General features: G+C 42.0%; 6 protein-coding genes across 6 annotated transcripts; 5 read left to right on the top strand and 1 right to left on the bottom strand.

Moving 5' to 3' along the window:
- Positions 1-969: 969 nt before the first annotated feature.
- Positions 970-1,800, bottom strand: LOC120109987 (translation initiation factor IF-2-like). The gene has a single exon (XM_039123938.1). It carries the CDS (start codon positions 1,798-1,800, stop codon positions 970-972), a length of 831 nt encoding a protein of 276 aa, XP_038979866.1.
- Positions 1,801-9,746: 7,946 nt separating this feature from the next.
- LOC103706098 (glycine-rich cell wall structural protein 2-like) lies at positions 9,747-10,531 on the top strand. Its single transcript, XM_008790101.4, has one exon. It carries the CDS (start codon positions 9,779-9,781, stop codon positions 10,352-10,354), a length of 576 nt encoding a protein of 191 aa, XP_008788323.1. The 5' UTR covers positions 9,747-9,778; the 3' UTR covers positions 10,355-10,531.
- A 16,553-nt stretch (positions 10,532-27,084) lies between these two features.
- LOC120104421 (glycine-rich cell wall structural protein 2-like) lies at positions 27,085-27,864 on the top strand. Its single transcript, XM_039115558.1, has one exon. The coding sequence runs from the start codon at positions 27,107-27,109 to the stop codon at positions 27,686-27,688; it is 582 nt and encodes a 193-aa protein (XP_038971486.1). The 5' UTR covers positions 27,085-27,106; the 3' UTR covers positions 27,689-27,864.
- A 10,390-nt stretch (positions 27,865-38,254) lies between these two features.
- Positions 38,255-39,026, top strand: LOC120104420 (glycine-rich cell wall structural protein 2-like). Its single transcript, XM_039115553.1, has one exon. It carries the CDS (start codon positions 38,278-38,280, stop codon positions 38,857-38,859), a length of 582 nt encoding a protein of 193 aa, XP_038971481.1. The 5' UTR covers positions 38,255-38,277; the 3' UTR covers positions 38,860-39,026.
- Positions 39,027-48,713: 9,687 nt separating this feature from the next.
- Positions 48,714-49,590, top strand: LOC103699082 (glycine-rich cell wall structural protein 2-like). The gene has a single exon (XM_008781129.4). The coding sequence runs from the start codon at positions 48,737-48,739 to the stop codon at positions 49,424-49,426; it is 690 nt and encodes a 229-aa protein (XP_008779351.2). The 5' UTR covers positions 48,714-48,736; the 3' UTR covers positions 49,427-49,590.
- A 6,812-nt stretch (positions 49,591-56,402) lies between these two features.
- LOC103711695 (glycine-rich cell wall structural protein 2-like) lies at positions 56,403-57,183 on the top strand. Its single transcript, XM_008797936.3, has one exon. It carries the CDS (start codon positions 56,426-56,428, stop codon positions 57,005-57,007), a length of 582 nt encoding a protein of 193 aa, XP_008796158.2. The 5' UTR covers positions 56,403-56,425; the 3' UTR covers positions 57,008-57,183.
- The last annotated feature ends 3,173 nt before the right edge of the window (positions 57,184-60,356 follow it).

Raw genomic sequence — 60,356 nt, 5'->3', positions numbered from 1 at the left:
AACGGAGGAACTCCATTATGTTACTTAACAAAGCATCATCAGTTCATCAATTGCTTGCTGCCTTAATCAAATTACTTAAATGGTTGGACGATCTATTGCAAGCAGATGGATTGTGAATGGTGTGCAACCGGTTGTCGGCTCCATTTTAAACCTACCTGTTTTTTTGACCATTTTTTGCTTTCTCTTTTCTCCTGTCCTTGTATTCTCTTTATAATTCTTATTGACGTCTTCGACTATCTTATTATTTTTTAATAAATTCAGGTAGCTTTTGCCTCCCATACATCAGAAAAAGAAAAAAAAAAAATCTTTGGGTAGTAAGCAGGGAAATGTATCAGAGATAAATCCGAATTCACAATTGGCTAACTTAAAAATGACAGGAGCATGTTAACAAAACACAAAAAATCTTTAAAAATAAGTTAAAGGACTGATATGCGACTCTAATAATAACGTTAAAAAATAAGAACACAAAAAGGGTTCATCTAATGAAAAGCAAATTGGAACTTCAACAATAATTAATAACCATGTAGAATATTTTCATAAATATTGAAAAGAGAAGTACTTATAACAAACATGACCAGCCAATCCAGAACTCGAAAGCAAAACTTTTCACATTCTCCATGAAATCCGTTGTTACAACTTCGGCCAAGGCCTTTTTTTGGTCCGAGCATCTGATGAATGTTACACAAAAAGGGTGCCATAAGCAGGTAGGATAAAGGACCAACACATTCTTGGGATCTCATTTGGATTCAAATGCAGAATGGCTCCCGACTTTTTTAACCTCCAAGATTAATCAAGCTTGATATCGGAAGAAACCTGCCCTCCTCTATCACGTCATTGTCAGTATCTAGACAATAAAAGTGCATAATGTGAATGATGCTCTAGATAAGTTGCAGTTGCAACATGTAAGGAGAGAGAGAGAGAGAGAGGGAGGGAGGCAGGGAGAGCGAGCATCTTCTAATTACAACTCGCTCAGAAGATGAAGCTCCCAGCAGCCACTGCGGCCATTAAGGCAATAGCCATGGGGGTTGCTCCGATGGTGAAGGCACCACTTGCTTCTTTGGTGGAGGAAGGGGTTCCTGCTACTTCAGCATTACGGCTCGGTGAAAGTGCCCCAGTTGTTAGTATGGCTTCCAGACCACCAGACTCTTGAAAGGCAGCCAAAGCATCAGATGGCTTCACCCCAGCGGCCTGGGTTATGATATCCTCGATCTGTTTAGGATCAGTGATTTCTGGGATTTTAGATGGATCCACTCCGGTGGCCTTGCTTATGAGCTCCTTAATCTCTTGAGGCTCGGCGCTTGGTGGGAGGCTAGGCAGTAGATTCTTCAGCTCCGGCGGTATCTGAACGCGACCACCGGTAGGAGGAGTTGCAGTCGAAGGAGGTGCTGCAGGGGCTTGGGCAGGTTGACGTGCGGTCACTGGACTTGCAGGAGCGCTGGCAGGCTGAGCCGCGCTCACCGGACTTGCAGGAGCATCTGCAGGGGCACCAGCAGGATAGCCGTCCTTCTTGCGGTGGCCACCTTTCTTGCGATGGCCGCCCTTCTTGTGATGGCCTTTGCCTGGCGGATGATGGCCTTTGATGACGGAGCCTGCCGGAGCACCGACATTAACGCCATTGGCCGCTTGATTTCCGGAGGCCTCGACATGATGACCTGCTGGAGCTGGATTTGCAGGAGCAGTGGCATTGGCATCATGTTTCTTGCTTACTTCCCCATTGGCCTCGGCGAAGGTAGCCCTACTGAGGGCCGTGGCGACGATGGCGAGGAAGATAAGAGCAAGGGTGGTGTATGGCAGTGCCATGATTGACCGGAGCCGGAGTTGCGCGGAAGGAGGCTTCGAAGCAACGATGCCTCCCTCCGCAGACAACAATGCTGTGAAATGGACGAGGTTCAGATGGCATGGGAGGAAGACCAGGTATGTTTATAGCAAAACAAATTGGTGGTGGAAAGTGGCTGGCGGTCCAGCTTCTTGTTAAAAATAGGAAAGCAATTACCACCTATCTTTTGTTTTGCCATCTTTAGTCCCACACCACGGACTTTGCCGGTGCGTGCGTAGAAACACTGCAACAATTCAGGTGGAATCATTAGATACCCAGATGGCCAGCCGTGAACGCAATTACCGGCGGAGGCAAACCACATCCACACCTCAAACAGGCAAACAAAGATTAGTTCTTCCACAAAACGCTCTACGTAGATCGCTCCAGATCACTTATATATCAAACAAAAGAAAGGCATAGCTCTTGTAATAGAAAACTGGCTATATTATCCATACGAGCCAACAAAAATCTCCCTCTCGCACAAAGCCTCCGTTGACTCGGATCACCGACCGTTGACCAACTTGGCCTCGTCGTCGACCAAGAATCCGACCGCGGGGGCCACGTCCTTCGTCTCACCGATCCTCCCCGAGCTCCGCTGGATCACCTCTTCGATCTACTTGTCGCTATCGCCGGCGAAGAACAGGGCGGTCTTGATGGTCCCCCAGAGCGCTGTATAGTCGGCCTTCGCGAGGATCCTCGAAATCGCCGCCGGGGCGTCGTTCGACGCCGCGTAGGCGGAGTACCGGGGGAGCAGCATCGAGCAATGGGCTTCAGCTTGGACCAGTCGGAAATCTGTCAAACACCAAACCGAGCTCAATCCAACTGATAACGCGTCCAACCAAAACCAACCTAAGCACTTACTCGACTACAAGATTTTAACCCAAAACAGAGTACGGGCCCGGATTAGTTTGGGCTGCTAACCGACCCAGTGAAGCTTTTAAATGAGACCCACTCCTGGAGGTCAAATCTTTGTCGGGCCAGGGAATCCAGGCCTGGCTTTGCTTGCAGAGCTTGAATTGCATATCTAGGGCACAAAAAAATTTAGCTTGTTGGATCAGGTCGAATTGGCCGAGTTTAATGAAAGCATCCATGCATAAAATTAAAGCCTGTATATATAGTATGCAATGTCGCCCTTCTAGATTTTCATGCAAGTAGAGATGCACTATGAGAAAGCCATTGAAGACCTAGATTCACATGCAGGAACGAATATAAAACAATATTTTTCTATAAACAGCCAAGGATCTATGATGCATTTTGCACGACTTATGCCATCCATAGTGTGGTACCTATACCAGTTCGCACCACTCTCTTATCAGCATGGCGGATTTTGGTAGATTGAAAGAAATCTTAGTGGGTCTCTTTCACTTGAAACCGCCTCATAGTGCATAATCATTTTGTCAATAATTTATATTTCATAAAAATTATCCATGCATATAGTGGGTTTTCACCATTTTCACTACTACTACTAAAAAAAAAAAAAACAAACTATGCAGGATGATAAAAATTATCACCAAAAAAATCAATTTTGTCAACAAAAATCTTGGTGATGAAAATATGTCACTAAAAATATCAGGTGATGAAACAACTAAGGCCCTGTTTGGAGAAGCTGTTGGCAGTAGAGCTGTTGGAAGTAGAGCTGTTATAAAAAGCTGTTTGCTGTTTGGTAACTACATTCGTAAAGTGCTGTGGTACTTTGTTTTGTGTTTGGTAAACAAACTGAGAAAGTACTTTTATATGACAAAATTACCATAAAGGACATTACATAGTATTATACAACACAACATAATAAAACATAACATAAATTAATACATAAATATACGATATAGTATAATATTATTGTAATATAAAATAATATTATGTTAATATAGCATAATAGTAATATAATTATTAGAGTAAATTAATATTTGGTAATATAACATAATATTAAATTATTTAACATAACATATTAATGTATTATGATATAATGTAATATATATTATATTTATAATATAATACAATAATAAAAGTATAAAATATTATAATTATTAGTATAAATTAATTTCTCATAATATAACATAATATTAAATTATTTAAAATAACATATTAATGTATTATAATGTAATGTAATATAATACAATATTTATAGTATAATACAATAATAAAGGTATAAAATATTATAATTAATATTATAAATTAATTTTTCATAATATAACATAATATTAAATTATTTAAAATAACATATTAATGTATTATAATGTAATGTAATATAATACAATATTTATAGTATAATACAATAATAAAGGTATAAAATATTGTAATTATTAGTATAAATTAATTTTCCATAATATAACATAATATTAAATTATTTAACATAACATATTAATGTATTATGATATAATATAATATGATATTATATTTATAGTTTAATACAAAAATAAAGGTATAAAATATTATAATTAATATTATAAATTAATTTTCATAATATACCATAATATTAAATTATTTAAAATAACATATTAATGTATTATAATGTAATGTAATATAATACAATATTTATAGTATAATACAATAATAAAGGTATAAAATATTATAATTATTAGTATAAATTAATTTTCCATAATATAACATAATATTAAATTATTTAACATAACATATTAATGTATTATGATATAATATAATATGATATTATATTTATAGTATAATACAAAAATAAAGGTATAAAATATTATAATTATTAGTATAAATTAATTTTTCATAATATAACATAATATTAAATTATTTAACATAATATATTAATGTATTATGATATAATATAATATGATATTATATTTATAGTATAATACAAAAATAAAGGTATAAAATATTATAATTATTAGTATAAAATAATTTTTCATAATAATTTTTCATAATTTTTCATAAAATAATTTTCCGCAGTCCAGGGGCTCTTCTTCATGGTTCATGCTCGAGGAGGACCTCAGCGTGGGCCGCGAGGTTGATGATAAAAAAAAAAACAATAGATTGATTTTGGAAGGTATAGAAAAGGATTAAAATTTTTTTCTTCTAAAATGTGGTTCAAGAGATGCATACAAAAATTGAAAAGAAAAATACCTTTTCTTACGGAAGGGAGTCTGACGGCTTGGGTTCTTGGCTCTAGCAGATTTTTAGGTTTATACAGGGATAAACTATGTAATTATGTTATTTTAATATGGGCATTTTTGTCAAAAATATAGCTTTCTGAAAAAGCTGAAACAGCTTCCTCCCAAAAGCTCCAAATTGGAGCTTCCTCCCAAAAGCTGTTTTCAGCTTCCCGCAAAAGCTGAAACAGCTTTTTGAAAAATTTACCAAACACAGTTTTTCATCTAAAAGTACTTTTGGAGGGCCAGAAAGTACTTTCTGGCCCTCCAAAAGCTCCCCCAAACGGGGCCTAATTCATCTCCAATTATATACTTTTGGTGATGAAATAATATTCGTCATGATATAGCAAATATGATAGAATAAATATGCTAACGCCATAAATCCCTCTAAATCCATATAGTTTAAACTTTTGATTGGAGGAAAAAAAGGCACTCTGATCACCTGCTGAATTAATGTGGAACTGGTAGGGGGAATTAATACATTCAACATATCAACACTCCATAGAATGGTAAGGTAGTCCAAACATTAATGGATATTAATTAGAACCATAGATGTCTAAATTTTTTTGAATAGTTAGATGCCAAGATAATCACTTCATTACAAGAAAATAGGATTTGTTATCGAAACAATAAATATTTTCCTCTAAACAGAATTTATATATTTAGGCATTTTAGGCATCCAAAAGTCACCCATTCATCTTTGTAATTCATTTTATTATTTTGTGATAATGTTGCAACCATCTTATCTCAAATGGACCGACCCATCCCACCTCCTCCTATTCTCCTCTCTGTAATTTACTTCAAGGCAAACATCTTCATATGTATAACGATTTATCAATACCTTTGCCGACTGATTGATAATTTGGAACATTTGTTGCTTACCATCCTCAGCCAAAATAAATAATAAATAACGAGTTCTAGATTGATGGCTGCTAAACGCGGCACCTTCGATTTTTAAGTCAAAATTCTTTGAGGCCAACCCTGCTTTGGACTCACTGAGGCAGCCAGCTAATGCCCAGTCTGCGGCTTCTAGTCTAGAAATGATTCCTGCCGACTAGAAAGCCGACGAATACCGCCAGCACCTTGGTTTAGAAAGAAATTGGAGGAAATCCGCGAGCAAATCACGCAACCAGGCAGAACCTAGCTAAAAATAATGCTGGTCAATTATCACATTCTACTTTTCAACAAAGCTAAATGCCACGTACCTAAGGCCCGCATGCCTTAGAGTCGTTCATGCATGCAACTCTGTAAATGCCCATGGCGTCCTCCCCTCTCGATATTTGTCGAGCTGAATAAAAGGAAAATTATGGATGACCTTTTATACCAACTACTACGTCCACTTCGAGAACGTGCAGTTCTTTTTTTCCTTGAGAGCTCTGACGTGATTTGCTGAGACAGCATATAAAGGATATGGTGGGTCAAATCTACAAGCAATGTTTATACTAAAACCAGGTCTAGGTCAGGCCTTTGTTATAAAAGAGCTGCGCAATGTTAAGTAGGAAGGCAGAAGCTCGAACATTACAGGGTGCTACGAGGCTTTTTGACAATATTTAATACTCATAGAACAACTTTGAGTATAACATAGAATTTGATGTGCATCATACATGATTTACGAGCTATGCAAATCTCATTGTGGATTCAAGAATTGATGTTGCATCGGGCCATCAAGTGGTCCAGTCGGTCATATATTATTCCCGAAGTAAATTCTTGCAACCTAGGAAGTAGAGGTTTCTGCTGTCCTGGTTTAGCCAGATTTAATAATTGAGGAACAGAGAGAAAATATGAAAATATGAGCATTTTCGGAAACCGAAAATCACAAATTTAGTTTCTTCTAATTTATTTCAGTCTCTTGAAATCATATTGTATCCGTCTCAATTATTTTCGCAAGCCGTTCCGCGGCAGTCTGGTTACTCCAATGCTCCTTGTTTTCCACTAAGCGGACGACCTCCAAACCACCAATTCATCGAAAAGCTGAAACAAAACCACCCGGCGATTGACCCATTAAGCAAAGGTGGTCGCTCAATTTTGTCAATACTTGCACTACAGCAAAAATAGATTTTTCAAACCCTTTATTGCCGACGCGAGAAAGAAGCGTCGGCAATTTTGTCACTACGCCAAAATTCGCCGACGCTTGTGGGTAGCGTTGAAAAATATTAAAATTAGACGACACTAATAAGGGTCGAAGTAAGCTTTAAGCATCGTCGGAGGCCAAAAATGTGAAAACTGGCTAAACGATGCTTCATATGAAGCATTGTCCCATTGTCGGAGGCCAAAATCCCCCTCCCCCCCTCCTCTCCAAAAACCCGCGAGCGGCCAAAATATCCCCCCAATACCCGTGGACGGCTTTTTTTTTCTTTTGATATAAATCACTAACCCCCATCTTCATCCCAACCTCCAGCAAAACCTCTTTTCCCATTCCCCCAGCCGCCTTCGTCCTCTTGGGCTCCATCGACGTGAGGGATCTCCTCTTGGTTCAGGACCTCGACGAGTCCTCCCCTCTCTCCGCTCTCGACCTCCGTCTCTACAAGCCCCCTCCCTCCCCGGCCGACACCGACGACGCCGTGGACGCGCGGGGCAAGGTCTTCTTCGGGATGGGGCTGGCCGAGTCCGCCATGCCGCCCGCCCTCCAACGGCCCGAGCAGTTCGGCCCAAGAGGGCCTCCATCCTCATGTGCCTCTTCGAGGGCGACCGCGGTGATCTCCGCGTCATCCTCACCAAGCGCTCCTCCAACCGCTCCACCCACTCCGGTTCGTTCCATCTCCAACTAATGTCTCCCTTCCTTACTCTGATCCAAAGGGATTGCCGAGATTCGGGCTTTTGCTTTAATTCATTACTGGGTATTATTAATTAGGTGCAATGTCGTTGCCGGGGGGGAAGGCGGAGGAGGGCGATGCGGACGATCGCGAGACGGCCATTAGGGAGGCTAAAGAAGAGATAGGGCAGGATCCAACCCTTGTTACGGTCGTCACTATTCTTGAACCCTTCTTGTCCAAGGTTTTACAGCTCCAATTCAGATCTTTGTTATTTCCAGATGAAATCCAATAAATTATTTTTACCTATGTTGATCGACTCGTACTGTCTAATGGAATTGAGAATATTTAAGTCTCGCCATTTTTCGGGGAGTAAGATTTTGAGTGTTGCCATTTGATGTCAAACCTAATGGTCAGCAAAGAGCAAGAATCGATGCAGTGATCCCTAACCCATCGACTGCCAGGTCGAAATTTCTTCAAGTCATAGTGATCCCTAACCCCTTCTTTCATTCTCTTTTTCTTTCTTTTTCTTGATGGATACTGGGTGTTTTTTCTCCCAAAAAATAGAAAACAAAAGCTCCCGTTAAAGCATCATTAAATTTGCAACTGAGCTTTTTATTTTTTTAAAAAAATAACTATAACGACGCTTTAAAGCGTGGTTATAATAACTATTGCCGACGCTTTAGAGCATCGGCAAAAATTCCATTATTTCCGATGCTTTCCAAAAACGTCGGTAAAAAAAAATCCACTTTGACATAGGCGATGCTTTTGCGACGCTTTTACGCGTTGAAATTATCGACGCTTATAAGCGTCAGTATACACTTTAAAAAGCATCGGAAAATATGTATTTTATTGTAGTGTTGAGGCATGTAAGTCCACACACGGGGCCTGCTGCCCCTGGAAACCATGGCCAGCTTGTTCTGGCAACAGCTTGGAGTAAACCCACCAGTCAATAATATACCAAAGCTATGGAAAAATTTAGATAACGCTGGTCAAATGATAACATTCTATTCCTCCCCTTTCTCGTTTCGAACAGTAAGCCTTATCCTCGCCGTGTAAAGAAAGCAAATAAAGGAGCTGCGACACTTGCATGTCGTGCGAGTCGTGCATCCAACTCCAGAATGCCAAGGTCTTCGTCCCCTCTGGCATACAACTCATTCTACCTCCTCTCCTTCTACGGCTCGTTCGAAGCTTCTTGCACTTTCCACCATCGCGTTGTTAATAAAGCACATTAATTAGCCTCTTGATATTTGTCGGGCTGAATAAAAGAAATTTTTTTTTGGTAAATAATAGGAGGGGAGGGGAAGGGACTAGCCCATCCGCGTAGCAGCCTCACTACTGAGCCCTTCTTCTATCAGGAAATGTTCGATACGGATCGTAGGTTTTCGCGTGCCATCTCCAATCCATGGGCTCACCCTACTAGGCTCCGCCTCACGTGTGAGTACGTCATCCCAGCGTCATCTCGGTACAGATAGAAGGAAAGCATATCCGCCAACGAGCCATCCGGATGTGGGGCATCCGATTCTTTAACTTAATCGATGTCCACGCGTTTCGAATCTGAATAATTCAGATGAAATTATTATCTTACCATCAGGCCACCACTTTGGTGGCAATAAAAGAAAAAAAATGTTGGTGACGTTTTATACCAACTACCATGTCTCGAAGAGGACATGGTGACGTTTTATACCAACTACCATGTCCTCTTCGAGAACTTGCAGTCCCAAGTCAGCGGATTTTACTGACGGACGTCCCACCACATGCATGTGGTTCGGCAGTGGAGTCGCCGGTAACAAAACTTTGGTTAAAATCGTCAACAATGCAGGCACGTCGGCCTAGAACCGAGGCCTGTCGAGTAGAAAACCGGAGAATACCAGCACCTTGGCTTAGAACAAACTCGGAGAAAATCCGCGATCTAATCACCTACCAAGCCAGAAGCTAGCGAAGGATAGCGCTGGTCAATTACCACACTCTACTGGTTTCGCATGAGGAAGGTTAGCAAGCCTTGGTGTCGTTCATGCATGCAACTCTATAAATACCCATGCCGTCCTCCCCTCCAGCCCACACCTCATTCCTCACTTCCCGATCTCATCCTAACAACCATGGCTAAGACTAAGCTTGTTGCTCTTTCCTTCATAGTTTTGCTGAGCATCGGCCTCTCCGAGGCAGGCCGAGCCTTGACATCTTCAGGTGGAGGTGGTGGTGGCGGAGAAGGCGGTGGGGGAGGTGGTGGCTCTGGAAACGGCTCTGGTTCAGGCTATGGTTCCGGCTCCGGTTATGGTGAAGGAGGTGGATCCGGGGCTCATGGTGGTGGGTACGGAAGAGGTGGAGGCGGCGGTGGCGGAGGCGGTGAAGGTGGAGGTAGCGGATCTGGCTATGGGTCCGGAAGCGGGTACGGGTCTGGCTCTGGATATGGCGCCGGTGGAGCCCACGGTGGAGGCTATGGAAGCGGTGGAGGTGGTGGAGGTGGCGGCGGCTCCGGCGGAGGGAATGGAAGCGGAAGTGGATCGGGCTATGGATCCGGCAGTGGCTCAGGGTACGGCCAGGGGGGTGGTGCCCATGGAGGGGGCTACGGAAGCGGCGGAGGCGGCGGCTCAGGCTCTGGGTCAGGTTCTGGGTCTGGCTACGGTTCCGGCTATGGATCTGGATATGGGAGTGGAGGTGGTGGACACCCATAGTTGACTCCTAGATCTGCAACAGCCCGGTTGAAGCCCCTCCTCGTCGTAGTTCGCGTACCGCGCCACTCTTATCTTTCTTTCCTCGGTGTTTATTTTGGTTATGGGTATCGTTGTAATAAAAAATGGAAGGGCTTCCGTCTCAAAATTAAAAAAATAATGGTGATCAATAGTTAATTAGCTCCTGTGCCAGATTTTTTTGCCATTTTTTTTTAAAATTTAGCGGATGCATTGAATTAAACTACATAGTGATAGATACATACATATGAATAAAAAAAATAAATATTTAAAAAATAAACAAAAAAAGGTAATATAATAAAATTCATAATGTTGGTTATCCAAATAAGATACTATCCAATCAACGGCACAATTAGCTTCTCCATAAACATATGAGATGTCAATGGCAATACTACAAAAAAACTTTTTTTTCCCGGCACCTTTTAAAGCCTATACCAACGCTTATAAGCGTCGGTAATTTTTTTGCCGACGTTTTCTAAAGCGTCGCAAAAGCATCGGAGAGGTGGAAGTGGAAAAAAAATTTTCTGACGCTTTTAGAAAACATCACTAAAGGGTCGGTTTTAGCGACGCTTTTTAGCGACTAAAGCCGACGCTTATACATATCGCGCAGTTAGCGACGCTTTAAAGCGTCGGCTTTTAACCACTTGTTTTTATTAAAAAATAATTTTAACCATGCTTTAAAGCGTCGTTATAATTATTTTTTGAAAAAAAAATAAAAAGCTTTTTTAAAAGTCATCCTCCTAGCACCATGATGCTTTTCCTTTTAGCAAGCTCAACAAATCAGGATACCGGGGTTTCCGGCGGTGGAGCTCGGATGCCGCCCCCACCTCCCCCTCCAACGAAGGTTCCTCAATGGTTGAAATCCCTCCCCCTGGCTCCGGAGTGCCACCCTACCTTGGGCATGTTCCAGGACCCTATCGCCTACAACCCCCAGATCGAGAAGGAGGCCTCCTCCTGAGTACCAATCAAACCTGAATTTTACAATCAACACAACAACTGTTTCACGATGCAATAGATCTAAAACATCAGAAACAAATCATATCACATGTTCCATCCTGACCAATAAATATAACAACAACCCCTATATAGTTTAAGAAAATTTCAACCACTAATCCGATTCAAATTAAATGAAAATCAATGAGAAAACTATCAAGAAACCAATATGAAGGTCTACGGGAAAAGATTCAATAAACAAGAACAAGAACTCACCAAGATGATCAAGTTCTATGACGAGGGAGTCCACGATCTTGAAGAGCGACTTAACCTCCTTCGAAAACCTCCATTCCCCATCAACCAAAATGCAAGCGAATCAATTGACATCATTAGAGAGAGAAATCAGAACTCACGAGCACCAAGTCTTGGAGTAGATGGCGATGGGGTTCTCCGATATCGTCTTCTTGATGGACACCTCCAGCATTGAATAAAAAGAAGAAGAGGAAATCGATCGGAGGCGAGTGCGCCACCTCTTCATCCTTTGCCGTCGCCGAGGGCGGAGCGGAGAAAAGGGCGGAGCAGGGGAGGAGGGGAGAGAGAGGCGAGTTGGAGAAGGAGTTGGCGTTGCGCGTTCCTGAGAGCTGGTCGGAGAGACCACCTGGAACATGCAGGGGTGTCAAGGGCCAAGGGCTCAAAGAGAGAAGGGGAGGGGGTTAGGGATTTGTAAGGAGAGGAGGGGGGGGGGGGGGGGGGGGGCTGGGGTTGGGGAGGGAGGGGGAGAGAATAGGTCTCCGATGACACTTTTTAAAGCGTCGTTGCGGAGGGGGTGTTTTGGCGATGGGGATGGAGAATGGGTCTCTAATGATGCTTTTTAAAAGCATCGTTGGGGAAGGGGTGTTTTGGTGATGGGGATGGAGAATGGTCTCTGACAACGCTTTTTAAAGCGTCATTTTGGAGGAGAACTAAATCCTTGGCCTCTGACGACACTTTCTAAAGCATCGTTGGAGGAATCGGCCTCTAATGACGCTTTCTAAAGCGTTGTTGGAGGAATCGGCCTCCAACGATGCTTTCTAAAGCGTCGTTTCTATTTTGGTTTCCGACAATGCTTTTTAACGTCGTCTAAGTCAGGCTCCCCACTAAACCGTTGATATCTTCCGATGCTATTTAGAAGCGTCGACAAAATTTGGTGCTAGTCAAATTGCCGATACTTCTCCCTAGCGTTGGCAGTTGGGTGTCAGAAATAACTATTTTTTTCATAGTGCAATTGTTGGAAATCGTATCCTAAATGTCAATCGTCAGCATGTTGATGATTGAATTTTGTAAATGAATTGACAAATTAATAAAGTGTTATTTCGCATTATTCATCATTTCATTTTACATCTTCAAATGAACTTTTATATGATGAAGTTCTTAGAACTTGTTTTATGATAAAGGAGGATTTATCTTAAAGTCCTTAAAACTGTTCACGATCAAATGATATGCTGTTACTAGGACGAAAGCATTATTGAGATTTGGTCGTTGTGTGATATATACGTTGGTTGTCCTCTTAATCAAGAAGTGTGGAGACACTGATATGTCACACAGGTGAAGTGTAGGAGTATATTTCACTGAACGTGATCAATTCCGAAACGCTTTACTGTCAAGAGATGTTCCGAGTAGATATGGATATAAGTTTGGCCTTCTGACCTGAGACCGCAATCTGTGACTAGCAAGCAACTCACTGTACTTTGGTACCGGACTACCTAAATTTCTAATTTAGTGACGGAAGGTCACCGAGTACAGTCAAGTACTTACGTAGTCAGTTGTGAGTCCAGATAGAATTGACCCCTCCGAAAACAGGAGATAATGCCTTGTGTTCAATTTAGCAAAACCTTGGCCAGGATAATCCTTGTGAGGAGTCACAGAATTTCTAAAGTTGAATCACATCATGGATGCACTTATTACAGAGTTGACAGAACTCTGAAGTCATCCTGGCATTTAGAAGTCATAGGGATAAATTATACGGTAACTATAGTCCAAGGATTCTTGAATGTTGCTTTGTTATCATTCGACCTATCCGGACGTCGGGTACCATTGCTAGATGGTCATTTTGATTAGTACAAGAAGTTATTCTTATCCTACAGACTTAGGTTTGAACCTATGGGGTCAACCACATAGAAGTTTTTAGGTTGATCAAATGGCTGATTGATGATTAAGAATCATTCAGAGGTAATTTGGTCAATTCAATTGACAAATTATTCTAAGCAAAAGTTGCATTAAAATAATTATTGAATTATTGGAGGGTTAATTAGTAATTCGATTACTAATAAATTTAATTTGATTGAATTATTGAACTTTAATTAAGCCAAATTGAATTAGATTCAATTTGGGCTAAATTAGGGTCTGACCTAATTCGATCGGGTTCGACCCGAGCCGATTGGGCATAACCTAATTGATCGGGCTTGACCCAATTGGATTGGGATTGACTCAAGTCAATTAAGAGTCCTTATTTGATGAGGATTAAGAGTCCAAATAATCAAAATTTATTATGGAGAAGAATTTCTAAAATTTAGGATCCTAGTTTTCTTTCTTGGAGAAAAAAAATACCTTATCCTTATCCCTAAAAGCAGTGGTGCCTATCCTCTTTATCCCTCAAATCTTCCTAAAAATATAGGAATCAAATCCCTAATTTGTAGGGACCGCATGACACATCAAGCAGGGTGGCGTGCAGCTAAAGTTTGGGATGCAATAACCATCTAATTTTAGGGATTATTGGCACAAGATTAAAAGAGAATTTGTTTATCTCTTAGCTTCCGATTCACCAAAATTTTTTGAAAATTTTATCAGCCAAATTCGTTGGCCAAAAGAGGTGTGAGGCGTGGGGGGTCTTTTGGCTATAAAAGGACCCCCACACTTAGGGTTTGTTGAGATGGTCTTTAGAAAGGGTTCTAAATTCTGAAAAAATTCTGAGAGCCAGCCACTTTCTCTCCTCCTTCTTCTCCTTCATCTCCATCCTTCATCCTCTCGAAGAAGAATCAAAAGTTGAGTGCTTTGAGGAAGAAAAGTTCAGCCACTGCAGCACCTCTGCACGAGCTAGCACTCCTGCAGTTGTGGATCTTCCTAGAGCTTCGCGTGGACTATCCGTAGAGGCCGAACACGTGTGCGGCTATACAAGGTGATCAAGGCATCATCAAAGTTCTCAAAGCAAAAAGGTTGAGATCTGATTACATTAAAAATTAAAATTAGAAATCAACTAGGTTGCTTTAATTCTGCATGACTACATGTTTGACATAGAATCATGCCTACTTATTTAGGATAAATATTTAAAGTTCTGTATTTTTGTTGTAGAGATATGATCTCTAGCATGCATAGAAATTAAATAGTTTAATTCATGCTTCCATTGTAAAATTTTTAAAAAATATATGCATGCGACCACCAGGGTTTCCAACAGTGGTATCAGAGCCAGGTTCAAAGTAGTTTAAACATTTATGCCTAAAACAAGTTTTCTAATCCTATCACCAGGCCGTCCGATCATAGGAGAAAGAAGGGTTCATAACCCTCTTTTGCCATTCAATGGGATCTCTTATGGCGTGTAGGGGTGCCATTGTGATTCAATCCTTGAAGATGAATCACAAAAAGAAGATTAAAAGTAGTTTTAATCTTTGTAATTAAATCTAAAATAATGGATATATTTAGATCAGATTTAAAAGAGATTTATGATTGATTTAATTGCTATTTTTACATGATTAATTAGATCTGAAAAATAGAATGCATGTGATGCATGAGATCTAGGTAAATTCATGTTGATGTATATGTGATATAAAGAACATGAATAAATCTGAAATCATAAACTTGTTTAGATTAGATCTAAATAAAAATTATAATTCATTTATTTTCTGATTTTGTATGTCAAATCAAATCTGAAAATAAATGCATATGATGTATGTTGTTTAAGTTAATTCATATGAGTTTGTATATGTGATATATGGATATAAATCATCTAAGATTTAAACATAAATTAAATCTGAATTTTAACATGATTAATTACAAATCTCAGATCTGAAATATAAGTTTTAAGAACTGAAACTTTGTAGTTAGTATGTAATTAAGAATAATGTAATGATCTGAATTTTCATAAACTTATACTTAATTAAGAATTAAGTGATGATGAAAATCTAGATCTAGAATTGTGAACTCAATTCAATGACATTGCATAATTCATGGAGCATTTGGGTTAGCTCAAATCAAGTTATTAAGATTGGGTTAGACCTAGGGTTAGAATCAAACATGATTCAATTAGAGTTAATTGATCAAATCTAATTAAGTAGTAACTAGATTAGGTCAAGAAAACTCTAGGTCAAATACAATAGTTGTAGATTGATCAATTCCATATCTTCGATTAGACCAAGATAGAATTTGATTTAGGCTCTGTGGTTGAGCCCGAGTCATTAGGGTGGTTAAAATCAAAATTGATTAACCAATCGGTGTCTAAGGTAAGTTTGGCAGACTCGACCAGTGGTTTTTAATTGGAAGCTACTCGCATTGATGCGTTTTTATCGAGTTAATGGCATATCCGTTCCACCGATCTCACCTACCTGGCCGATTTGGTCAATCATTTTTGATTGGATCATTTAATGATTCGAGTTAACCCATGCCTGTAAGAAAAATTAGTTTGACTGATTTAGGTGCTTCCTTAACCGGTTTGAATCTAATTCTTTATAATCTGACTTGGTGAAGTCAGTGGGAGAATTTAGGTTAACCGGATCCTCTTATCTATCCTAATTTAATCCTTTAAAATTATTAGGTCCTTAAAATAAAATAGTTATGGGGATAACTAGGTTATAGCCTTTCATTAAATTAGATGATAATGAGTCCAATGTTTCGATAATCATTGGAGGCGCCACACGCCTAGTGTTTATCGGGCATTGGAATTGTCATTTGATATATGATGAGTCGAGTGTACCTTCAATAGGTGGTCAAGTGGGTTAAGCCACACTCAGGCTTGGTCATCTATTAGTTGATTATACGGAATCCTATTATTTAATGGTTGGACCTAACTAGAATCTTCGGTAGAGGTGCCACACGCCTGCCAAAGAGACTGAGGCAAAGTTATCACTAAAAATTATTTGGTAAAACAATTGGTTCAGAACCTACCAATAGGTGCATATGAGTTGGCCGAGCTACACTCGGGCCCATATGCGATCAATTGGGTTCTAGTGCACATTAAAGATTTAAGTGTAATTCTTCGAATTTGAGGTAGAGGTTACAAATTTGTATAAAATAGTGGGAGGACCTTTAAACTAAAGTCCAAATATTTAGGGTATTGTCAATTCATATACTGATAGCCAATTTTCTTTTTTTGCAGAAATTGCTACTAGTTTGTCACTTCGTTCATTGTTGGATAATAACAAGTTGACTAGACCTAATTTCAATAACTGGCTTAGGAAACTTAAGATTGTGCTAGAGCATGAACAAATCCTTTATGTGATAACGGATCCAGCACCTGAGCAGCCTGCTGGTAATGCACGGGGTATGATCAGAGAAACTTATCAGAAGTGGCTCAATGACCGTATCACTGTTCGATGCAGTATGCTTGCTGCAATGAACGACGAGTTCAGTTGCCGGTTCAAGAATGCTCAGCCCGAAGAAATTGTTCAAGTGTTGAATGAATCTTTTGGCACTCCCGATGACGTTGAAAGGCACAAGACTAGTTGTGTTATTTTCAGCGAACGGATGAAGGATGGGGCATCGGTGACTGATCATGTATTGTACATGATTGAGTTGATCGAGCGCCTGAGCACTCTCGATTTTTTCTTTCATGATCAATTGGGAAAAGATGCTATACTGAACTCTCTTTCTGGTTCGTGCCACCCATTTCTCACCAATTTTCGTATGATGAAACCGGTAGTAAATTATCACCAATTGTTGGGTTTACTACAAACTTTTGAGGAGAATCACCAACTCCTAAAAGGATCGGTGAATTTAGTGGGAGGTTCGTCCAAGGGTCGTGGTCTCTTTAAGAAAAGGAAGAAGAAAAACAAAAATCAAAAGAAAAAAGGTGCATCATGCTGCAGAGTCAGACTAAGAACAAGAAGGCTGATCAGAGTAAGGCAGAGTGCTTCTACTGTAAGAAGCAAGGGCATTAGAAGAGGAATTATCCTCTGTACATTGCATCTCTTGATCCAAAAAAACCTAAGAAAAGTGGAAAATCAGTTGCCAATCAAGGTATTTATATGATAACGTCTTGTAATTTTTCTATTTGTAATAATTTGACTTGGATATTGGATACCGGTAGTCTTTTTAATATTTGTAATTCGTTGCAGGGACTTCAGGTCAGTGAGAGGTTTGAAGAAGGAGAAAGATTTCTGAATGTTGGAGATGTAAGACCTGTTCCAGTTCTAGCTTTAGGAATTTTTAAACTTGTATTTAGCTCTCATGTAAATATCCTTAGTGATTGTCACTATTGTCCAAGTTTTTTATTGAATGTCATTTCTATAGGCCTTTTGGCCAAAAATGGTTATGAAATATCAATAAAAAAGGATTATTGCAATATCATTTGGAATGGTGTTGCTGTAATGAATGAAATTCTGAGTAATGGCATTTACATTTTGTCACAGCCTGTTCATATAATGTACAAGTCCAATAAGCATCCTAGAATAGATAATGTCACGGATGTTTACCTTTGACATTATAGGCTAGGTCATATTAACAAGAACAGGATGAACATGTTAAATAAAGAGGGAATCCTCAATGTTAATGATTGTGAATCATTAACAACCTATGAATCATGCTTTTTTGGTAAGATGACCAAGTCACCTTTTACTAAAAAAGATGAACGAGCCAATGACTTATTGATCCTAGTACATTCTGATGTATGTGGGCCAATTAGCACAAATGCTAGAGGTGGATATGCATATTTTATTACTTTCACGACCTTTTGAGGTATTGTTATGTCTATTTAATGAGACATAAATTTGAAGCATTTGAAATGTTCAAATTGTATCGTAATGAAGTAGAAAAACAAATTGGAAAGAGTATTAAAACTCTTCGATCAGATCGAAGGGGTGACATATCTGGAAGAGAATGGGATTCTTTCCCAATGGACTCCTCCTGGTACACCGCAGTATAACGACGTGTCAGAAAGGAGAAATCGAACTCTATTAGATATGGTTCGATCCATGGTGGGGTTTGCTGATCTGCCCATATCCTTTTGGGGATATGCACTTGAGTCAGCCTGTTATATACTTAATAAGGTTTCAAGTAAATCTATGAATAAAACACCACATGAGATGTGGACGGGACGGAACCGGTACTCTCTCACCTTAGGGTTTGGGAGTGTCCAGCGTACGTCAAACGTTTGAAGACAGACAAACTTGAACCCAAGTCTGACAAATATTTCTTTTTCGGTTACCCTAAAGAAACTAAAGGATATTATTTCTACCTTGCTGAAGAACAAAAGTTGTTCGTAAGCAATAGAGCTGTTTTCTTAGAGAAAGAATTTCTTAGTGAAGGAACAAATAGCTCTAATATTGAACTTAGGGAAGTTTAACATGTAGAAGATCTGACAACATCTACTGAACCAATTGAGTCGGATTTGATTAGATCAGATCCAGAACCCATCTTAGATGCACCATTAAGGCAATCAAGTAGAGTACCACGTCAGCCGGATAGATACTATGGTTTCTTGGTCCGGAATGGGGATCCTGTCGAACTTGATGAAAACGATGAGGATCCGATCACCTACATGGATGCAATGCAGAGGTATGACTCTGATGCATGGCTTGGAGCCATGCAATCCGAAATGAAATCCATGAAGGTCAATGATGTATGGACATTAGTTGACCCATCCGAAGGGATTAAACCCATAAGGTGTAAGTGGATTTACAAAAGAAAACGAAGCGCAGACGGAAAGGTGGAGACCTATAAAGTCCGTCTGGTTGCCAAAGGATATCATCAGCATTATGGTATTGACTATGATGAGATGTTTTCTTCCGTCGCAATGCTCAAATCTATTCGGATTATCCTTGCGATAGCAGCATATTTAGATTATGAAATCTGGCAAATGGATGTAAAGACCGCTTTTCTAAATGAAGATTTAGAAGAGGAGGTGTATATGATGCGATCTGAAAGTTTTATATCTACAGATAAGTCTAAGGTGTGCAAGTTTCAAAAATCCATTTATGGATTAAAGCAAGTTTCACGGAGTTGGAACATATGATTTGATAAGGTGATCAAATTGTATGGCTTCATTAAGAATGAAGAGGAACCTTGCATTTATAAATGGGAAAATGGTTCAGTTGTTATATTTCTTATTTTGTATGTGGATGACATTCTTCTAATCGGAAATGACATTCCTACATTACAAGGAATAAAGATTTGGCTATCATCTCAATTTGCCATGAAGGATTTGGGAGAAGCATCTTACATCCTAGGGATAAAGATTTATAGAGATAGATTTAGAAGATTGTTTAGATTATCCCAATCCACATACATTGATACTATACTGAAGAGGTTCATGGAATTAACCTCTCTAAGAGGGATTGTCCGACAACCCCTCAAGAAAGAGAGAGTATAGATAGAATTCCATATGCTTCGGCAGTGGGATCTATAATATATGCCATGACATATACTAGACCAGATGTGACATACTCAGTAAGAGTAGTGAGCAGATACCAGTCTGATCCAGGTAGCAACCACTGAAAGATTGTAAAAACCATCCTTAAGTATTTGAGAAATACTAAAGATCAGTGGCTTGTCTACGGTGATTCTGACTTAAAACTTGAGGGATATACCGATTCAAGTTTTCAGTCAGATCAAGATGATAGCAAGAGCGTGTCAGAATATATCTTTACTCTTAAGGGTGGGGCCATCTGCTGGAAGAGTTCCAAGCAGCATACAGTGGCAGATTCTATATGTGAAGCAGAATACATTGCAGCATCTGATGCCACCAAGAAAACTGTATAGTTGCGGAAGTTCATCACTGAGCTTGGAGTGACACCCTCCATTGATGGTCCAGTGACTGTATTTTGTGACAACACTAGAGCCATAGCTCAAGCAAGAGAACCCAAAGCACATCAGCGGACCAAGCATATTCTACGTCGCTACCATCTGGTTCGAGAGATCATCGAACGAGGTGACATTGATCTTTAGAAGATTGATACAAAAGAAAATCTAGCTGACCCATTTACCAAAATCCCATCAAAGAGTTCCACGAACACAAGTCGAAGATGGGTATTAGATACTGTGCCGATTGACTTTAGGCTAAGTGGGAGTTGTTGGAAATTGTATCCTAAATGTCAATCGTCAGCATGTTGATGATTGAATTTTGTAAATGAATTGACAAATTAATAGTGTTATTTGGCATTATTCATCATTTCATTGTACATCTTCAAATAAACTTTTATATGATGAAGTCCTTAGGACTTATTTTATGATAAAGGAGGATTTATTTTTGAGTCCTTAAACTTGTTCGCGACCAAATGATATGTTGTTACTAGGACGACAGTATTATCGAGATTAGGTCATTTTGTGACATATACGTTGGTTGTCCTCTTAACCAAGAAGTATGGAGACACTGATATGTCACACAGGTGAAGTGTAGGGGTACATTTCACTGAACGTGACCAATTTCGGAACGCTCTACTGTCAAGAGATGTTCCGAATGGATATGGGCATAAGTTTGACCCTCTGACTTGAGACCGCAACCTGTGACTAGCAAGCAACTCACTGTAGTTTGGTACCGGACTACCTGAATTTCTAATTCAGTGATGGAAGGTCGCTGGGTACAGTCAAGTACTTACGTAGTCAGTTGTGAGTCAAGATGGAATTGACCCCTCCTGGAAATAGGAGATAATGCCATGTATTCAATTTAGAAAAGCTTTGGCCAGGATAATTCTTATGAGGAGTCACAGAATTTCTAAAGTTGAATCACATCATGGATGCACTTATTACAGAGTTGACAGAATTCTGAAGTCATCCTGGCATTTAGGAGTCATAGGGATAAATTATACGGTAACCATAGTTCAAGAGTTCTTGAATGTTGCTTTGCAATTATTCGGCCTATCTGGACATCGGGTACCATTGCGAGATTGTCATTTCGATTAGTACAAGAAGTTGTTCTTGTGCTACCGGCTTAGGTTCGAACCTATGGGGTCACACGCATAGAAGTTTCTAGGTTGATCAAATGGCTGATTGATGATTAAGAATCATTCAGGGGTAATTTGGTCAATTCGATTGACATTATCTTAAGCAAAAAATGCATTAAAATAATTATTGAATTATTGGAGGGTTAATTAGTAATTGGATTACTAATAAATTTAATTTGATTGAATTATTGAACTTTAATTAAGCCAAATTGAATTAGATTCAATTTGGACTAAATTAGGGTTTGACCTAATTCGATCGGGTTCGACCCGAGCCGATTGGGCATAACCTAATTGATCAGACTTGACCCAATTAGATTGGGATTGACTCAAGTCAATTAAGAGTCCTTATTTGATGAGGATTAAGAGTCCAAATAATTAGAATTTATTATAGAGAAGAATTCCTAAAATTTAGGATCCTAGCTTTCTTTCTTGGAGAAGAAAGACACCTCATCCTTATCCCTAAAAGCAGTGGTGCCTATCCTTTTTTTTGGACAATTTTTGGCGTGAGGAAAGAGGAGGCGTGGGGCTATTTTTCAAAAAAATATGGCGCCTCAAATCTTCCTAAAAAGATAGGAATCAAATCCCTAATTTGTAGGGACTGCATGACGCATCAAGTAGGGTGGTGTGTAGCTGAAGTTTGGGGTGCAATAACCCTCTAATTTTTTAGGGATTCTTGGTACAAGATTAAAAGAGAATTTGTTTATCTCTTAGCTGCCAATTCACCAGAATTTTTTGGAATTTTATCAGCCAAATTCGTTGGCCAAAAGAGGTGTGAGGCTTGGGGGGTCTTTTGGCTATAAAAGGACCCCCACACTTAGGGTTTGTTGAGATGGCCTTTAGAAAGGGTTCTAAATTCTGGAAAAATTCTAAGAGCCAGCCACTTTCTCTCCTCCTTCTTCTCCTTCATCTCCATCCTTCATCCTCTCGAAAAAGAATCAAAAGTTGAGTGCTTCGAGGGAGAAAAGTTCAGCCACTGCAGCACCTCTGCACGAGCTAGCACTCCTACAGTTGTGGATCTTCTTAGAGCTTCGCGTGGACTATCCGTAGACGCTGGACACGTGTGCAGCTATATAAGGTGATCAAGGTATTATTAAAGTTCTCAAAGCAAAAAGGTATGAGATCTGATCTCATTAAAAATTAAAATTAGAAATCAACTAGGTTGCTGAAATTCTGCATGATTATATGTTTGACATAGAATCATGCCTACTTGTTTAGGATAAATGTTTAAAGTTCTAGATCTATTTTTGTTGTAGAGATATGATCTCTAGCATGCATAGAAATTAAATAGTTTAATTCAAGCTTCCGTTGTTAAATTTTTAAAAAATATATGCATGTGACCACCAGGGTTTCCAACAGCAAGCAATAAGCGCATCATGCTCTATCAATCCTATAATAGTAGATACAAACTACTATCAATAAAAGATGGATAGATGGGAATCCAAAAATAAAATATTTAAAAAATAAACAATAAGGGCACATAGCAAAATTCATAATGTTGGCGAGCCATGCAAGATATTATCCAATTCGCAGTACTATTTGCCTCTTTATAAACATTTGAAATGTCCGAAGCAAGCTATAAGTGCATCATGCTTCAACAATTCTATAATTCAAGACTAAGGTCATGGTGCAACTCGAACAACCCAAAGGTTAGGTGAAGGCGAGTTGAGCAGACTGGCGGAGGTGTAAAGAATTGGATCTCCTCCAAAGGTGGCTTGCAAAAAGTCTGCTTGCAAGAGAGTTTCCAACGGGAGACCAGCCCAAGCCTAAGTCAGATAGAGAAGCAACAATATGGAAAAAAGAGTTTTTAGTAGAGTGTGATTGTCCTTGGTTAGTATATAACCTCTATCCTTGAGGTACCCTGGCTGTCCTATTATATAAGTGAGCTCGTTTTGTTGTGATTTGGGCTGATGTGGCGTGCACGGATGGCTAGGTGACGACTAGTAGTACGGTCGCTCCGTGGGAGCCAATCCGCGAGGGCAGTGTGCAATGCTGGTCGGGCACAAGCTGTGGTGCTGCCAAGACTGGGGCTTGCCAGAGTTGTCGGTTGTTAAAACTGTCAATTTTTGTCGACATGTGCTGATTGTTATTCTCGGCTGATTGGCTTCTCGGCTGCTGGCTCTTTAGCTATTTGGCTCTTTGGCCGGGGGCACCTCGGCTCTTTGGCCTGCGTCGAAGTCATTCTCCACAAATTATGTTTGAGGTTAAGGAGGTCGGTCTGGCCCGAGGTCGAGGTGGCCAATATTTTTTTCATCACAAACCACTATCAATGAAAGATGGATTAGAAAGTCATCGAGCAACCATCATAGAATCATCCTCAGAACAAATTTGTGAAGCTCCTAATATGTATAGAGCATAATTCAGTCCTTCCTATGCAACATGCAACTCTGCCATTGAAACTGTAGTATTAAAAATTCTAACTCTATCTACTGCAATGTATCCATCATCAAAACTTTTGTGGTTTGCTAATGCCAAAGATACAAATTGTTCCACATTTTTCGCCCACTATTAGTCAGTCACTATAAATATTTTGACAATGTTACAACTCAAATGTTTAGATGGATCGACAAGAATGTCTACGGCTTCTCCTTCTCCCCTTACAGTAGTTACTTCGCAATTCTTTCATACGAGGAATTTATATGCTGCTAGGTGGATGTTATAATTGAAAGGTTCACTCGGTGTCTCTGTTCAAATTCTTGGTAGAAGGTTTTTGCAGTATTTCCAATGTCTTGTGTGAAGATGCCGCCAAAGCATTCTTCCCCAAGATGTGCATTTCTCAACGATTCGTAATTTAAAGACTCCTTTAAATCCGTGCACATGGGCTTCGTGGCATACATTATCTATCTTAGAAGATTTCCATAATAAGCATCCACGAGCGGCCTAATGTTTTTGGGGGTCTAAGGCCGTTTTGTTTTTAAGGCCTTTTCTATAGTAGGTTGGCCTTAGGCGAACTCACAGGAGGATCTTTTTTTTCTATTTTTTCTTTGAGGCTTTTTCTGCAGTGGGCCTTCTTTGGGCCGGGGCCATAGGCGACCGCTTCAGTCACCTAAGGATTGGGCCGGCCCTGTAAGCATCTTTTTTTCCCATTCAATCGCTCACATTGATGGAAAACATATGCATTCTTTGGCCAGACTTCCTATAAATGATAACTTTTGCAGATCGTGGAATTACACTCTTGAATTTTTTTCATTGCTGAACATATCAGACTGAGTTAAATAAGTCAAAGATCTAAATTGGAATTTGAGTCCTTTAATAAAAAGTCGAATAAGGTTGACTCATTTATGACTAGAATCTCCTAACCTGCTTAAGGCAGGTTGGCTGGCAGTTCGATCATAAATTGCCACCTTAATATAAATTGCCACCTTTTTAAGGTTTTTTCTTTGATTATCTTCCTTTTTATGTCTCGCTCGGACTTAAAATTTTATTCCATTGTATTGGTTTCCATGACCTATTTTCTTATAATACCAGATACATGTCTACATGTGTACAAACAGGGATAACTATGCAAAAAAAAAAAAGCCCCATCGTAATTGCGTGTAAAATACATGCCTAGTTGTAGGCAAGGGACTATTCTTTGACAAATAAGAATAAAAACTGCATAAGGGACCGAGCAGAAAATGGCAAACGTTGACAGTTCATTTACGACTCGTATAGGAAGACTAGGGTAAAAGTTACTAAATTAGTTGTAGTCTTCAAATTTTGTAATGATATTACAAACTTCTTTTGCAAACATCTCTACCATATGGAGAAAAGGCATTGCAGCAAGACGCAAGGCAATGCTTATGCTTGCTAATTACCATACCTATCAAAACCGTGGAAGACTGTTTGGCTGGCTGATTTTTCATTGACCCGGGTGGATGCTGCTTGTTTGCTTATTATGATCCATAGTTGCAGAGGCCATACTCATAGTTGATGAAAAAAAATCACTAAAATTTCTATTTTTTTAGAATCAATGTGGAAACTAAGCCTCAAAAATACTTGTGAGGGGCGTCCTGCATGTTTTCGACTAACACTTTGCAACTAACGTGGACGACCTCCAACCAGTTCAAAGTTTTTCAGTGATTCATCTCACCGTTCTATAGCTAATATCGAAGAAAGAGCTCGATCAGCTTTTAGGAGACACAGAAAAATATGGCATTAGGCTGAGGGACGGATCATCTAGCTCGAACAAACATGTCTTAAGCCGGCATCTCGCGCGGGAGGAGAAGAAAAGAGAAGGGGCCGGGGAGAGGAAGGAAGGAGAAGAAGAGAAGAAAAAAGGAAAAGAAAAGGAAAAGAAAAAAATTAGAAGAAAAGAAAAGAAAAAAAAGAGAGAAGAAAAGAAAAAAGAATTACATTATTTTATAACTTTATTATTGTATTATACTATACATATTATATTATATTACATTATATCATAATACATTAATATGTTATTTTAAATAATTTAATATTATGTTATATTATGAAAAATTAATTAATACTAATAATTATAATATTTTATATCTTTATTATTGTATTATACTATAAATATAATATATATTACATTATATCATAATATATTAACATGATATATTAAATAATTTAATATTATGCTATACTATGAAAAATTAATTTACTCTAATAATTGTATTACTATTATGCTATGCTATGCAATGTTATATTACTATATTATAATAATATTATTTTATATTACAGTAATATTATACTATATCGTATATTATGTATTAATACATATTATGTTTTATGTATAATACTATGCAATGTCCTTTATGGTAATTAATTTTGTCCTACCAAAGCACTTTTCCAGTTTGTTTACCAAACATATATTAAAGTGCCACAGCACTTTAGAAATGTAATTACCAAACAGCAAACAGCTTTTTATAACAGCTCTACTTCAGACAGCTCTACTTCCAACAGCTCTACTGCCAACAGCTTCCCCAAACATGGCCTTATTAATTGAGGAACGGTAGAAAAATCTGAAAATAGGAGTATTTTAGGAAACCAAAAATCACAAATTTACTTTCTCTCTTGAAATCATATTGTATCCATCTCATTTGCAATGGTAATTATTTGCCCATTCCAGCTCATTGCAGAAACTAGAGTTCCTCCGAATCTTGTATTTCTAATTCTTTTTTAAGCAAACCTCTACATATATAACAATGATTTATCGAATACTTTGTCCGTTGATTGGTAATATCGGGACCTTGTTGTTTACGATCGCCAACTAAAAGATATAATAATTATCGTTTTCTTGACTGATGGCCACTAAACGCCGCAAATTGACCCGTCGCAACCCTGTTTTGGATTTACTTTGGCTGCCACCTAACGCCAAGACCCAAGTCAGCGGATTTTACTGACGGACGTCCCACCACAATGCATGTAGTTCGGCAGCGGAGTCGCCGGTAACAAAACTTTGGTTAATATTGTCAACAATGCGGGCACGTCGGCCTGCCGAGTAGAAAACCGGGGAATACCAGCACCTTGGTTTAGAAAAAACTCGGAGAAAATACGCGATCTAATCACCTACCAAGCCATAAGCTAGCGAAGGGTAGCGCTGGTCAATTACCACACTCTACTGGTTTCGCATGAGGAAGGTAGCAAGCCTTGGAGTCCTTCATGCATGCAACTCTATAAATACCCATGCCGTCCTCCCCTCCAGCCCACACCTCATTCCTCACTTCCCGATCTCATCCTAACAACCATGGCTAAGACTAAGCTTGTTGCTCTTTCCTTCATAGTTTTGCTGAGCATCGGCCTCTCCGAGGCAGGCCGAGCCTTGACATCTTCAGGTGGAGGTGGTGGTGGCGGAGAGGGCGGTGGGGGAGGTGGGGGCTCTGGAAACGGCTCCGGTTCAGGCTATGGTTCCGGCTCCGGTTATGGTGAAGGAGGTGGATCCGGGGCTCATGGCGGTGGGTACGGAAGAGGTGGAGGCGGCGGTGGCGGAGGCGGTGAAGGTGGAGGTAGCGGATCTGGCTATGGGTCCGGAAGCGGGTACGGGTCTGGCTCTGGATATGGCGCCGGTGGAGCCCACGGTGGAGGCTATGCAAGCGGTGGAGGTGGTGGAGGTGGCGGCGGCTCCGGCGGAGGGAATGGAAGCGGAAGTGGATCGGGTTATGGATCCGGCAGTGGCTCAGGGTACGGCCAGGGGGGTGGTGCCCATGGAGGGGTCTACGGAAGCGGCGGAGGCGGCGGCGGCGGCCGGGGCTCTGGGTCAGGTTCTGGGTCTGGCTATGGTTCCGGCTATGGGTCTGGATACGGGAGTGGAGGTGGTGGACACCCTTAGTTGACTCCTAGATCTGCAACAGCCCGGTTGAAGCCCCTCCTCGTCGTAGTTCGCGTACCGCGCCACTCAATCTTTCTTTTCTGCGTGTTTATTTTGGCTATGGGTATCGTTGTAATAAGAAATGGAAGGGCTTCCGTCTCAAAATTAATAAAATAATGGTTATCCATAGTTAATTAGCTCCTGTGCCAGATTTTTTTGCCATTTTTTTTAAATTTAGCGGATGCATTGAATTAGACTACATAGTGATAGATACATACATATGAATAAAAAATAAATATTTAAAAAATAAACAAAAAAAGGTAATATAATAAAACTCATAATGTTGGTTAGCCATATAAGATTCTATCCAATCAATAGTACTATTATCTTCTCTATAAATAAATGAGATGTCAATAGCAACACTAAAAATTATTTTTTTTCTGGCTCTTTTTAAAGCCTATACCGACGCTTATAAGCATCGGTAATTTTTCCGCCGACGCTTTCTAAAGCGTCGCAAAAGCGTAAGATAGGTGGGAGTGGGAAAAAAAATTTCCGATACTTTTGGAAAACGTCGCTAAAGGGTCGGTTTTAGCGACACTTTTTGGCCACTAAAGCCGACGCTTATACACGTTGCGCAATTAGCGACGCTTTAAAGCGTCGGCTTTTAATCACTAGTTTTTGTAAAAAAATAATTATAACTATGCTTTAAAGCATCGTTATAATTATTTTTTTAAAAAAATATATTTAAAAAGATTTTTTTAAAGGTCATTCTTCCAGCACCGTGGCGCCTTCCTTTTTAGCAAGCTCAATAAATCAGGATACCGGGGTTTCCAGCGGTGGAGCTTGGATGCCGCCCCCACCTCCCCCTCCCGCAGAGGTTCCTCAATGGCTGAAATCCCTCCCCCTGGCTCCTGAGTGCCACCCTACCCTGGGCATGTTCCAGGACCCTATCGCCTACATCCTCCAGATCGAGGAGGAGACCTCCTCCTGAGTACCAATCGAACCTGAATTTTACAATCAACACAACAACTGTTTCACGATGCAACAGATCCAAAACATCATAAACAAATCATATCACATGTTCCATCCTGACCAATAAATATAACAACAACCCCTATATAGTTTAAGAAAATTCCAACCACTAATCCGATTCAAATTAAACGAAAATCAATGAGAAAACTATCAAGAAACCAATATGAAGGACTACGAGAAAAGATTCAATAAACAAGAACAAGAACTCACCAAGATGATCAAGTTCTATGACGAGGGAGTCCACTCCAATCCTCTTGAAGAGCGACTTAACCTCCTTCGAAAATCTCCATTCCCCATCAACCAAAATGTAAGCGAATCAATGACATCATTAGAGAGAGAAATCAGAACTCACGAGCGCCAAGTCTTGGAGTAGATGGCGATGGGGTTCTCCGATATCGTCTTCTTGACGGACACCTCCAGCATTGAATCAAAAGAAGAAGAGGAAATCGATCGGAGGCGAGTGCGCCACCTCTTCATCCTTCGCCGCCGCGGAGGGCGGAGCGGAGAAAAAGGCGGAGCAGGGGAGGACAGGAGAGAGAGGTGAGTTGGAGAAGGTGATGGCGTCGCGCGTTCCTGAGAGCTGATCGGGGAGACCACCTGGAACATGCAGGGGTGTCAAGGGCCAAGGGCTCAAAGAGAGAAGGGGAAGGGGTTAGGGATTTGTAAGGAGAGGAGATTGGGGGGGGGGGGGGGGGGGAGGGGGAGAGAATGGGTCTCCGATGACACTTTTTAAAGCGTCGTTGGGGAGGGGGTGTTTTGGCGATGGGGATGGAGAATGGATCTCCGATGATGCTTTTTAAAGCATCATTGGGGAGGGGGTATTTTGGCGATGGGGATGGAGAATGGTCTCTGACAACGCTTTTTAAAGCGTTGTTTTGGAGGAGAATTAAGGCCTTGGCCTCTGATGACACTTTCTAAAGCGTCGTCGGAGGAATCGGCCTCCAACGATGCTTTCTAAAGCGTCATTGGAGGAATTGGCCTCCAACGACGCTTTCTAAAGCATCATTTCTATTTTGGTTTCCGACGATGCTTTTTAACGTCGTCTAAGTCAGGCTCCCCACCAAACCGTCGGTATCTTCCGACGCTATTTAGAAACGTCAGCAAAATTTGGTGCTAGTCAAATTGCCGATACTTCTTCCTAGTGTCGGCAGTTGGGTGTCAGAAATAACTATTTTTTCCATAGTGCAAGCAATAAGCGCATCATGCTCTATCAATCCTATAATAGTAGATACAAACTACTATCAATAAAAGATGGATAGATGGGAATCCAAAAATAAAATATTTAAAAAATGAACAGTAAGGGCACATGGCAAAATTCATAACATTGGCGAGCCATGCAAGATATTATCCAATTAGCAGTACTATTTGCCTCTTTATAAACATTTGAAATGTCCAAAGCAAGCTATAAGTGCATCATGCTTCAACAATTCTATAATTCAGGACTAAGGTCATGGTGCAACTCGAACAACCCTAAGGTCAGCTAGAGCCGAGTTGAGCAGACTAGCCGAGGTGTAGAGAAGTGGATCTCCTCCAAAGGTGGCTTGCAAGAGAGTTTCTAATGGGAGACCCGCCCAAGCCTAAGTCAGATAGAGAAGCAACAATGTGGAAGGAAGAGTTTTTAGTAGAGTGTGATCCTCCTTGGTTACACTACAAGAAAAACAAGATTTGGCGATGCTTTTTAAGGCTTTTACCGACGCCTTTAAACGTCAATAACTTTCTTCTGACGCTTTTAAAAGTGTCGGCTATGTCAGAGTGGAAAAAAGAATTGCCGACGCTTACGAAAAGCGTTGCTAAAGGGTGTTTTTAGCGACGCTTTTTAGCGACTCTTTAAAGCGTCGTTAGAAATATTTTTTTTTGAAAAAAATATATTTAATTTTTGTTTTAAATATTGCATCCGTGGTTTAGATATGGTGCATTGCAAAACCCACAAATATTTTTTCTTTTTTTTTTTTAACTAAAGGGAGGCTGAAACAAGCCACCCAAAAATTTTATTGCAAGAACAATGTTTACAGCAAAATATTTACAACAGAGATATCTGAAGAGTAGTTCTGTGATTGTGATACAACTACTTAATAGGGAAGACAACTATAGTGGGTAAAACCAAGACGGACAGCATCAACTAGAAGGGAGAAAAGGCCAAACAGCTCAGAGACAAGAACACTGCGATCTGAATTAACCACCGCATCCGTTGCAAGCAAGGAGGACAGCGGTGAGGAAGGTGGAGTAGAATTTCTTGTGGCTCCGTGTCGGCCGCCACCACGACGAACTCCGAAATACCCCTATTCAAAGTCTTGGTAGCTGCACACAAGATAATTTCAGCATAAACGAATGCGAGGATTGGAATTACTTAAGAGGGTTTAAAGTAAAGAGAGACGATTGGGATTGGAAACCTTCATTGGCGCCCTTCTTGAGCTGTTTATAGTTGGCTGCTTGCTGGATGAGATCCAATATGGTTATCGTCAGCTGGGCGTCCGCCAATGGGTAGGCCTTCAGGTTCACAGCCTCGGTGCTCTATTATTATTTCAAAACATAAAAATATATATGCTATTTTATTTTTTTTATAGAAAAAGAAAGAGAAGCATAGGTATAGGTGAAGATATTGAAGGGAAATAAAAAGAGATAAGAGAGGAAGGGAGGGGCATCACCATTTTTGTTCTTTTCTTGGGTTTTATTGAGCGAACCGAGTTGAAGGCTCGAAGCGATTGGATGGAGAGGGCGGTGTCTTGCTCGTGTTCCGCTTTGATTTGGGAGCGGAGGACAGGACGCTTCATTCCTACTATGCCTGAGAAGAGAAGAGAGAGGACTTCGGCGATGGCCGGAGAGGGGTTTTCAGTGTAGAGGGGTGCCCTAGGTGCCTCTTCGACAGCGGCGAAGAGGCGGGCGAAGGCATCATCGCCGGAGACGTTCTCTACGCACTGTTTCTCGACGCCACAAAGAGAAGTGGGGAAAAGAGGAGGGGGGTCGAGGATGAGCCGAGGACGAGGCCGCCGCTTGTGGTGATGGAGAGGAAGGAAGAGTAATAGAGGCAGAGGAGGGCGGAAATGGGGAGGGAAGAGAGGGATTTGAGGAGATGGCTTCTTGAATCTGGAGGGGGTTAGGGATTTTTTTGGGGGGGGGGTGAGAGGGGGGTGCGGCGGCTGAAGGGGTTATCGCTTTTGAAAGCGAGCGACGGAGAGAGAGGGATTTGTTGGATTTGGGTTAGGGAGGAGAAGGAGGGGTTAGGGATCGCCCGCGGGGGGTGTGGGGGAGGTGGAGGGGGGGCGCGGGTTGAGGGGCGGCTGGCTGCAGGGGTTAGGGTTTAGGGGAATTAGATTTTATATTTGTGTTGGCGCCGGGTTGGGGGGGGAGGGGAGGGAATGGCCCCCGACGATGCTTTGCTTTGAAGCATCGTCTACTCGCCTTATCCGTCTGTTGCCCAAGGTGACAAGCCAAGAGGGGGGGGGGGGTGAATTGGTTTTACAAAATTTTCAATCCCTTAATTAAGTTAGTTGATGAGTGAGTGGTTAAGCTAATATTAATTAAATGCGTGTAGTGGAGTTAAGTAAAAACACAATACAAACACACAAGAAGTATAGTGGTTCGGTGCTCTCCTAAGCACCTACGTCCACTCCCCAAGCGTCTCCTTGGGAATTCACTATAATCCCGCGGATTATAGTTGGATTATTTTTGAGGCTCACAATCCAAAAACCTCTACACTTTGGTTTTCCGGGATCACAAAAAACCTATGTTAGTTTTACGGGCTCACCAACAAACCCTCACCGTTGGTTTTATGGGCTCACCAACAAACCTTACAAAGAATAATAGAAAAAAAGTTTAAAGCTCTTAAATGAGCAAATATAACAAATATACACAAAAAGAAGAGAGTATAAAATAATTATCACTTTGTAGATTGCTCTTCTCTTCTTTGCCAAGTTTCCTTCTCTTCACAATGGGTTGGTGGAGCTGTTGAATACACCCTTAGATTCATTACAAGAAAAAGAAGATTTTCCAACGTTTTTTATGATCTTTACCGATGCTTATAAGCATCAGCTAAAGTTAGACCGACGCTAAACAAAGCGTCGTAGAAGTGTCGGCGATACCTGAGTGAAAAAAGTTTTTTCCGATGCTTTCAGAAAGCGTCGTAAAAGATCAGTTTTTAGCGACGCTTTTTAGCAACGCTTAAAAGCGTCGCTAAAAGCCTCAAAGCTGACGCTTATAAGCGTCGGCTAATGTATTTAATTTTTTTAAACAATTATTTTCTTTAGCATCCCTATTCCTTCTTACATCAATTCTGGACACCATCAATTCTGGACATGGCCAGCCCAAGAGTCCTCCTAGAAATGAATGAGCTTCCCACTTCCCAGCTTAAATCTCAAGCAGTTCTAAAATGGAGCAAGATTTTTACTGATAGCCTTCCAAATCCACGGAACATTGTCAAATTTTCATTTCACAGGAGGACTCAATTTTCATATCAAACAATATGCTGAAAGGACGGCTCTTCTCCAGCCTTCGCCTTGAAAACAAAATTCCAGTTCGCCAAGCAATGGAATCTAGCAATCTGGTGATCTTTTCCTTACCTAAATTATAGACCGACAACGATACCCATCGGTTCATTATAAACCTTTGCACAAGTGCTTTTAGAACTGCCTGCCACTTTCCTTCTCTTCCACATCCAGCCATGCAACATAGAGAATTATCGTCCAAGATTAGACAAGTGCAAAATAGAAATCTTAATGTCCCTGTTCATTTAAGATACCAGTTAATAGAATAGAATTGAAACAATTGATCAACGGATTGGGCCCTCCATAAGGCAGCCAATCGTACATTAGTAAACAAAAGTAAGAAGGAGATCAAGAACTCTAAGAAAGGATAGAACCAAAATTTTGTAGATCAAGTCAACGAAATCACCTTGCATTACTCCAAGGCACCGATTTTCTTCAAGAAAACATGTGATAATTAAGGAAAAGGGACAATAACCATGCACATAAAACTTTATTAAAGAAAGATAAGAAAAAAAAATACCAAGTGGCGGCCATCGAGACCTTCTTGAACCCTTCCTGCAAACAAAATGGAGAAGCCAGAGTTACTACTCTTATAAGACGGTCAATTAAAAAAGAAGAAAAGAGGGGCAGAGAAAAATGATATACCTCGATGATTCAAAATCTGATTCACGGGACTCGGCCTTTGTCCTTTCTTTTTAGAGTATATCTTGAAATGTTTCCCCATTACCTGAGGAAAAAAAGAAGAAAAAGTGAAAGCAAAAGGGGAAAAATAAGAAAAGGAGAAGGAGAAGCAGGATTTTGAATCAGGAGAGGTATATCTCCCGGTGAAGGAGAAGGAGAAGGCTTTTACCTGGTGAGAGTGGCGATGGTTTAAGAGTTTCAGGAGAGGGAAGACAATAAGAGGACTCTCGGTGGATTGATGTCAGCGCTAGAGGAAGGAGAAGAGGAGAGGAAAAAAACTAGGGCATCAATTGAGAGGGGGCTGATATTTAAATGGATTTGGCCTCCGACGACGCTTATAAGCGTCGTTGTAGGTCCAAACTTTAGACGACGCTTTTAAGCGTCGTAGATTCCGAAACTTTACCGACGCTTCTCCCTAGCGTCGGAAAAAAAGCGTCGGAAAATCTTCTTTTTCTTGTAGTGATTGCTCAACCACCTCCTTTTCGAAACTTGAATAAAGAACCTTGATGAAGAGTGCTAAGGCTTCCTTTTGGCTTGAATGAACTATTGATGTCTTTTCAAAAGATGCTTTCTCTGATGAATAGTGTCACTTTAAATACTTTTCCACATCTATTGGTCACTCCCTATTGGTTAAATTTGAAAAACTAGCCGTTACTAGCCGTTGGAAGGTCAAAAAGTATTTTTGCAGAACTAGCCGTTATGCCCTTGCTCGTGCTGGGATGAACCCAAACTTTATTAGAGTCGACTCAACTTACTGTTCATTGGACTTGGGGTCGACTCAACTTCCTCTAGGGTCGACCCAACCTTCACTGGGGTCGACCCCTGCTACAGTGGGGTCGGCCTTCTCAGGAACCACAGAAACTTACATTTTCAGCTGTTTTCACTGGGGTCGACTCAACGTTTCTTGGGGTCGACCCAAGCTACAGTGGGGTCGACTCAAGTTCCATTAGGGTCGACCCTCTCAGGGATTCCAGAGACATAGTTTTGAACAACATAACCTTAGGGTCGACTCATATTCAGTTGGGGTCGGCTCCATTGGGGTCAATCAAGTGTTCCTGGGGTCGGCTCAAGGAATCTTGGGGTCGGCCCTCTCAGTGAATTCCAGAGAGTTGTTTTCTTGAAGCTTCAAGCTGGGGTCAGCTCAAGATTATTTGGGGTTGGCTCCTCACCTGGGGTTGGTTCAAGGGTAAATGGGGTTGACTTACTATTTATCTTTGCCATTTTTGCAGGGATATGCCAGATGGTTCCATGGTGTGCCAGGGTCGACTCCACTTAGCTTGGGATCGACTCAATCTACATTTTTCTGCATCTTAAGGTTAGACTATTTCATATAAACAATGAGACATATTTCAAGTAAATTTTGAGTGTATACCCTTAACAGTGAAAATCACTGTTTTGCTATTAAGAGTATATTTTACTTGAAACTTGGTTGAATTAGAATTAAGAGTTCTCTATCCCTTTTCTACTACAAATTTTATCTCATTCTCTTAATATATTTTGAATGTATCGAGGGTGTCGTATTCATTAGTGATGTATCACATTAAACCGTATTATCAATTTGATATTCCCTGAATGGTTGTGTTAATCATCGAAATAGCATTATCATCCTCAATCTTCCCCTTTTTGATGATTACAAAACATTGAGAATGAGTAGATTGACACTTATATTAAGATAAGGGGTTTTTGTTTTATAAGGAGCTTAAGTTGCTGAATTTCAGCTTTTCAAATTTGAAGGTGAAGGCTCTCCCTCTTTCATCCAAATATTGCCAATTTGACCTTTTGATTTTTCTGCCCCTTTCTTTTGTATTTTATTAAAAATAAAACTTCAAAAATTTGAGATAAAGCAAATGTTTTGAGTTATGTATCGAGGCATGAGAAGTATGTGCCAAATTCAGAAATTTTGATAGAAAATTCAGATTTTCTTGTTTTGAAAATTTTTATTGTTACATATTGCTCCCCCTTAAGTGAATATCATCTCTCTTCCTATAATTTGCAAACTTATTTCTCCCTTACCCTATATCGCAACTTCTTTCTTTTCTTACTTCTTCCCCTTTTTGTTATCATCAAATTAAAGAGTGTATAGCAATAGAGACAATAAACGATAAAATTTAAATTTCATTGATCAAAATGAGGCATTGTAGTATACTAATGCCAAAATTACAGTGTTCTTCAATTAAGGTGCAAAGTACATCAACAAAGCAAAATGCATATGAGAACTAGATAAATCCTAGGTACTAATCATAATGGCCTCTTGTAGTGCTAACATCGGGCCTAGGAAAAATCTAATGGCTGTGATCTAGTCCTCATCCTCCTAGCATAGGTGGTGAGGGGAGGTCTGGCCTGATGGGACTGAGTCTGTCATGGACCTCGGTGAGCTGTATGACTCTGTGCCGAAACCTCTGACTCAGCTGCTCGAGGCATAGATGGACCATGAGCCTCCCTCTCTCTCTCTCTAATGTTGTCACCTCGTCTCTAAGGCTTCTAATCTCAGCAGTCATACTATCCATCCTGCGCATTATATCATCAGAGAGAGTCCTCACCTAAGCTGACACAAGCTCAGTCATCCTACTACAAAAACTTCTCTGTATATCCCGTAGGTGTGGATGATGAAGGTTCAGCCTCTGAAGGTGCTGTAGGATGATCCGCAGGTACCTCAGCCTCAGGGATAGAATCTCCAATCTCTGGTGCATCACCCTCTGGTGCATCTATTCCTGCTCCTCCACGCACCCACTATCCGTCCACCTTCTCATAACCCATGCGAACTAGGGACCGTGCAGTGTAGGTGTCAGTAAATAGTAGATGTCTGGATATCTCTCCCTCCACAGAGATGTCATGCTGCCTGAATATCAAGGTGAGTATCATACCATAGGGTAAAGAAACTCTCGATTTGCATATGGCCTCTCGCATCTGCCTGATCATCATAGCTGGAAGATTCAAGGGAATTCCTTGAATGACATGCTCCATAATGACCATGTCTCGCTCAGATATGTGATCAAATCTTCCACTCTTCGAAAATAATATCCGACCTATGAAGTTATGCAATAACCTCATCTCAGCTGATAGAGAGCTAGCTACCTCGGAAACAAGCAACAACGGCATTGTTTCATTAGAGGCTGAATATGTGGCAACAACCTCTTCTCAAGCCGTGTGGTTAAGAAGAATTCTTGCTGATCTACATCAAGAACCAAGAGAAGTAAATGAAATTTTCTATGACAACAAGTCAACAATTTCGATGACCAAAAATTCTACATTTCATGGAAGAACGAAACATATTGACATTCGGTTTTATTTCATTTGAGACTTAGTTGCAAGTTGTTAATTTGATAGTTCTGAAATTTTGTGGCACGAATGGACAGGTGACATATATTCACAAAATCTCTCCCATGTGAGAAACATGCATATCTCAAATTGAAGCTTGGTGTGTACAATTTTTAATCAAAGAGGAGTGTTGAAGATTGATTCAGAAATTTTCAGCAAGATATCAAGTGATGTTTATCGAGTTTCGGAAGAGTTTTAGTAGTAGTAAAATTCTTAGATAGTTTGTTTTTAGATGGGGCTTATCCCTTTAGTTTCTGTTTTGATGTAGTTATCTGATTGATTAGAGAGTTTGTAGATTGTAAGCCTTTAAAGAGGCATTATTAGTGTTGAGTTCAGGGGTGGAAATAACTCTCTCTGTTTTCCCTTGTTTTAGAACAATAAAAAAACACTTTTCTGTTTTATACCTCTTCTTCTCTATCCAATACTCTTTCTTCCCCCAATAACGCTGGCCGAGGTGCGGAGAAGCGGATCTCATTCAAAGATCACCAGCAAAAAGTACTCGGAATTTTGTCTTTCTAATTCTCTTTTAAGAAAACCTCTCCATATATAACAATGCTTCATCAAGTACTTTGTCGATTGATCGGTAATTTCGGGATCTCGTTGTTTACGATCGTCAACTAAAAGATATAATAAGTATCGTTTTCTTGACTAATGGCTACTAAACGCGGCAACTTGACCCTTCCCAACCCTGTTTTGGACTTTACTTTGGCTGCCACCTAGCGCTCAGACCCAATTCAGCGGCTTTTACCGGCGGACGTCAACGCTCCGTCCCACCAAATGCATGTAGTTCGGCAGTGGAGCCGCCGGTAACAAAACTTTGGTTAATATTGTCAACAATGCAGGCACGTCGGCCTGCCGAGTAGAAAACCGGAGAATACCAGCACCTTGGTTTAGGAAAAACTCGGAGAAAATCCGCGATCTAATCAGTCAGAAGCTAGCGAAGGATAGCGCTGGTCAATTACCACACTCTACTGGTTTCGCATGAGGAAGGTTAGCAAGCCTTGGAGTCCTTCATGCATGCAACTCTATAAATACCCATGCCGTCCTCCCCTCCAGCCCACACCTCATTCCTCACTTCCCGATCTCATCCTAACAACCATGGCTAAGACTAAGCTTGTTGCTCTTTCCTTCATAGTTTTGCTGAGCATCGGCCTCTCCGAGGCAGGCCGAGCCTTGACATCTTCAGGTGGAGGTGGTGGTGGCGGAGAAGGCGGTGGGGGAGGTGGTGGCTCTGGAAACGGCTCCGGTTCAGGCTATGGTTCCGGCTCCGGTTATGGTGAAGGAGGTGGATCCGGGGCTCATGGTGGTGGGTACGGAAGAGGTGGAGGCGGCGGTGGCGGAGGCGGTGAAGGTGGAGGTAGCGGATCTGGCTATGGGTCCGGAAGCGGGTACGGGTCTGGCTCTGGATATGGCGCCGGTGGAGCCCACGGTGGAGGCTATGGAAGCGGTGGAGGTGGTGGAGGTGGCGGCGGTTCCGGCGGAGGGAATGGAAGCGGAAGTGGATCGGGTTATGGATCCGGCAGTGGCTCAGGGTACGGCCAGGGGGGTGGTGCCCATGGAGGGGGCTACGGAAGCGGCGGAGGCGGCGGCGGCGGCTCGGGCTCTGGGTCAGGTTCTGGGTCTGGCTATGGTTCCGGCTATGGGTCTGGATACGGGAGGGGAGGTGGTGCACACCCTTAGTTGACTCCTAGATCTGCAACAGCCCGGTTGAAGCCCCTCCTCCTCGTAGTTCGCGCACCGCGCCACTCTTATCTTTCTTTCCTCTGTGTTTATTTTGGTTATGGGTATCGTTGTAATAAAAAATGGAAGGGCTTCCGTCTCAAAATTAAAAAAATAATGGTGATCAATAGTTAATCAGCACCTGTGCCAGATTTTTTTGCCCTTTTTTTTAAATTTAGCGGATGCATTGAATTAAACTACATAGTGATAGATACATACATATGAATAAAAAAAATAAATATTTAAAAAATAAACAAAAAAAATAATATAATAAAACTCATAATGTTAGTTAGCCATATAAGATTCTATCCAATAAACAATACCTTCTCTATAAATATATGAGATGTCAATAGCAACACTAAAAATTATTTTTTTCTTTTGGGTGCTTTTTAAAGCTTATACCGACGCTTATGAGCGTCGGTAATTTTTCTGCCGATGCTTTCTAAAGCGTCGCAAAAGCGTAAGATAGGTAGGCTTTTAATCACTAGTTTTTGTAAAAAAATAATTATAACTATGCTTTAAAGCATCGTTATAATTATTTTTTTAAAAAAATATTTAAAAATATTTTTTTAAAGGTCATTCTTCCAGCACCGTGGCGCCTTTCTTTTTAGCAAGCTCAACAAATCAGGATACCAGCGTAAGATAGGTGGGAGTGGAAAAAAATTTCCGACGCTTTTGGAAAACGTCGCTAAAGGGTCAGTTTTAGCGACGCTTTTTAGCGACTAAAGCCGACGCTTATACGCGCCACGCAGTTAGCGATGCTTTAAAGTGTCGGCTTTTAACCGCTGGTTTTTATAAAAAAATAATTATAACCATGCTTTAAAGCATCGTTATAATTATTTTTTAAAAAAATATATTTAATTTTTTTTTTTACAGGTCATTCTCCCAGCACCGGGGCGCCTTTTCTTTTAGCAAGCTCAACAAATCAGGATACCAAGGTTTTTCGCAGTGGAGCTTGGATGCCAGCCCCACCTCCCCTTCTCGCGGAGGTTCCTTAATGGCTGAAATCCCCCTTGGATCCTAAGTACCACCCTACCTTGGGTGTGTTCCAGGACCCCATCACCTACATCCTCAAGATCAAGAAGGAGGCCTCCCCATGAGTACCCATCAAACACCGAATTTTACAGTCAACACAACAACTGTTTCATGACGCAACAGATCCAAAACATCATAAACAAATCATATCACATATTCCATCCCAACCAAGAAATATAACAACAACCTCTATATGGTTCAAAAAAATTCCAACTACTAATCCGTTTCAAATAAAACGAAAATCAATGAGAAAACTATCAAGATATCAATATGAAGGTTTACGAGAAAAGATTCAATAAATAAGGATAAGAATTCACCAACATGATCAAGTTCTATGATGAGGAACTCCACTCCAATCCTCTTGAAGAGCAGCTTGACCTCCTTCGAAAACCTCCATTCCCCATTAACCAAAATGTAAGTGAATCAATCGACAGAGAGAGAAATCAGAACTCATGAGCACCAAGTCTTGGAGTAGACGACGATGGGGTTCATTGATATCGTCTTCTTGATGGACACCTCCAGCATCGAATCAAAAGAAGAAGAGGAGATCGATCGGAGGCAAGTGCGCCACCTCTTCATCCTTCGCCGCCGTCGAGGGCGGAGCGGAGCAAAGGGTGGAGCACGGGAGGAGGGGAGAGAGAGGCGAGTTGGAGAAGGTGATGGCGTTGCCCATTCTTGAGAGCCGAGGAGAGAGCTACATTCTTGAGAGCTGGTTGGGGAGACCGCCTGGAACATGCGGGGGTGTCGAGGGCCAAGGGCTCGGAGAGAGGAGGAGAGGGGGTTAGGGATTTGTAAGGAGAGGAGGGGCGGCAGCTGGGGTTGAGGAGGGCCAAGGGCTTGGAGAGAGAAGGGGAGGGGGTTAGCGATTTGTAAGGAGAGGAGGGGGGGGGGGGGGAGGAAGAATGGGTCTCTGACGACGCTTTTTAAAGCATCGTTGGGGAGGAGGTGTTTTGGCAATGGGGATGAAGAATGGGTCTCCGGTGATGCTTTTTAAAGCATTATTTTGGGAGGGAATTAAAGCCTTGGCCTCTGACGATGCTTTCTAAAGCGTCGTACGAGGAATCGGCTTTCGACGACGCTTTCTAAAGCATCGTTTCTATTTTAGTTTCCAACGACGCTCTAAGTCACGCTCCCCACCAAACCGTCGATATCTTCTGACACTATTTAGAAGCATCGGCAAAATTTGGTGCGCCAGTCAAATTGCGGATGCTTCTCCCTAGCATCGGCAGTTGGGTGTCGGAAATAACTATTTTTCAAGCAATAAGCACATCATGCTCCATTAATCCTATAATAATAGATACAAACTACTATCAATAAAAGATGGATCCATGGGAATACAAAAATAAAATATTTAAAAATGTACAATAAGGGCACATGGCAAAACTTGTAATATTGGCGAGCTATACAAGATATTATCCAATCAGCAGTATTATTCGCCTTTTGATAAACATTTGAAATGTCAAAAGCAAGAAATAAGTGCATCATGCTCCAACAATTCTGTAATTCAGGACTAAGGTCATGGTGCAACTCGAACGACCCTAAGGTTAGCTGGAGAAGAGTTAAGCAGACTGACCGAGGTGTGGAGAAGTGAATCTCCTCCAAAGGTGGCTTGCAAAAAGTTCGCTTGACAGAGAGTTTCTAACGGAAGACCCTTCTAAGCCTAAGTCAGAATAGAGAAGCAATAATGTGGAACGAAGAGATTTTAGCAGAGTGTGATCCTCTGTGGTTAGTGTATTACCTCTATGCTTGAGGTACCCTGGCTATCCTATTATATAGGTGAGCTCTTTTGTTGTGACTTGGGCTGATGTGGCGTGCACATATGGCCAGGTGACGACTGGTAGTACGGCCGCGCCACACGAGCCAGTCCGTATGGGCGGCATGTAACGTTGGTCAGGCACAAGTTGTGGTGCCACCAAAACTAGGGGTTGCTGCCAGAGTTGTCGGTTATTAGAACTGTCAGCCCTTGTCGATTTGTGCTGATTGTTCTTCTCGGCTGATTGGCTTCTCGACTGGTGGCTGTTTGGCTTTTTGGCTCTTCGGCCGGGGGTATCTTGGCTATTCGGCCTAGGTCAAAGTCATTCTCCACGGATTATGTTCGAGGTCAAGGAGGTCGGTTTGGCCTGAGGTTGAGGTGGCCAATATTTTTTCCATCACAAACCACTATTGATAAGAGATGGATTAGAAAGTCATCGAGCAACCATCATAGAATCATCCTCAAAACAAATTTGTGAAGCCCCTAATATGTATAGAGCATAATTCAGTCCTTCCTATGCAGCATGCAACTTTGCCATTGAAACTATGGTATTAAAAATTCTAACTCTATCTACCGCAATGAATCCATCATCAAAACTTTTATGGGTTGCTGACGCCAAAGATACAAATTATTCCACATCTTTCACCCACTATTAGTCAGTCACTATAAATACTTAGACAATGTTACAACTCAAATGTTTAGAAGGATCGACAAGAATGTCTGCGGCTTCTCCTTCTCCTCTTACAGTAGTTACTTTGCAATTCTTTCATATGAGGAATTTATATGCTGCTAGGTGGATGTTATAATTGAAAGGTTCACTCGGTGTCTATGTTCAAGTTCTTGGTAAAAGGTTTTTGTAGTATTTCCAATGTCTTGTGCGAAGATGCTGCCAAAGCATTCTTCCCCAAGATGTGCACTTCTCAGTGATTTGTAAGTTAAAGACTCCATTAAATCGGTGCACATGGGCTTCGTGGCATACATCATCTATCTTGGAAGATTTCCGTGATAAGCATCTAGGAGCAGTGGGCTGGCCTAAGGCGAACTCACAGAGGGCCTTTTTTCTTTCCATTTTGTCTTTGAGGTATTTTCTGTGGCGGGCCTTCTTTGGGCCGGGGCCTTAGGCGACCACTTCAGTCGCCTAAGGGTTGGGCCAGCCCTATTTGCATCCTTTTTTTCCATTCAATCGCTCACATTGATGGAAAACATATGCATTTTTTGGCTAGACTTCCTATAAATAATAACTTTTGCAGATCATGGGATTACACTCTTGAATTTTTTTTATTGCTGAACATATTAGAATGAGTTAAATGAGTCAAAGATCTAAATTAGAATTTGAGTTTTAATAAAAATCGAACAAAGTTGACTCATTTATGACTAGAATCTCTGAACCTGCTTAAGACAGGTTGGCTGCACTAAAAAAAATGGGACATTAGCGACGGTTTTTTTGGCCATTAGCGACGCTTTTAAGTGTCGGTAGAAACCATCCCGACGCTTTCCAAAGTACCGGTAAAGCATTGCCTATGCTACAATGGACAAAAAATTTTTCGACGGTTTCAAAAGCGTCGGACCTTAGCGACGCATTTTAGCGTCGGTAATTTACAATTTAGCGATGCATAAAAGTGTCGCTAATTTATATTTAGCGATGCTTTTAAGCGTCGGTAAAAAGCAACGCTTAAAAGCGTCGTTAAAGTGAAACTTACCGACGCTTTAAAGCGTCACTAATTGATAACGTCCGTGATTTTAATGACGCTTTAAAGCATTGTTAGCGTATTATTTTTTTAAAAAAAATTCAAGAAACATTTTAAAACTCTATTTACAAAATCAGAGGCGTACACACTAAACAAGATTATACTCATTGCACAATCAAACATATTTATCTAAACATTCATATTGTTAAATTACATTCATACTGTCAATTTACATTTGCAATGTACTTCGAAAAGCATAAAAAAATACATATAAAACTCCAAAATAAAAGCTTCAGGGATCGATGGGGTCACCATCTCTACGCGTAGATAAAGTATCAGGAATCTGTAATAAAAAAACCTTAAGAAGTTAAGAATACGAAATTTCTTAAGCTTTTTAAAAAAATATGATACTTATGTAAAATGTACAAGTAGCTGTAGTAATTTACCTGAAGAGGGACAAACTGATGCAATAAAGATGTAATCTGATTAATCTGATTGCTCAAAGATTGTATCTCTGTCTGGTGGCTCTGCTTTAACTCTTGTATTTCTGCCTTCAGATCATTAACCTCTGCAGTGCTACTACTTTGTCTAGCATCTTGAGTATATCTACCCACTGCAGACTGAGTGGGGGTAACTCCAACGCCATAACCCCTCACTCGACCATAACGCTATGAGCCCATCAATTCGGTAAACACCTGAGCTTCGACACCTCTGGTGTTGCCGATTGAAGATGGCTCTCCGATACGATCTGAAATAAGGGATGTAGCTCTGTCCTATATCTCTCAAAAACAATCAAATTAATTTTTGAAAAATTGAAATACATAAAAAATCATTGCACAAATTATTAATAAATACATACAACTATATCTCTCAACTCCTCTCGGACAAAGCTGCCATCTCGGTGGGTGTGAGTCATCTTATAGAACTCCACCTCACCAGGTTTCCTCCCATGGTCTTTCATCTACAACAAAAAGTTTATTGGAAGTGTTATATATCATGATACATGCTATATGATACAAGGATTTCAAAGAGTTTCAACAAAACTTATGAATTCAGCTCTGAACCTCGCATAACTCTTCGAGCCTGAAGTGTGAGGAACTGTCTGAGATGCTTGTGCGGCTCGACTAATGTCAGAATATGTCTACCACGGAAAAAGTAAACATTGTAATATATTAAATATATTAAACATTATATAAGGTATTGAGAGAGAATATACAACCTGTCCTCTCTCGAAAAACCAATAGTGAACAAGCTCCCTCCACTGATGATGGTATACATCAGGAGGACAAACACGAGCAACCTCCTCCTCTGTCATACCCTCGCGCTTCCAGTCGGCCTTCAACTTCGACTTATATTCTTTCCATTTGCGGTTGAGGGACTTTAGTACTCAATCATGGCTTTCTGGAGGGAGCACAAACTTTTTCTACATCAAAGTAAAGAATGTTATAACAATATTAAATCGAAAAATTAAAATTATAATAGTAAGCAAATTAACATACAGTAGGTATCAAATTAACAATATTAAATTCAATTCTTTACCTGTACAACTTTAAGAAGCTCAACTTTATAAGAAGGAAGCATATCATTCCACTTATGATAGTTGAGCGAACATAACTGACCCCTACGTGCAACTGATCCTAGAAAACTAGATAAAAGGCTTCCAGCCCTCTTGATAAGCTGCCCTAGTTTGTTGCATTCGATGACTATCTTCTCATCCTCACGAAGCTACCACACATCCCGTGCTCGAGAGGAACCCCGTGTCATCCTCACTCTCCCCTGTTCATCTATAAAAAATAATAAAATATCCATTAAAACGTTGGTGACAAATTAATTAAAATAATTAATTGTAAATGAACCCAATATACGCACTTTAAATCAAATTACCCTAGATATGCAAGTCTTCCATAATCTCCTAGCCTGGATCGTGCTGAGACTGAAACTCACGCTGAGACTCGGACTCGTGCTGCTGGGGACGCTGGGATCGCATGGACTGAGCAGAAGAAGATCCCATCTGAGACTGCTGGAACTCTACATCTCTGAATTGTTTTCATCTCTGAATTGTTTTCCTCGAGGCATTTTGTTACCTAGTATAAGCTTTGCCAAAGTCCTCACTTGCATGTCCTTGCAGACACAGCATTTCTTCTTTAGTGCCCAGGCATAACCTAACCTTATTCATATTATGACATGGCAGGTTGACCTTTGTTTTTTGGAAGGACATTATGACATGTCAGATTGTCATTCATACCTGCATCCATAACAAATCTGTCCTGGTACTGCATGGTCGCAACCAGATTAGGATGTGAACTAGAGCTCTGCCTGGAATTTAGAGTGTCCAGAGGTTTTTGAATTCAATGTTAGGTCACATTTGAATAGTGTTATTCAGAAATACATTTGAACAATCAGGCGAAAGAGCAGTGCATGCACACAGGGGGTAGATATTTATTAATTTGATAATTATAAAGTTTTCCATAATTTTTGTGCCCAGATTAAGAGAGTCTTGTTGACGAGATATACCAGGTAGGTATGGCCTAAATCTGGAGCATTGCATAATCAGAAACATGACAAACTTCCTTGCATTAGTATCATTTTGTACCCCTAAATAAAAAAATCGCTGATGGGTTTGCAAAATTAGATAACAGGATGCAGCAGTTGCCCGATTAATGAAGCTTAAAGTAGACCAAGGAGTAGGAAAATTCAACAGCAGAGCAACCCAATAGTAATAAAAACCTATTAAATGTAACGAACATGCTTTTTAAAATTCGCAGTTTCCCACCTAGTGTGAGGGGGTGCTACTTTAATTTCCGTGTGCGGTTGAGTCTTTCTGTCGAATGGGTGTTGAGCAGTGAGGATGAGTGACAGGAGGGCGAGATTGGCCAAGGATTCCTTCAGCAGTGAGGATCGATGCTCAAGACCTACAAAGACTCGTACGCTGATCGGCCCCCTTCCAGGAGAGTAGAATCTTACAAACTCCTCCTATAACGGATAAATGAATTTAATGATCAGATTATAAATTCATGAAACAAGAGAAACTAGAACAAAATCCCTAAACAATCTGATTATAAAAACAAAAGAAAATCCAAAACATCCAGAATTTAAAGATCGAAGCAAGAGAAGAAGATCCCAAACCTGGCCTTGTCCCTGTCCTTGCCGGCTCCAAACTTCAAACGCCGCGTGAGTGCTCTGCGGCGGAGGAGGAGGAAGATGCCCACGGAGAGGAGGCCAACGGAGAGGGGGAGGAGGGGAAGGAGATGCGGTGGAGGAACGCGATTTGGGGTCGCTCGGCGGAGGGGAATGGCTGAGATCGGTGAAAAGGGTTGAGGAGGGAAGAGTAGGTCGGCGTGAGCTAGCTAGGGATTTAGGGATGCGGAGGGACGATCGATTTTTTTTGTGGAAGGGATGAAGTCCGACGATGCTTATAAGCATCGTCGTATTTCTCCGTTATGCCGATGCTTATAAGCGTCGGAAATAAATATTCCGACTCTTATAAGCGTCGGTAATGAACCTTATACGCCGACGCTAAAAAAAAGCGTCGGCGGAACATTTTTTACCGACGCTTCTTAGAAGCGTCGGCGGTTACTGTCGCAAGAAAAAAAATCGCCGACGCTAGATACGATATGGAGTCGGCAAAAACCATTTTTGTTGTAGTGCTGGTGGTTCGATCATAAATTGCCACCTTTATATAAATTGCCACATTTATAAGGTTCTTCCTTTGATTATCTGCCATTTTATGTCTCGCACGGACTTAAAATTTTATTCCATTGTATTGGTTTCAATGACCTATTTCCTTTTAATACCAGATACATCTCTATATGTCTACAAACAGGGATAACCGTGCAAAAAACAAAAAACAAAACCCATCATAATTGCGTGTAAAATACATGACAAATAAGAATAAAAACTGCATAAGGGACCAAGCAGAAAATGGAAAGCGTTGACGGTTCATTTCCGACTTGTACAGGAAGACTAGGGTAAGAGTTACTAAACAAATTGCAGTCTTCCAATTTTGTAATGATATTACAAACTTCTTTTGCAAACATCTCTACTGTATGGAGAAAAGGCATTGCAGCAAGACGCAAGGCAATGCTCATGCTTGCTAATTACCATACCCATCAAAACCGTGGAAGACTGTTTGGCTGGCTGATTTTTCATTGACCCGGACGGATGCTGCTTGTTTGCTTATTATGATCCTAGTTGCAGAGGCCGTCCTCATAGTTGATGGAAAAAAAAAACTAAAATTTCTATTTTTCTAGAATCAACGCGGAAACTAAGCCTCAAAAATACTTGTGAGGGGCGTCCTGCATGTTTTCGACTAGCACTTTGCCAGAGCAGGTAGGTGACATCCAGTTCAGAGTTTTTCATTGATTCATCTCACCGTTCTATAGCTAATATCCGCAAGCCGTTCCGCGGCAGTTTGGTTACTCCAATGCTCCTTGTTTTCCACTAAAGCGGACGACCTCCAACCCACCAATTCATCGAAAAGTTGAAACAAAACCACCCGGCGATTAACCCATTAAGCAAAGGTGGTCGCGCAATTTTGTCAATATTTGAGGCACGTAAGTCCGCACACGGGGCCTGCCACTAGAAACCACGGCCAGCTTGTTCTGGCAACAGCTTGGAGTAAACCCACCCGTCCATAATATACCAAAGAAAAGCAATGGAAAAATTTAAATGACGCTGGTCAAATGATAACATTCTACTACTCCCCTTTCTCGTTTCGAAACAATAAGCCTTATCCTCGCTGCGTAAATAAAGCAAATAAAGGAGCTGGGACACTTGCATGTCTTCAGAGTCGTGCATCCAACTCCACAAATACCAAGGTCTTCGTCCTCTCTGGCATACAACTCATTCTACCTACTCTCCTTCTGTGGCTCGTTCGAAGCTTCTTGCACTTTCCACCATGGCGTCGCTAATTAAGCACATTAATTGGCCTCTCGATATTTGTCGAGCTGAATAAAATGAAAATTATGGATGACGTTTTATACCAACTACTATGTCCTCTTCGAGAACTTGCATTTCTTTTTTTCCCAGAGAGCTCTGACGTTTTATTTCTCCAGACCCAAGTCAGCGGATTTTACCGACGGACGTCCCACCACATGCATGTGGTTCGGCAGTGGAGTCGCCGGTAACAAAACTTTGGTTTAGAAAAAACTCGGAGAAAATCCGCGATCTAATCACCTACCAAGCCAGAAGCTAGCGAAGAATACCGCTGGTCAATTACCACACTCTACTGGTTTCGCATAAGGAACCACGTAAGGTTTGCATGCCATGGAGTCGTTCATGCATGCGGCTCTATAAATACCCATGCCGTCCTCCCCTCCAGCCCACACCTCATTCCTCACTTCCCGATCTCATCCTAACAACCATGGCTAAGACTAAGCTTGTTGCTCTTTCCTTCATAGTTTTGCTGAGCATCGGCCTCTCCGAGGCAGGCCGAGCCTTGACATCTTCAGGTGGAGGTGGTGGTGGCGGAGAAGGCGGTGGGGGAGGTGGTGGCTCTGGAAACGGCTCCGGTTCAGGCTATGGTTCCGGCTCCGGTTATGGCGAAGGAGGTGGATCCGGGGCTCATGGTGGTGGGTACGGAAGAGGTGGAGGCGGCGGTGGCGGAGGCGGTGAAGGGGGAGGTAGCGGCTCTGGTTATGGGTCTGGGAGCGGCTATGGTTCTGGCTCCGGATATGGGGCCGGTGGTGCTCATGGTGGAGGGTATGGTAGTGGCGGAGGTGGCGGAGGCGGTGAAGGGGGAGGTAGCGGATCTGGCTATGGGTCAGGAAGCGGGTACGGGTCTGGCTCTGGATATGGCGCCGGCGGAGCGCACGGTGGAGAATATGGAAGCGGTGGAGGTGGTGGAGGTGGCGGCGGCTCCGGTGGAGGGAATGGAAGTGGAAGTGGATCGGGCTATGGATCCGGCAGTGGCTCAGGGTACGGCCAGGGCAGTGGTGCCCATGGAGGGGGCTACGGAAGCGGCGGTGGCGGCGGCGGTGGCTCGGGCTCTGGGTCTGGTTCTGGGTCTGGCTATGGGTCTGGATATGGGAGTGGTGGTGGTGGACACCGTTAATTAACTCCTAGATCCGCAACCGTCCGCTTGAAGCCCTTCCTTGTCGTAGTTGGCGTACCGCGTCATTCAATCCTTCTTATCTGCGTGTTAATTTTGGTTATGGGTGTTGTTGTAATAAAAAATGAAAGTGCTTCTGTCTCATAATTTAAAAAAATGGTTATCAATACTTAGCTCCTGTGCCATTTTTTTTTAAAATTTTCGCGGATGCATTAAATTAAACTCTATATGGATCGATATATACGTGAGAATCCAAAAAATAAAATATTTAAAAAATAAATTAAAAAAAGGTCGCATAACAAAACTGATGATATTGGTTAGCTATATAAGAAACTAGGCATGAGTTATTAAAATTGGACACTTCTCGCAAGGCGGTTTCTCCCTCCCATGTGATGTTGGAGTTTAATATAGTTTGCAATCAACCTCTTTTTGTTTGAGAGAGAACTGATAGGCTATAATTCGAGATTGGGTATCGCCTTTGAACAAGGTTGAGGACTATGTACAGTCACGTTAAAAAGGTAATCCAATCTACTATGGGTGGCAACCGGTCCAATCCAATCTACTATGGGTGGCAACCGGACCGGGTCGAGTTGAGCTGGATGCATAATGGATCCAAATTTGTCGACCGTCTACTTCATTAAACAAGTTAAAAATTCAGATTTGCACCTAATTTGTTTGTTAAATTGGGAACCTAATCCGACTAAACAAATCTCAGTGAATTTAACAAATTAAATAGATTTTAACAGATTAAATTAATAAACTTAAATAGGTTAAGCATGTCGGATTAAATTGAACGCATCAGTTAAGTAGTTTTTGAACAGAGTTAAATAGATCGAACGATGACCTAATTCAATTATTAAAAGGTTAAAATAGCTTAAATGGATCAAAAAAAATTCAACCTATTTAATAAACAAGTCTCAACAAATTGAACCATTTATGACCTAAATTTATTTATGCCAACTCCAAATATGGTTAAAGCAAGTCGGTCACAAGTGAGATTGATGAGTTGAATCATTAATTACGCACCTAATATCTACATTAAGAGAAATAATTATTTCAAGAACTTTATCTTCTTTAGTTTAACTGTTAGATAAGAAACAATATGTGTTTGGTTGTAGTGTAGAAAATTAACAAATATTTGGGGCTCTCCTAAGAATAGGGTTTGGCCTTTCCTTTGATGTAAATAAAAGATAATCCAGTCTCCAGATATCACCATATATATGAACTTGAATAATCCTCCAAAATATTCCAAAAAACGAATCCATAAGGGTCAATTCAAATGTTTCTTCATGGGTTTTGACTTACATAGGGTTCTACCTTTCCTTTGAAGTAAATAAAGGATAACCAGTCTAAGGATATCTTCGGATATATGAACTTGAATAATCCTCCAGGTTATTCCAAAAAACGAATTCATAAGAATCTATCCAAATGTTTATTTTTTCATTTTGAGTTTTGACTTACATATTATTCACTATGTTACTGCATCTCTGTCGGTATAATAAATTTTTCAACACTTTTACATATTTAGTTAAAGTCAGTCTACCCTATAGGTATGACAAGCCCACAAGCCTCTCAACTGTTGTGCCTTAAACCAACCGATTTTTCTCATATTAATTGAAGTACTTGGCTTTGTTCAATTTGTTAACAAGGATAAAAAATTCTACCACTTATAACTTTTTTTTTTTTTTGATAGCATAGTACTAATAAATGCTTTTGAAAAACTATCCCTTAAGATGGTTGTTTTGGCAGTTGTTTTCTCAAAAACTAAAAATGAAAAAGAAGTGCCCAAAGTAGCTTGAGATCCGCTTCGATCTCTCAATGCAGCCAACGCACAACTCAGAGTAGCTAAATCCAAAGGTGATATGGATAAATTATATCATCAGTTGACCTAGTGGATCCTGTTGTGGTTCAAATCTGGCTCGAGGGTGACCATGCCGGAGGAGTCGAAGGAGCTGCCGGAGTATGGAAGGAGAGGACGGAGGCCATCTCCTACGCGGCGATGTACTTGTACAAAGCCTCAGCGGTGGGGTTCCAATGAGGGCCCTCCGACGCTCAAGTTAGAGGGAGGCATATTTGGTCCAGCCCAAAAGTCTCTTTATGTTACCTTACAGGGCTATTTATAGTTCCTGTGGAGGTGTTCAGGTGGTGGAGATATGTCCCGTTTCCATCATGAGTGGGGATGGCGTGTAGCCAGAGCTTACTTGTGGCACACGGTGCAGTCCATTCTTGGAAACGGTGAGGCGTTGACAGTCGTAGAAGGGTATGGTCCTTGGTTGATATATCGTAACATGACCGACAAGCCAAGCATGATGTTGTGAAGCTACTGCAGGGCATGGCCGCAGCATGTAGATGACAAGGTCGGCCTTCTAGAGTTGGCCGTCTGAGCTCGGCTTTCTAGAGTTGGCCTTCTGAGCTCGGCCTTCTGAGGTCGGTATTCGGAGCTCATGCCTTCTGAGGTCAGCGTTCTGAACTCATGCTTTTTGAGCTCGGCCTTTTGAGCTCATGCCTTCTGAGCCCGGCCTTTTGAGGTCAGCCTTTTGAGCTCGGCTTTCTGAGCTCGGCCTTCTGAGGTCAGCCTTCGGAGCTCGGTCTTCGGAGCTCATGCCTTCTGAGCTCATGCCTTCTGAGCTCGGCCTTCTGAGCTCAACATTCTGAGGTTAGCTTTCGGAGCTCATGCTTTCTAAGCTCGACCTTCTGAGCTCGGCCTTATGAGGTCAGTTTTCTGAGCTCGGCCTTCTGAGGTCATGCCTGTCGAGGTCGTGCACGCCGAGATCATGCTTGCCGGGGTCACGCTTGTCGTCAAATTCGAATGCTCTAATTGTATTTGTGGGGTGGTCCATTTTTTCTCCAACACTACCCTCCGACTTTCGAGTTTGAGCTACTTTTCGCCTCGAACGAAGGAAGTAGTCCAATCGTCGATCGTTCTGTAATATAGCCAAATATCTATGAAGATGTATGTGCCAAGTAGGGTGTACCTCTCGTGCAGTCGGAGCTAACGGCCTTCAGCTAAGCTGTCCAAGCCGAGCTAAGCAACCGTGCTCCGAGGTCGACTTCAGTGGTCTTCTTTGGCTTGTGGTTGACTCAGCAGGTTGCTCCCACTTAGATCGGGGTGCGTTGTTATAGGAAGCGTCAAATAGCGTTGAAAGATGTCGAATGTCGTCGAAAGGCATCAAAAGGTGTCGAAATGGCGTCTCGAGCTTGGTCAGGGCATCGTCGAGTAGTTTCCGAGGTCGAGGGAGCTTTAGCTCGCGGTCGACTCAGCGGGTCATCCAGATCTTGGTCGAGGCATCCCGATCTTGGTTGGAGCATCCGAACTTGGTCAGGCATCCCGAGCTTGGTCGGGCATCCGAGCATGGTCGGGCATTCGGATCTTGATCGAGGCATCCCGAGCTTGGTCGGGGCATCCGAACTTGGTCGGGAATCCGAGCTTGGTCGGGCATCCGGAACTTGGTCGGACATCCGAAACTTGGTCGGGCATCCAAAACTTGGTCGGGGCATCCCGAGCTGGTTGGGGCATCCCGAGCTTGGTCGAGGCATCCAAACTTGGTCGGGGCATCCGAACTTAGTCGGGCATCCGAACTTGGTCGAGCATCCCAAACTTTGTCGAGGCATCCGAACTTGGTCCGGCATCCGAGCTTGGTCGGGGCATTCCGAGCTTGGTCGGGGCATCTGAGCTTGGTCGGGGCATTATCGGAGATACATACAGAAAACGGGCCTCGTTTGTTGGCGATCGTGCGTCCCTACTCGGAGTAGGACGATGTTGGAGATAGAGATACCCGTAGGTCGTCTTTTGCATTCTCTAACTTGAAAATAGGTAAAATATTGAAATTATTTAAAGCCTAAGTGGCGTTCTGTGCCTTTTAGAGACATTTTAATAGCTCCCAAGCTTCAAAGTCCCTCAAGACTTGGCTCAGCACCGGCCTTCTATGGAGGCGTTCTGCGCTCGGCCTTCTGAGGTTGGCCTTCTGCGCTCTGCCTGCTGAGCTCTGCCTTCTGATCTCGGTGGAAGCTTCGGTGATGACGACGCTCTGCAGGAGAGCGACGTCGCGAGCGCCGTTCTGAGGACTTACACCTATGAAGAGGGAGTATATGCTGGTCTCTTACTTGTGACAGGCCTTGAACGGCCGTAGTGAGCATTTGGACTTGTTGCACTAACATGTCTAACTGTTCAGGGTGGATCCGCGGAGCTTGATCTGCCGGAGGCATCGTGATATAGCCTCTGAACCCACCAGACCGCAACCAGTTCGAAGACCCAACCTCCGCTAGCTCATGGCATTGGACGGAGTCCTAGGCATGCAGAGAAGGTGTCCGTTGCAAGGGAGCTGTGTCTTCGTCGAAGATTCTGTTGCAAAGATGGGGGGAGCGGGACGGCATGCAGAATGGGGAGGAAGAAGAGAGTCCCCACCTCGAGGAAAACATTCGATTTAGACGGAAGATGTGGGAGGGAGAGGAACTCGAGTGCCGACGTGACAACCTTTTATTTTGCTAGTCAGTTGTCAAGGGATCGATCCATAAATGAGAGAACGAGCGAAGGAAAAGGCAGCGTGAGAGTAGAAGTGGTGTTTGGGTTAACTCTCGCCCGAAGAAGAGTCCTACGTGCATGGGTTTTCTTTCACCCAAAGAGAGGTTTGAATAAAATATTTCATTCCCATCGTTCTCTTCTTCTTCTTCTCCACAGCTGGGACCTACCATATCGGTGGTGGATTCTGGATCGAGCGACTAGGACTTGGCGCACAATGCCTGGAGGCATTAGAGGCTCCTCTGCTCCTTAATCTCATGATCACGACTCGGGTCCTTCCTCTAGTGCCAAATATGTTGTGGTTCAAATCTGCCCAAGGGTGACCATGCCGGAGGAGTCGGAGGAGTTGACGGAGTGTGGAAGGAGAGGACAGAGGCGACCTCCTACATGGCGATGTACCTGCATAAAGCCTCACCGATGGAGTTCCGGTGAAGGCCCTCTGACGTTCAAGTTAGAGGGGAGGTATATTTGGTCCCCCCCAAAAGTCTCTTTTATTTTACCTTACAAGGCTATTTATAGTCTCTGTAGAGGTGTCCAGGTGGTGGAGGTATGGCCCGTTCCCATCATAAGTAGGGATGGCGTGTAGCTAGAGCTTGCTTGTGGTACATGGTGCAGTCCGTTCTTGAAAATGATGAGGCATTGACAGTCGTAGCAGGATATGGTCCCTGGTTGATATGTTGTAACGTGGTCGGCAAGCCAAGCATGATGTTGTGAAGCTGCTGTAGGGCATGGCCGCAGCATGTGGACGATGAGATCGGCCTTCTGGAGTTGGCCATCTGAGCTCGGCCTTTTGGAGTTGGCCTCCTGAGCTCAGCCTTCTGGAGTTGGCCTTCTGAGCTCGACCTTCTGAGGTCAGTCTTCTGAGCTCGGCCTTATGAGGTCGGCCTTCGGAGCTTATGCCTTTTGAGCTCGGCCTTCTAAAATCGCCCTTCTGAGGTCGGCCTTCTGAGCTCATGCCTTTTGAGGTCGGCCTTCTAAGATTGCCCTTCTGAGGTCGGCCTTCTGAGCTCATGCCTTATGAGGTCGGCCTTCTGAACTCAGGCTTCTAAGCTCGGCCTTATTACGTCGGCCTTCTGAGCTCATGCTTTTTGAGCTCGGCCTTCTGAGATCGGCCTTTTGAGGTCGGCCTTCTGAGCTCGGCCTTCTGAGCTCATGCTTTCTGAGCTCGGCCTTCTGAGCTCGGTATTCTAAGCTCGGCCTTTTGAGGTCAACTTTCTGAGCTCATGCGTTCTGAGCTCGGCCTTCTGAGCTCGGTCTTCTGAGCTCAGCCTTCTGAGGTCAGCTTTCTAAGCTCATTCCTTCGGAGCTCGGCCTTCTGAGGTCAGCCTTCTAAGCTCATGCGTTCTGAGCTCGGCCTTCTGAGCTCGACCTTATGAGGTCGGTTTTTTGAGCTCGTCCTTCTGAGATCATACCTGCCGAGGTCGTGCATGCCGAGATCATGCTTGCCGGGGTCGCGCCTGTCGTTAGATTCGGGTGCTCTGATTGTATTTGTGGGGTGGTCCATTTTTTCCCCAACAGATCCCAATGTTTTTTTCTCTTTTTTCTGAAGAAGAAGAAGAGAAAGGAGACCCACCTACGTTAGTAAATCAAAATAATCCGATTACCTCGGCATGCGAGGCAAGCAAGTCATGCACATGATGGGTTGGGGCAAGACATAGGGGGTAGGGGAGAGGATTTTGTAGTAAATTCTTGCAGCCATGGAAGTAGAGGTTTCTTCTGTCTGGGTTTAGACAGATTTATTAATTGAGAGGAGAAATCTGAAAATAGGAGTATTTTAGGAAACCAAAAATCACAAATTTACTTTCTCTCTTGAAATCATATTGTATCCGTCTCATTTGCAATGGTAATTATTTGCCCATTCCAGCTCATTGCAGAAACTAGAGTTCCTCCGAATCTTGTATTTCTAATTCTTTTTTAAGCAAACCTCTACATATATAACAATGATTTATCGAATACTTTGTCCGTTGATTGGTAATATCGGGACCTTGTTGTTTACGATCGCCAACTAAAAGATATAATAATTATCGTTTTCTTGACTGATGGCCACTAAACGCCGCAAATTGACCCGTCGCAACCCTGTTTTGGATTTACTTTGGCTGCCACCTAACGCCAAGACCCAAGTCAGCGGATTTTACTGACGGACGTCCCACCACAATGCATGTAGTTCGGCAGCGGAGTCGCCGGTAACAAAACTTTGGTTAATATTGTCAACAATGCGGGCACGTCGGCCTGCCGAGTAGAAAACCGGGGAATACCAGCACCTTGGTTTAGAAAAAACTCGGAGAAAATACGCGATCTAATCACCTACCAAGCCATAAGCTAGCGAAGGGTAGCGCTGGTCAATTACCACACTCTACTGGTTTCGCATGAGGAAGGTTAGCAAGCCTTGGAGTCCTTCATGCATGCAACTCTATAAATACCCATGCCGTCCTCCCCTCCAGCCCACACCTCATTCCTCACTTCCCGATCTCATCCTAACAACCATGGCTAAGACTAAGCTTGTTGCTCTTTCCTTCATAGTTTTGCTGAGCATCGGCCTCTCCGAGGCAGGCCGAGCCTTGACATCTTCAGGTGGAGGTGGTGGTGGCGGAGAAGGCGGTGGGGGAGGTGGGGGCTCTGGAAACGGCTCCGGTTCAGGCTATGGTTCCGGCTCCGGTTATGGTGAAGGAGGTGGATCCGGGACTCATGGCGGTGGGTACGGAAGAGGTGGAGGCGGCGGTGGCGGAGGCGGTGAAGGTGGAGGTAGCGGATCTGGCTATGGGTCCGGAAGCGGGTACGGGTCTGGCTCTGGATATGGCGCCGGTGGAGCCCACGGTGGAGGCTATGGAAGCGGTGGAGGTGGTGGAGGTGGCGGCGGCTCCGGCGGAGGGAATGGAAGCGGAAGTGGATCGGGTTATGGATCCGGCAGTGGCTCAGGGTACGGCCAGGGGGGTGGTGCCCATGGAGGGGGCTACGGAAGCGGCGGAGGCGGCGGCGGCGGCTCGGGCTCTGGGTCAGGTTCTGGGTCTGGCTATGGTTCCGGCTATGGGTCTGGATACGGGAGTGGAGGTGGTGGACACCCTTAGTTGACTCCTAGATCTGCAACAGCCCGGTTGAAGCCCCTCCTCGTCGTAGTTCGCGTACCGCGCCACTCAATCTTTCTTTTCTGCGTGTTTATTTTGGCTATGGGTATCGTTGTAATAAGAAATGGAAGGGCTTCCGTCTCAAAATTAATAAAATAATGGTTATCCATAGTTAATTAGCTCCTGTGCCAGATTTTTTTGCCATTTTTTTTTAAATTTAGCGGATGCATTGAATTAGACTACATAGTGATAGATACATACATATGAATAAAAAAATAAATATTTAAAAAATAAACAAAAAAAGGTAATATAATAAAACTCATAATGTTGGTTAGCCATATAAGATTCTATCCAATCAATAGTACTATTATCTTCTCTATAAATAAATGAGATGTCAATAGCAACACTAAAAATTATTTTTTTTCTGGCTCTTTTTAAAGCCTATACCGATGCTTATAAGCATCGGTAATTTTTCCGCCGACGCTTTCTAAAGCGTCGCAAAAGCGTAAGATAGGTGGGAGTGGGAAAAAAAATTTCCGATACTTTTGGAAAACGTCGCTAAAGGGTCGGTTTTAGCGACACTTTTTGGCCACTAAAGCCGACGCTTATACACGTTGCGCAATTAGCGACGCTTTAAAGCGTCAGCTTTTAATCACTAGTTTTTGTAAAAAAATAATTATAACTATGCTTTAAAGCATCGTTATAATTATTTTTTTAAAAAAATATATTTAAAAAGATTTTTTTAAAGGTCATTCTTCCAGCGCCGTGGCGCCTTCCTTTTTAGCAAGCTCAATAAATCAGGATACCGGGGTTTCCAGCGGTGGAGCTTGGATGCCGCCCCCACCTCCCCCTCCCACGGAGGTTCCTCAATGGCTGAAATTCCTCCCCCTGGCTCCTGAGTGCCACCCTACCCTGGGCATGTTCCAGGACCCTATCGCCTACATCCTCCAGATCGAGGAGGAGACCTCCTCCTGAGTACCAATCGAACCTGAATTTTACAATCAACACAACAACTGTTTCACGATGCAACAGATCCAAAACATCATAAACAAATCATATCACATGTTCCATCCTGACCAATAAATATAACAACAACCCCTATATAGTTTAAGAAAATTCCAACCACTAATCCGATTCAAATTAAACGAAAATCAATGAGCAAACTATCAAGAAACCAATATGAAGGACTACAAGAAAAGATTCAATAAACAAGAACAAGAACTCACCAAGATGATCAAGTTCTATGACGAGGGAGTCCACTCCAATCCTCTTGAAGAGCGACTTAACCTCCTTCGAAAATCTCCATTCCCCATCAACCAAAATGTAAGCGAATCAATGACATCATTAGAGAGAGAAATCAGAACTCACGAGCGCCAAGTCTTGGAGTAGATGGCGATGGGGTTCTCCGATATCGTCTTCTTGACGGACACCTCCAGCATTGAATCAAAAGAAGAAGAGGAAATCGATCGGAGGCGAGTGCGCCACCTCTTCATCCTTCGCCGCCGCGGAGGGCGGAGCGGAGAAAAAGGCGGAGCAGGGGAGGACGGGAGAGAGAGGTGAGTTGGAGAAGGTGATGGCGTCGCGCGTTCCTGAGAGCTGATCGGGGAGACCACCTGGAACATGCAGGGGTGTCAAGGGCCAAGGGCTCAAAGAGAGAAGGGGAAGGGGTTAGGGATTTGTAAGGAGAGGAGATTGGGGGGGGGGAGGGGGAGAGAATGGATCTCCGATGACACTTTTTAAAGCGTCGTTGGGGAGGGGGTGTTTTGGCGATGGGGATGGAGAATGGATCTCCGATGATGCTTTTTAAAGCATCATTGGGGAGGGGGTATTTTGGCGATGGGGATGGAGAATGGTCTCTGACAACGCTTTTTAAAGCGTTGTTTTGGAGGAGAATTAAGGCCTTGGCCTCTGATGACACTTTCTAAAGCGTCGTCGGAGGAATCGGCCTCCAACGATGCTTTCTAAAGCGTCATTGGAGGAATTGGCCTCCAACGACGCTTTCTAAAGCATCATTTCTATTTTGGTTTCCGACGATGCTTTTTAACGTCGTCTAAGTCAGGCTCCCCACCAAACCGTCGGTATCTTCCGACGCTATTTAGAAACGTCAGCAAAATTTGGTGCTAGTCAAATTGCCGATACTTCTCCCTAGTGTCGGCAGTTGGGTGTCAGAAATAACTATTTTTTCCATAGTGCAAGCAATAAGCGCATCATGCTCTATCAATCCTATAATAGTAGATACAAACTACTATCAATAAAAGATGGATAGATGGGAATCCAAAAATAAAATATTTAAAAAATGAACAGTAAGGGCACATGGCAAAATTCGTAACATTGGCGAGCCATGCAAGATATTATCCAATTAGCAGTACTATTTGCCTCTTTATAAACATTTGAAATGTCCAAAGCAAGCTATAAGTGCATCATGCTTCAACAATTCTATAATTCAGGACTAAGGTCATGGTGCAACTCGAACAACCCTAAGGTCAGCTAGAGCCGAGTTGAGCAGACTAGCCGAGGTGTAGAGAAGTGGATCTCCTCCAAAGGTGGCTTGCAAGAGAGTTTCTAATGGGAGACCCGCCCAAGCCTAAGTCAGATAGAGAAGCAACAATGTGGAAGGAAGAGTTTTTAGTAGAGTGTGATCCTCCTTGGTTACACTACAAGAAAAACAAGATTTGGCGATGCTTTTTAAGGCTTTTACCGACGCCTTTAAACGTCAATAACTTCTTCTGACGCTTTTAAAAGTGTCGGCTATGTCAGAGTGGAAAAAAGAATTGCCGACGCTTACGAAAAGCATTGCTAAAGGGTGTTTTTAGCGACTCTTTAAAGCGTCGTTAGAAATATTTTTTTTTAAAAAAAATATATTTAATTTTTGTTTTAAATATTGCATCCGTGGTTTAGATATGGTGCATTGCAAAACCCACAAATATTTTTTCTTTTTTTTTTGAACTAAAGGGAGGCTGAAACAAGCCACCCAAAAATTTTATTGCAAGAACAATGTTTACAGCAAAATATTTACAACAGAGATATCTGAAGAGTAGTTCTGTGATTGTGATACAACTACTTAATAGGGAAGACAACTATAGTGGGTAAAACCAAGACGGACAGCATCAACTAGAAGGGAGAAAAGGCCAAACAGCTCAGAGACAAGAACACTGCGATCTGAATTAACCACCGCATCCGTTGCAAGCGAGGAGGACAGCGGTGAGGAAGGTGGAGTAGAATTTCTTGTGGCTCCGTGTCGGCCGCCACCACGACGAACTCCGAAATACCCCTATTCAAAGTCTTGGTAGCTGCACACAAGATAATTTCAGCATAAACGAATGCGAGGATTGGAATTACTTAAGAGGGTTTA

This window comes from Phoenix dactylifera, chromosome 2, assembly GCF_009389715.1.
Source record: "Phoenix dactylifera cultivar Barhee BC4 chromosome 2, palm_55x_up_171113_PBpolish2nd_filt_p, whole genome shotgun sequence".
Taxonomy (NCBI): domain Eukaryota; kingdom Viridiplantae; phylum Streptophyta; class Magnoliopsida; order Arecales; family Arecaceae; genus Phoenix; species Phoenix dactylifera.
The sequence above is the reverse complement of the archived record's forward strand: the minus strand, read 5'-3'. Positions and strand labels throughout refer to the sequence as shown.

Coding starts and splice junctions, on each gene's coding strand:
- LOC103711695 (XM_008797936.3), top strand. CDS start 56,426: ATGGCTAAGACTAAGCTTGTTGCTCTTTCCTTCATAGTTTTGCTGAGC.
- LOC120109987 (XM_039123938.1), bottom strand. CDS start 1,800: ATGGCACTGCCATACACCACCCTTGCTCTTATCTTCCTCGCCATCGTC.
- LOC103706098 (XM_008790101.4), top strand. CDS start 9,779: ATGGCTAAGACTAAGCTTGTTGCTCTTTCCTTCATAGTTTTGCTGAGC.
- LOC103699082 (XM_008781129.4), top strand. CDS start 48,737: ATGGCTAAGACTAAGCTTGTTGCTCTTTCCTTCATAGTTTTGCTGAGC.
- LOC120104421 (XM_039115558.1), top strand. CDS start 27,107: ATGGCTAAGACTAAGCTTGTTGCTCTTTCCTTCATAGTTTTGCTGAGC.
- LOC120104420 (XM_039115553.1), top strand. CDS start 38,278: ATGGCTAAGACTAAGCTTGTTGCTCTTTCCTTCATAGTTTTGCTGAGC.